The sequence below is a fragment of the Triticum urartu genome, chromosome 2A (genome assembly GCF_056163025.1).
Source record: "Triticum urartu cultivar PI428250 chromosome 2A, HENAU_Tu73, whole genome shotgun sequence".
NCBI classification, from domain to species: Eukaryota; Viridiplantae; Streptophyta; class Magnoliopsida; order Poales; family Poaceae; genus Triticum; species Triticum urartu.
In genome coordinates this window covers 368878143-368950231 of record NC_141874.1, presented here as the reverse complement: position 1 = coordinate 368950231, position 72089 = coordinate 368878143, and positions in this window count along the sequence as shown.

Below are 72089 nucleotides of genomic sequence, written 5' to 3'. Positions count from 1 at the left end.
GAGTACCACTACATTTGCCATGTACAACTACACCAAGTCCGAACCGACAAGTGCCTTGAGAACGTTTGTACCTCTTCCATCGCCGAGGACCGAAAGTACCACTACGTCCCATCGAACCTAAACCGTCTTGTTTGCACACTTCGAAGGTATAAACCCGAGACGACGTCCGTGAACGAATGCTTGCGATGTTTGAGATGCCCGTGTTTGCACCGTGTCCAAATTGTCACTCGTTTCCTTGTCGCCAACTCATGGGACAACCGGAATCCGGGATCACCCCACCATCTCTAGCATGTTCCGAACATCCGCACCCTTGCTTCCTTTGCACCGGTATTTCCATGAGCTACCGGAACCAATATGTTGTCGTGGCACCATTTTTGGATTCGTTGCCGTGGCACCCCTTTCGTTTCCGCCACGATGAATAATGCTTCATAAAATGCTCTTATCAACATTTTCGTAAAAATTGCTTAAAACTTGCATATGTAATCCGCATCATGATAACAACACCAAGTATGTTTAAATTGTTGCGTCCCATGTTCCTCGGGTTCGGCGAGCTAGGCTTTGAGATCATTGCGAGAGGGTGAGCTTGGGGGAGAGATTTTCGTGCGCACCCCAGTGTTCGAACCTCAAGGGTTTGTCGGAACCCGTAATCTGACATTTGGCGCGCCAGGTAGGGGTGCACTGAGGTTTTCTTCCCCATCGACTGGTCCGCAGTCACCCTGCGTCTCCGATGTCTGACGATCCGAGGACCCATCTCTACCGTCGGGCGGCCCGGCCAGCTTGAGTACCTCCTTCCGTTCCAGAAGACCTCAACTCCGCACTCCAGGCGGCCCGCGTGCCGCCCAACTCCCGCGGACGCGGGCAGCACGGGTCTTCGTCTGCCGCAAGATCCGCAAGCTACGCGGCAGCGATGGCGCCACACACCCGACGGGAACAGGCGAACATGCGATCCGCGCTCGTGGTGGCGCGGGAGCTACTGCGGTGCCGGCTGATGGAGAGCGGCCTTGACGCACTACTGGAACTCGTCGCTGAGCTATTGGATACTGCGGCCAGGGGTACATCGCCTTTCTGCTCCCTACTCACATCTCAAGTTGTGTCCAGGTCACACGACGGGCCTCATTGCGCCTGCACACTCCCAGGTGCACCAGGAGGGCTCGCCAGGGATAGCACGACCAGCAGTGCCGGACGTCCGGCCACGCCTTCGCCTTCCCCGGGTGGCGTAGGTGCGGGCGTTGCTCCTCACGGTCCCAATCGAGCGCCACCCCACAACCACCAGGAAGGCGCGCCGGGCTCAGCGGCGTGGGGTACAGGGCGCCTCGGCGAAGGTTCCAACAAGGCAGCTTAGGAAGCCTATGTACCCTGCATGGTTGATCAGGAGTACACGCCAGAGGACAACCCCTGCACATTCCACGAGCCGGGCTGGGAAGAAGAGATGTTGGAGGCCGAGGCCTTCTACGAGCCACCCAGGAGCCTCGCCGACCTAGCCGATGACAACCACCCCAGGGTACCACTGATATCTCAGGAGCAGGCTTATGCTAACCATGGGTCGCAAGTGGACCGAGCTGTAGTGGCGGACGGCGACCCCAGCGCTACATCCCCACCCCAGTCAGGGGCGACGCACTGGGGGCTGCATGGAAGGGGTCCGGAGCAAGGCCCCCCGCATGTCGCGCGGGGCAAGGCGCCACCCGGAGGTAGGTCCTCTTCCGGGGAGGCGCCAGGGAGCCCTCCCCCGGCAGAGGGCCCGTGGTCGCCGAGGGCACCGCTGGTGTCCCCTTTGCCCCTTTGCCTCGTCCTGATTTCTGGACGCCCCAACGGTGGTCGAGGGTGGCGCAACGTGGGGCCCTCATCTGGCGATATGAAGCAAGGCTCACACCCGTGAAGATCTCCGCTCGTGACCCTCTCATGTAATAATGAGTGGGGCTGTACACGCCCCGAAGTCTCCGGAGAGCCGCCCTCGAGCCTCGGGGGCTCCCGTCCACGTCCTAGTGGAAGCACGAAGCTCAGCGCTGGCCGTTGACACTGTCCCCCAATGACTAAGCTCACGGGCAGCAAAGGCACTAGGCTCCGCACTAGTGAGAAGACAAGAAGACTAGCTAGGTGCCGGACGCGGCCTTTTGCTTTCAACCCCTTTCTCTGTAGCTCGATTTGCTGACTTTTGGATTTGAACTCGCAGTCGTATTTTCGTTGACAAAGCATGGGGGGCATCTTTTCTCATTCATGTTGATTTCTTAAGTTTTTCGGCTCCGTGCCTTGTTCCGAGACCGGCGCCTACTACCCCTTCCCCACGAGCGCCTCCCGAGCGGGGGCTGGGTGTGGTATGCGCGTGCGTCCCATCGCGATCTAACGCCCGTCTCTCAAGGTCTTCTCAGGCGGACTGGCGAGCTCCGCAGAAGCCCGAAATCTTGCAAGTCTGCGGAGGACTCCCCTCAGGAGAACTACACATCGAAAACTACGAAGCCAGTCTAGGGCCCGCCTAGACTGAGGTAAGTTACTCTGGCGAGCACACGGAGGAACTTGAGAACTCGCTAATGCACGCCTTAAGTCTGGCTCAGGGAATAAAACAATAGTCTGATTACATGAGTGGTCCCCCTCCCCAAAATGCACTCACATCGTCGGGGGCCATGCCCAAGCTTTTGCGCGCAGGTTCGGAATAAGAAACGTGGGGTCAATCGGACATGTCACTCGCAGCATCTTCCGAATCTCTCCCGGACACGCTACCGGCGTCATCGTCGGTGTCGTCCTCACCATCATCGACGACGTCGCCTTTGTCCGTCATGACCACCATAGCATCATCATAATTGAAAGCTCTGACAAGAGCGTCTATGTTATCATTCACCCAGTGCGCCAGGTCGCCCCAAATAGCCCCGGGGACTGGGGCGATGGCGTCGTCGAAGTCGAAGTTGGGGTCGGCATTCTGAAGATGGCTGAAGACGCGGGAAAACGCACGCCCAAGGAGGCCGCGGCTCTTTTCGTCAACAAGCTTGCGAGCTCTCTCAGCCCGGTCCTCCAGGCGCGTCACGACATTGGTGAAGAAGTGAAGGTGGCCGACATAGTCTTCTGCATGAGGATGAGGGGCGTATTCATCACAGATGATGCCCAGCGCCCGGTTGGCCCTCACCCTGAGGTCATGGAGCATGGGAGCGTGTTCACGCTGCAACGTTTGTCGGCGGATCGCCTCCTCCCTGCTCTATTGCGCAAGGGACTCGGTGGCGGTAACTCATTGCTGAAGCGGATGTAGTTCATCACAGGCGGAGGCCAACTCAACCTGCACGGAGATCAAAGCAGTTGCGGCAGCCATCTCACGCTGCTCCGCCTCAGTCAACCTCGACCTGAGGACAGTGGTCCTGCCCTCGGCTTCGGCTTCCATGAGATTCAGCTTCAGGTCGTACCTATTGGCAAGGTTAGCGTGAGCCTCCTCAGCCCTGCGGTCCACTTCCTCCTGGATCCTGGCCTCGAGCGCGCTGATGGCATCTTCCGCCTGAGCAACCTGGCGCTCCCTCGTCTCCAACCGCTCAATCTCGAGGCTGCGCTCTGTGGACTCCTGCGTTAGCGCTTCCTCGCGCTTCAAGACCTCCTCCTCGTCAGATGGCTCCCCCCTCATCGATGCCAAGGTAGCTCTGCGCGCCTCCGCCTGCTGCTCCAGGAGGGCATTCAGGGCCTGAAGCTCCTGCCTGCGCTTCTCGGCAACCTCGCAGCGGCGGTCTACCTCCCTGGCCTCCTCCAAGGCTCGGGCGCTGGCCTCACACGATGTTGCCAGGGATGCCTCGGCGTCCGTGCTGGCGTGCTCATGCTAGAGGCGCCCGAGGTTCATGGCCACCTTCAATTGATGCCATTCATCCACCCGCCGAAGACCCTCGGTTTCGAGGAGAGCGTCCACATCTGCAAGCTCTTCCTCGAGACGGCTCAGTGCACCCATAGCTTCCTGGAAGAGCTCATGATGAACGGCGCCCCGCCTGCGCGCGAGCTTGAATGCGCAACCGGGCCCATCCCCCACGCCAGGAGTTGTTGAAGAGGTTCGAGGTGCCTCGCCTGTTGGGGAACGTAGTAATTTCAAAATTTTCCTACGCACACGCAAGATCATGGTGATGCATAGCAACGAGGGGAGAGTGTGATCTACATACCTTGTAGATCGACAATGGAAGCGTTTGGTTGATGTAGTCGTACGTCTCCACGGCCCGACCGATCAAGCACCGAAACTACGACACCTCCGAGGTCTAGCACACGTTCAGCTCGATGACGATCCCCGGACTCTGATCCAGCAAAGTGTCGGGGAAGAGTTCCGTCAGCACGATGGCGTGGTGAAGATCTTGATGTACTACTGCAGCAGGGCTTCGCCTAAACTCCGCTACAATATTATCGAGGACTATGGTGGAAGGGGGCGCCGCACACGGCTAAGAATATAATCACGTGGATCAACTTGTGTCTTTCTGGGGTGCCCCTGCCTCCATATATAAAGGACTAAAGGGGGGGTGCGGCCGGCCTAGGAGAGGCGCGCCAGGAGAGTCCTACTCCCTCTGGGAGTAGGATTCCCCCCCAATCCTAGTTGGAATAGGATTCGCGGAGGGGGGAAAAGAGAGAGGGTGGCCGGCCCCCTCTCCTTTTCCTATTCGGACCAAGGGAGGGGAGGGGCGTGCGGCCCACTTTGGGCAGCCCCTTCTCTTTTCCACTAAGGCCCACTATGGCCCATTTAGCTCTCGGGGGGTTCCGGTAACCTCCCGGTACTCTGGTAAAATCCCGATTTCACCCGGCACACTTCCGATATCCAAACATAGGCTTCCAATATATCAATCTTTATGTCTCGACCATTTCGAGACTCCTCGTCATGTCCGTGATCACATCCGGGACTCCGAACAGACTTCGGTACATCAAAATGCAAAAACTCATAATATAACTGTCATCGTAACCTTAAGCGTGCGGACCCTACGGGTTCGAGAACAATGTAGACATGACCGAGACATGTCTCTGGTCAATAACCAATAGCGGGACCAGGATGCCCATATTGGCTCCTACATATTCTACGAAGATCTTTATCGGTCAGACCGCATAACAACATACGTTGTTCCCTTTGTCATCGGTATGTTACTTACTCGAGATTCGATCGTCGGTATCTCAATACCTAGTTCAATCTCGTTACCGGCAAGTCTCTTTACTCGTTCTGTAATACATCATCTCACAACTAACTCATTAGCTGCAATGCTTGCAAGGCTTTATGTGATGTGCATTACCGAGAGGGCCCAGAGATACCTCTCCGACAATCGGAGTGACAAATCCTAATATTGAAATACGCCAACCCAACATGTACCTTTGGAGACACCTGTAGAGAACCTTTATAATCACCCAGTTACGTTGTGACGTTTGGTAGCACACAAAGTGTTCCTCCGGCAAACGGGAGTTGCATAATCTCATAGTCATAGGAACATGTATAAGTCATGAAGAAAGCAATAGCAACATACTAAACGATCGGGTGCTAAGCTAATGGAATAGGTCATGTCAATCAGATCATTCACCTAATGATGTGATCCCGTTAATCAAATAACAACTCTTTGTCCATGGTTAGGAAACATAACCATCTTTGATTAACGAGCTAGTCAAGTAGAGGCATAATAGTGACACTCTGTTTGTCTATGTATTCACACATGTATTATGTTTCCGGTTAATACAATTCTAGCATGAATAATAAACATTTATCATGATATAAGGAAATAAATAATAACTTTATTATTGCCTCTAGGGCATATTTCCTTCATCGCCTCCTCCCAACAGGGGGCTGGAGGCCGACGCCTTTCCAGCCGCCCTTCGGGCCCCGACGGGGGCCCAGAGGGGCGGAGGCTTGTTACCCAAAGGAGAAGCCAGAGCTGAGGCCACCTAGCTGCGATCAATTACCAGAGGAGGAGCTCTCGGCACACCTTCCGCACCGCAAGCAAGGCCGCGAAGAGTGGACGGCAAGAACGCGGGGTCGAGACACCAAGCCCGCGTGCTTGCCTCTCCGGCCAACCTCACACCAAGTGTTGTAAGCTGGCTTGAGGCTCTCAAGGTCAGCAGTGGGCTCGTGGTAGGAGGAGGTCGTTTCTCGGGAGACATTGTCGCCTTGGCAGAAGGGACCCTGAGGAATCACGGTTAGGAGGAGAAGCGGCACCCTAGAAATTACAAAGATAAGGTACTCACTCGTCAATAGTGATGTACTTCCTCTGCTTCAACGGCCGGAAGGTGTCACCACTACAGCCAGGAGATCCCCTCATTTTGCGGAGCGCCGCGAAGTTCGGGCGGAGCTGGCCGAAGCCTAGGGCACGGTCACCAAGGCCGAGCGCAGGTGGTGCGACCCCTGAAGAGGCAACCTCAGGGGTGCCGCACCACGCTGAGATCTCAGTGCTTGCCTCGTGGAGGTTCACCAAGGCCTCGAGAGCTCCGGCCTCAGGAGCATCGGACTGCGTCGCCCCCAAGGCCGTCTCCTCAGGATGGCTTTACACGGTCCCGAGGGACGGCACCTAAGGAGCCCCAAGTGGTGCCGATCCATCAGCAGCAGCATCGCCATCGCCCAACAGCAACCACCCCCCTGCGCCCGCTCCTGGGGCGGGCCCCGCACTCACGGTAGGAAGAGGGGCCACGAAGGCAGGGCTCTCTCGAGGCCCTTCAAGGCCAAATGGGCGTGGTCCCCATTCGTCGAAAAGGGGCATATACTTCATGAACTCCGCCTTGTTCAAGCAGTAGTACGGAAGACAGACGTCCTCCGGCAGATTGGTTGGCATCGGGTCGCCTGTCAGGAGCTCAAGCACCGTGCACCGTGCCACAGGAGGAAGAGCTGGAGCCTAAAGCCTCATGCGGTCCCCGTAGCCAGAGAAGGTCCACATTTGTCGAGAGTGGCGCTGAAGCGGAGCGATGCGACACCGGATGAACTCTTTCACCACCATGGGCACCGTCACACCAAGGTCCTTCAACCTAGCGAACCGGAGCCAGACATGGGCAAGCCGTTGATCGGTGAGCTTCGCGTGCCCCCAACCGGAGCTCGGAGCAACTAGAACCCGAGGGAGCAGCAGTAGGGGGTTGCGTACGCCAACGTCCATGAATACCCACCTCCTCCTGAAGCCTCCGACGACTTGCGAGAGCTCGAAGTCAATCCCCAAGCCGGCCGTCACCGCGACGGCCTAGAGGGATACACACCCCGAGTGAGAGGGTCTGTCAGGTGCAGCGAGAAGAAGTGGTGAAGCAGAGCCACAGAAGGGGCAATGCCCACCATGGCTTTCCAGACAAAGGCAAAGACAACAAGGAGGATGATGGATTGGGGATCAAGATGCAGCGCGTTGATCTGGTAATGCGAGAGCACCGCATTGAAGAAATTGGAGAAAGGTGGAATCAAGCCTGCCCAGAGGGCGTGGAGATGGATGGGGACCTCGGTGGCCGTCATGTCAACCTCGGCGCGAGAAGGAGGCCAGGCCACCGTCGCCCCCCCACTCACTGAAATCAGTGGCAAGTGCTGGGCGCACCTTGCCCATCGCCTCATGGTTGAGCACCACCAACCGCTGATGGCCGGCTCGAGGACCGGTGTCGCGGGGACTGAGGTACGTGACTCCTGCTTTCCATTCTTCTTTCGGCTTGGTTCCATGATGGCGGGGGGAGTTGGTGTCAGATTGGGCCGGGGAAAGAGATCTGTAGCCTTCTGGGAGATGAGGGAGCGGTGGAGAGTGCTGCCTGTAAGGGAGGAGGAGATTTGAAGATGATGGTAGTTGCCTAGCCAGGCGGAAATCGAGGCTGTGTGGGGTAGTGGAGGCGCCCACATCCCGTCAGTCGCCATGCGTCAATCGAGGGTGCAGGCTGTTAGGGCCCGCGGCGCTCCACGCTAGCCCCTTGGCTTCGCCTCGAAGCCAAGCATGGGCGCACCTCAGGCCCGGGGGCTACTGTCAGCGTCCTCGGAACAGGGGTACCCACACCTACCTGCCTGCGGCCCAGGACGTGGCTCCACCCGCGGCCTGGTATGGCCCATCTTCATCAACCAAGGCACAAGACCCTCACGAGGGGCCAATCCTTGCGAGATGGATGATACAAGACCTCCTCAAGGGCAGCCTCACTAGGCTGGCTCATGAGGAGCGGAGAGATCAAGGCAAGGGGCACCTCATAAGGTTTCCGTCACGTGAGCCATGACGACCAAGGCCAGGCGGGCGCCAGCGGGCGCAGAGTGAAAGTTTCCTCTTCGGCGCTAAAGAGGCGGGCGCAGGCGACGAATCTCGAGGCGTCAGGCAAAGGTCTCCATCTCGGTGCAACGAGACCAAGACCAGCAGGACTGCAAGATGGAGGTCACCATGGAGCCCACGACGGTGTCACCACTAGAGCCTTTGGCAAGCGAAGACTACCTTTTGTCAGGATAACTTGTACTCGTTGTCCCCCTTCGAATTGGCCGTTGTGGGATCCCTTCCCGCCTAATATTTGGGGAGAGGACCCGAACCTCTATAAATAGGGCTAGACACCACCGTAGCCAGGGGGCTCATCTAGAAAGAGAGAGGCTGATCGGGAGATGGATCATTCAGATCATCCCTAGCCACACAAGCTCATCAAGCTCAAGAACACCTCTGCTCAGGAGGCTGTTCTTCCCTTGTAGTTGTTCATCCCCAGCCTACAAGGCAATCCACCACACTGGAGTAGGGTATTACACCGCAACGGTGGCCCGAACCAGTATAAACTCATGCGTCCCTTGTTCCTCGGGTTCGGCGAGCTTGGATTTGAGATCGTTGCTAGAGCATGAGCTGGGGGGGGGAGATCTTCGTGCACACCCCAGTGTCCAAACCTCAAGGGTTTATCAGAACCCGTAATCCGACAGGGTATTCGAACATCAAGCCACCCTTTTCATACATATATTTGGTCCACATGTAAGTGAGTTCGTGTTCTGACCCTATCCCGCGTTATTATTTTGCCAAATTTATATACAGCACACGAGTTGGATGTAGAAACCGTCTGCGATTGGGTACGCAACAGACATGGTTCGGTCAGACTACCCGTGTCCCACGCCCATTCCCCATAGTCCCTCACATCATCACAGTAGATTGGGCTCCACGAGGCTTGCCCCCCGGTCTCAAAAATATCTACTACCTCATAATCTTGAAAATATCTACTGCCTGGAAGGTTTTAATGTTAGCACACGATTAGTGGGGACCATGTGCGATGTTTGTTACTCCTGCTCTGCTTCAGTCCTTGATTCAAATTTTCAGTAGCCCCGGCATTTTACTCCCACCTCTGCATCCCTCGCAATCTCAAAAATATATGCTCGCCCTTGATCCAAATTTTCAGTAGCCCCGCCTTGTTACTCCCGCCTAGTAAAATTTCCAGTTGCCCCGGTCTTTCCTCAAACACCACCTTGTCCCCCCTCCACACACACCACACACATCCCAAACCCCCGCTCACACAGACACACACCACCCCCAAAACCATCGGTAGGTCGCCGCCATCGCCATCGCCGCCGCCTCCATCCTCAACCTCTGCCTGTGTGCCGGGGAGCTCGAGGAGCCAATGGCCAAAAAGAGGTTTATAGCAGCCTCTTCGCCCGACACCGGCGAGGTGGCCCACTACAAAAAAAGACACATCCGTCACATTTCGGGCAGAACAAATTTTTTCTGTCATGCTTATGACACTTATATGATGATAATTATGAAAAAACCCGGTATCATCGTCGATGTGGTGGGCTCCTACTTCTATGACAAAAAATCATGACAGAAAATGGGCTTTTCGTCTTGTGCGGGCAGGAGACACACCTGCATGACATTCTATGGGCTGTCCATGATAGAAAAAATTATGGTAGACGCGAGGGCGAGGAAAATTTTGGCGAGTTCCCGGTTACGGTGGGTGGTCGGGGACGAGCGATGCACTGATGGATTGCGCGTTTCTCTCGTACACGTACGCGCGTGTGTGCGAGGCGTTGGGCTCTAATTGAACCCGAGCGAGGCATTTGCATACTGAACCCGAGCGATTGCACTAGCTACGTTACTGAACCCGAGCGATCGATCCTGTTAACTAAACCCGGGCGACTCCTTCGCTACTGCTGCTAACTGAAGCCGATCAAACCTGCTGCCTCTTGATGAACAGTGAACGTGGGGGTTGGTTGAAGGAGTTAGACATACGTGGTTGGGGTTGGATGAACAGTTCCCGGTAGGGGTTGGATGAACAGGACCCCGTGGTAGTAATAGTAGGCCGTTGCCGCTGGATGAGCAAGACCCCAAGAGGAGGCTGCCCCAGCTGAGCCGGTGGAGGGGTGGATGAACAGTAGCCAGTGGAGGGCTGGATGAACAGTAGCTAGTGGAGGCAGGAGGAACACGCGGTGGCTGAATAGTATAGGCGGAGGCTGAAGGAAGCCGACGGTGGGTGAACAGTAGCCCATGGAGTCTCGTTTTGCGGTACGCCACTACGCCCCTCTCATGAACATGACTTGTTTCAACCGTAGTGCTCCAACACAAGTCTGTTTCCTTCGTCTCTGATGAACAAGACCCCTGTTTCGACCATGGCGCTCCAATACAAGTCTGTTTCCTCCGTTTTGCGGTATGCAAGACCCCGTTTCGGCTGTTCCATCCAAGCCGGTTGGCTCCCATTGAACATGATGCATTCAGACACAGTTTGTTGCCTCCTGATGAACAGGACGCTGTTTCACCGTTCCGACCCAGCCGGCTGTCTGCCCGATGAACAAGACGCCATTGCTGTCGTCCGTTACCTCAACATGTACATGAGCCATGGCCGTATGTATGCACGAGTAGGCGTTCGAGACCCCGCCCGTATGTACATATGTGGCTGTATATTTTGGCATCTGGTTGTACGTACGTGTACACGATTTAGAAGGGACTGCCTGAACTACTACGCCGCGGGCTCTACTACTACTCATGCTGCTACTTGCTCGGCCATGGTTCATCATTGCAGAGAGACCGATCGACCATTATGTACATACACGTTCGTGGGAAGACAGAAAACGCTATGTACGCTTCGACCAGGTGGGTCCCAGCTGTCAGGGAGGATAAGGGCACACTTCCTTGCATGCGAAGCTATAGCTGTTAGGTCCCAGCTGTCAGGGGGAATAATAATTTTTTTCCCATAATATGGACGCACTTCCTTGTGTGTGAAGATGTAGCTGGTGGGTCCATCTTTCAGCCTCACCACGTCGAGTCCTCTTCCGATGGCTGCCATTCATTGACCACATTGACCATGCCACGCGGACAACACCTAGGCGGTGGACGACGGTGAGGCCTAGGAACGGAATGACGTGGAGCTAGGGAAGACGAGGCAGGTGGATGCCCACGCAGAGGGGAGTACGAGGGCTCACTGGTTCGGCTGCGGTGTGAGGATGCCGTCACCGAGGAATAACAGGAGGTGTTGGTGAGTAGAGGAATGGCTTGGACGGCGATGGGAGTAGGGAGGGCCGGTGAGTCCCGCGCGGTAGCACAGCCAGCCACGGGAGGCGGTAGCAGGCGGTACCGCCGGCGGTTGTTTGGGCGGCTAAAGCAAGAATATCCGAGATTGAAGAAGCATGACATGCGTTGGATGGACATCCAATGGCCACTGCTTCTAGAACCATGTGTTGACTATAAGTTGACAAAGCCTTGCGTAAGCGTCAACTTAGTAGGACCACAAGTGTGTGGCAGAGAACATATAGCCCATTTTTGCGTTTTGTAAGAATGTACAACCCATTTTTGAATTCTAATGGAATTTACTACAACCCATTTACAGTTTATTAAAATTACAGCCTATTTTCTAGCTAGGACAACGATTAATAATTTCAACCAACAGCTCAAAACGGAATTCAATAGAACTTCCCACATTTTGATGGGATCCAAACTATTTTTATCCCGAAATATCTAGTCAGCTTAAATATAATATCAAAATAAATTTATATTAATTAAAAATCCAATGAAATATTGCCTGCTCAACAAGTAATGAAATTAAAAATTTCAAAATCCAAAAATAATATATTTTTAACTAATTACGTGTTTGATGCATTTTTTAGAGTTACACCCTAGTTTTTATAATTACATCCCATTTATTATTTCTTAATGCCAATTTTCTTGTTAAGCCTAATGCATTCCTCCTAGGAAAGTTTTGTAGCCCAGTGGGGCGGGGAATAACAAGTTGACATGGGTTGGGTATTCCTCAAAAAAAGTATAGCTGGGCCAGCCATTTTCAACTTGAATTTTTTTATATCTGGGCTGGTCTAGCCTAGCTATACCTCAAGGCCTGGGCTAAACGGGCCACAGCCGGCCCAAGTGATACCCTGCTCATCTGAACAACAACAAATACATCGCGCTAGAAAAACTCTACTCACACCTCAAAAACACAAATATTGTTCGAGCTGCTGGCTCCCAGTTGTCGGCCGCTCCGTGTGCAATTCTTTCGGTTATTGACTATATAGGTTGACAATGGTGTGGGACCGTGATGTCAGGAATCTAGGAGGAAGCAAAAAAATAGTTGTATATAATAAGGAGGTACTTGCGTATGTGCAGCTGTCACCCTGGTGGGTCCCCATTGTCATCCTCTCCAATAAAAGTCATCTGCTGATTCCTCATGTTCGTTGACCATGTTGACAATGCGAGACGGCAACGCCACGTCGAGCGCAATAACTCGAAGGACGACGGAGAGGGCCTCGTAGGTCCTACGGATGGTCTGATAGAACGCCCGCTGCTCATTTAGGAAGCCAGGATCATATGGCCACATGTTCGCGACGACATTGTCGTTCGCTTGTTCGCTGGTGATTCATCTTTATGCCAGCCGGTGCTCATTGAGGAGACAGAGGTTGCAGCACAGGCCATCCTGCGCTGGCAGCTCTTCCGCCATTAGGGCGTCGAAGTGCGGACACACCTACTCTATGGTGAACATGGCATGAACCGGCTTGGGAGGTGGCACCGGCTCCTAGTCGAAAGCCATGTCCATCGTCTTATTGTCGTCGCTCAGCTAGACCGGACCACTACCAAGCATGAGTCTGACCGCCCTGGCCCACCCAGACTGCCTCCCTCGCCCGTGTGTGCTTTCCGCCTGAAACAGTCAATGCCACCCGCGCCACTTCCTGGTGCAGGTGATTTCTCCGTGTTCGAACTACACAAGTGTCATCCTTCCGTCCATGCCGCCCACATTAATGATACACGGTTGCCGAGGTGGCTACTCCGGCGCCACCCGTCCGTCCCTTTGCCGCCCACCATTGCTATAAAAACTGTTGCGCCGGCCATTGCCACAGTCATCCGCCTGCGTTCCCTTTCTCCTATTCACACCACTCCCACCATGGTTTCCTCGCGCTCCAGCGCTCTTCGGGTTGGGAGGACGATGGAACAAAAGAAGGTAGCAGCCATTGCTGCCGACTGGCTGGCCGACAGGCAGCCGGAGGACGACGACGTCCCAATGAAGAACGTGGTAGTCAACAATCCAAAGCCAACCCCCTCCTTCATGCCATCCTCGCTAGTGCATTGCACCATGACCATCGGTGAGGCCCGTGCCCAATACATGGACAAGGTGAGGCAGAAGTGTCAGGTGCAGTTCTGGGAGGCACAAGCCAATGCCGCCTACATCCCCGATCACCTCCAGGAGAACCTGTACGCGGAGGAGTAGATCACCACGGAGCGGGCAGAGTAGGAGGTGTTGCTCGAGTCGTACCACTCCGCCTGCGAGAGCCGCCTCGCGCGCTGGCGGGGCCGCATATGGCTAGCGGAGGTTGCGGCTGCATCCAAAGAGGGCGATGAAGCGGGCGAGGCGCTATTTGGCGAGACTGACAATGAGGCGGCGAACAATGTCGGCTCCGCCGAGGCCCCGCCCCGCCAGCACCGAGGCGGAGGACTTCACCGGCTTCGGCGCGGCCCTGCTCTGCCGAGGCCCCGCCCCACCAACAACAAAGCAGAGGACATCACCGGCTCCACCGAGGCCCCGCACCGTTGGCACCGAGGCGGAGGACTTTGGCGTCTTTGGTGAGGCCCTGCTCCTCCAAGGACCCTTCCCGCCAACAACGAGGCACAGGACATCTCCGGCTCCACCGAGGCCCCGCCCCGCCGGCACCGAGGTGGAGGACTTCGCCGGCTTTGGCGAGGCCCTGCTCCATCGAGCCCCCACCCCGCCAACAACAAGGCAGAGGACATCACCGACTCTGCCGAGGCCCTGCCCTGCCGGCAACGAGGGGGTGGATTTCCCCTGCTCCGCCGAGGCACCGCCCCGCCGGCAACGAGAATGAGGTCATCGCTGGCTCCGTCGAGGCCCCGCCTCACTGCCAACGAGGACGCGCCTCACAGAAAACGAGGAAGAGTAGCATACGGTAGGTCGTCACCGCTCGGGTCCAAGTAAGGCCACCGCTGCTACCCTCTAGTTGAAGCCAAGATTGGCGGGTTGACCACTGACGGCCGGTTAGCTTCTTGGCGGCGACATGGAGTCGGAGAGCTTTGTTGGAGAAGGACGCTGCTTCAGTTACTTAACTACAGGTGAAGTTGGGTCCCTGACATGTGGGCCCAACAGGCATCTCGCCCATATGTTAGTGACTCAACTGCACCTGTAGTTAAGTCATTGAAGCTCAGTCCGTCAGAGAAGAAGCTTTTGTTCGGCTCAGCTAGACACGGGTGGGTAGCTTCGGTTAAGTAATTATACCTCCATCGCACCCCTTTTTAGTTGAAGAACGTATGAAATGTAATGAAATCCGGCATGTTTATATGAAATCTGGTCGTGTATGAATGAATTTAGTCCGATTACTTTGAATTCTTGTATCACTGGCATTGGATGAACATGCAAAACAATACGTACTAGCATTATTCCCAGGGTGATCACCTCGTTTGCAGAAATTTTCAAATGTACTCCTCCGGTCATTTTTAGTCTGCATATATGTTTTGTCTGAAGTCAAAGTATCTCTACTTTGACCAATCTTATAGAAAAAAGTATCAACATTCACAATGTAAAATCAACTAACTTGAAAGAAATCTAATATGCGAAGTAAAAAGGAACAGAGGGAATACAAAAAGTTTGAGCAACTTTTTAGTGTTCCTGTACATTGCAATCAAACACACAGGCCTGGCAATTCATAGAGAACATTCAAAACAACCGATGATTATGCATATCAGCAATTCACATGTCAGAGCCAATATTTACTTCACAACTAAAGAATAAAGAAAAATCGATCGATGCTGCTGACAGCAAAAGGCATCCCATTCGAAAATATCAAACACATGTCTTCTTGCTAACATCACTGAGCAAAATTTGACAAGGTTTTCTCATTCCAAAATGTCAAATGCGTGTTGTTTTGCGTACATCAATTAGCAAACTTTGACAAGGTTTTCCTATTCTAAAATATCAAATGCCTACGATTGCGGAATTGGTAGGGTTTGGCAACAGTTCAGACATTGACATGGTAGCTCGTGCCAAATAAACCAGCTGTTCTTTTTGTGCAGTTCCACCAAAATCAACCAAATTCACGCGTAGCTTTTATGATTTCACCTTTATTTGTTGAAACGCCTTGAACATATCGGCACCTCCTTTCTTGTGGTGGAAATGAATGATTCGAGAATATTCAATGTATTCATGAACATTTCGTGCAATTCCCATTGAAATCAAGCTGAGAACCCCTATTTGCATAAATACAAAAAAGTGATTATTATAAAGCAAACTGTACTATGAATTGCCAGTTTAAACAGGCAACCTATATGATCCATGCAGAGCACACATTTAAAAAATGGAACTCACCGGAAGGAATCCTAAAACAACATTTTATTGGCCATCACAACAACAAAGATGTAGATCCATGAGTCCTTCTGAGCTTTAGTTAGCTTGTTCTTCTGGGCAATAATGTAACCATCCTTCAACTGCTCCCTTCTTAAGAAGAGAGGCTTGGCTTCTTCATCCTGACATAATCGGAACTAGGCACTTCACGTACTCCATATTCTTCTTCAGAGGAGGAGGATCCTGTTGTGTAAAGACAAGAGGACAACTAAATGCTAGTATCCCTGTTTGCTTCAAAAAAAGGAAAGGAAATATTTAAATCAACACAGATGAAGCACTTCTCAAGGACAATACCACTTTCTCATGACAGTATCTAAACAGTAGCACAACACCAATAGAGATGAAAAATCTCAATCATATGGATGAAATCCGTGGGCGAGTACCAACCTTTGTCAGGAGGCTTATTGTGTAGAGCATATGGATGAAGCACTTCTCCGGAACCATCTGTTGTTATCTACTATGGTTGCCATGCTTACTGTATACTCCTCGATTAGTTTAATGTTTCCATCATCTTCTTATATAGTTCCACTAAAATATATGTTATCTTCAAAGAAGATCCATGTTTGCACAAGTAGAGATAATTACATATTACATTAAGAGTGGCATCAAATCAGTGACAAAACAATTGCTCATTCCAGCCATAGCAATAAATTAAGATGTAAAACTATATCATTACTTGTGTCATCACAGTTCCAGTGCTTCATTACAGCACCGGGAGTTGATTTTTGTTTTTCTTGCACTTGTTCTTCCCCTTCATCACTTGGTTCAATAACAGACAAGCTTTGCCTTCAATGTAAGATTTGGCATGTCAATTAGGGAGCACAAGTATAGCACTAAACAACGAAATTAATTTTCTGATGCAGTGGCAAAATACAGGGCAACAGTTGTGAAATATCATTATCTTACCTCAATGGGATATTACGGTGCACATACAGGTTGGAAGTCTTGTCTCCATTTGTGCAGTTCACTGAAATCAAGCGACACTACCATATAAGTAGCACAATGTATGAAAGCACATTGCACAATCATGTGAAAGAAGGCTAGTACTGACCTCTCATAACGCAGAATTCAAACAACTCACAAGAAGATCTGAAATAAATTTGCCAACACGGATAGGAAGTTAGAGCTCATCTTGTGCAGTTCCACTAAGATCAAGCAATCAAGCAATGTTGTTGGTGTGACATTTTGGTTGAACTGCACAAAACACTCTTAAAACAAAAGTGTTTCGTTCATTGCAACAAAAGGTCGCAATAGCAATGAGGTGAAGTACATAACCCTCTTTACACAGAGGTGCAAAGGAAACAACTAATGGTCAGTAACACTGGATGACACAGAAGCCCACAAAAAGAAGAATCTAACTTATCTAAATGGGAAAGAAAGCGAGACAGTAGAATTTCTAAACAGTGGCATTGATTCATATTAACAGAGAGATTATATTAACAATAAAATTCGTTAAACATGTAATTTTCTTTTAACTGTGGCATTGCTTCAATTTTCCAGCGGCATTATTAGAGGGTGTTTGTTTACAGGGACTTTTTGGTGTAGGTACTAAAAAAGTCCCTTTTAGTCCCATCCAAACCAAATAGGAGGGACTTTTAGGGACTAAAAGTGGACATTTTTTGGAGTAAAGAAAGAAGACCCTGAGGGAGAGTCTTTTTGGGACTTCTTCCAATAGTTGCCCCTACCCCGCATCACACCTTATCTCTATTTGTTCTTTACTAGGGGTAACATGGTATTTTAGCATGTCATTTAGTAACCTCTAGTCCATGTTTAGTCCTTGGAACCAAACATGTAGGGACTAGGGACTTTTTAGTTGGGACTAAACAAAGTCCTAGGACTTCTAAACCAAACAAGGCCTTAGATTAACAACAGCTAAAGAGTTGTACGGGACAATGGACACACCAGCAACATGTACATCTACTGTTGTATAAAGGGGTAATGCACAATCTGTTGCAACAAAGAAAAAAACAACCAAGGAGCATATTTGTGTTGGTCCCATTTTTGTTATCTTTAGACACCTTTCCCTATGTGAGGGCGGCAAATCTAGTCCTGCTCAAACTCTATAGCATTGTCCCCCAAAATAGAATGATCAGTTCGCTACAGATGTGCATACTGCGTTTGTGATTGTTTTCCCTTTTCGACCAACCTAGGTGGTGGATAGCCAGTCTGTACTACTTTTCCCGTTCCTTTCCTCTTTGAACCACGTCCTAGATTCATGCTATACAACTTTCCCCACTACTTTCCTGTTTGATCCAACACCTAGCACTACTGCGGGATGCTGCTAACGTGACACTACGATCAGAGACCCTTCGACGAAACTGTGTGCGATGCAATAATCGCAAACGGTGGTGTAAAAAACCCGTCAAAAAAGGTGCAAAACGTTTGCGATGACGAATGCATCAAACACGATTGAGATTTTAGTTGCATGTGCGATTCGGGGCATACAGTTCAGTTCAATTAACCATTTTCGATGAGGAGGAACAAAAGAAATGGGCAACCAGATGAAGGTGTGTGCGATTTACACCATACGGTTCATTCGGATGAACTGTTTTTGATTAGGCAACACAAAAGAAACGGTCAGCCAGATCAAGGTCTGTGCGATGTACAGCATACAGTTCACTCAGATGAACTGTTTGTGATTAGGCAACACAAAATAAACAGTCTGCCAGATCAAGGTGTGTGCGATATACGACATGCAGTTCACTCGGATGAACTGTTTGCATTGAGACGAGAGAACAGAAACGGTTCAATATAATAAATACCATAAATATTGCATGGTTCAAATTCAAAGATTACAACGCCCAAATTCAAACAATGCAAGCTGCGTCATTTCTGAAAAGGGATCAACCGCTGACAAGTCATGTATGGGTTTGACACAATGACTTCCAATTGCTTTGCCAGATGCTCTTCCAATACAAAGTTTGGCATTTTTGGAGGCTCTTCCATTTCGCAGTACCTGCCAGCTCTGATAATCATACCATTCATCTTTCCTAATTAAATGTGTGTTCAACCTCAATACCCTCAGCACCTTTGCTCTGGCAAGAAAGAACCTGGCGAGTGTAATCTCCGGTAAGGTCCCCTGGTAGGAGTTCAAAGTAATATTTGAGAGATGCAGATCTAGGAATTCGATGTGATTGTCGTTATAAACATTATCCACCTTTGGGCCTATTATTATCTACAAAAGAAGAGAATGTGTTAGTGCCTACATGCAGTTTTGAACACTGCTACACGCCCATTTGGTTTGAAGGATTTGTAAAATGCACCAACGTGCCATCTTCGATCTGGCATGATTAACATGGGCATTTGATTACAATCTAGAAACATGTAGCCTTCTTCACAAGAGGTTGGATTGGATGAAAAATTCCCTAAGAAAACTAGTACACATGAATCGAAAGGAGAAATGCATATGGACGATTGTAACCATATGAATGAAACAACCAATATGGGGTGGGGGTGTATGTCCTAAAATCCTCCAAAATTCCTTCAGAAATCGTAGTACATTGTCATTGTAAACTTGGGAAAAGGTGTAAAAAATTGAACTCCCTTATGGTTAACATTTAATAGGAAAGGACCATCACCTCGATATACAACTTCTTCAAGCACGGAAAGCATCTCAGGCAACTGACAACTTGGTCCAGGTTGGGGCCGACAGATTCTAGTGCCAAGACCTTCATTGTGCCCATAGTCTGGGTGAAGCTTTGCTGGATGACAAACGAACATACATCTTCAAAACTAGGAATAACGTTGATATCAAGAAGAAGAAGAAGAAGAAGAGGTATATAAGGCGATTGTTGTAGCTGAAAGTTGTAGTAATTGACAGACGAGTAGCCCACCACTTTCAATTTCGTCATAGAAATGATATTGATTCTTGTTGGACCTTGTTGATCAACTACAAGTAATCTCTCAAGTGAAGGTGTGTCCTAGATGACCATATTGTGGTCCACCTTTTGTGATCTCTCGCTGCAGCACCAGCAATAGACATAAATAATCTGGAGAGTCCTGGAGGTGATGTGCAAGGTACTCGACCAATTCATCGCCTGAAGATGAAGGAATTCGAGTGCAGTACAGCCGTGGAGCTGGCACTCCATGTCATCCTTTGGGATGCGGACGACGACGAGCTCAAGGTGCTTCATATGTGGTAGAAAAAGAGCGGGTGCGTCAATAACGGGGGGATGGCAGTTCATGAACTTGGCGAGGCGCAGCGTGGGCGCAAAGTGGAGCACGAACATTGGCAGCAAGCGCATATGCCCATCATTATAACTTAGCTTCTCGAGCTGATCTATGGCAGGGGATCGGAACCACTTGTCAAGCTTGGCTCGGTCCTTGCCATTAGAACGGAACTTGCCCGTAATAAGGCCTTTGATTGGGCCATCGTGACTGCTGAGGATCTGGGAGAACGCATCCAAGCTTTGGCGATAGCCATGGCAGAGCTTGTGGGCGTTGAGGAGGTCGACAGGGGTGCATAGCCATAGGGGGCGCCACCGCCGGGAAAGGGCGGCTGTCCTCGCCCGATATTTGATTGGGAGGAGGGAAAGGGCGGCTGTCCTTGTCGGGGAGGTTGTTGATGAAGTCTAGGCCTGCTAGAGTCGCTTGCGGTTCTTTCTCGACCCGCCTCCGCTTGTTGGCAGCCTTGTTCTCCACCTCGTCGGCGGCGACGGAAACCTTTGTCACCATATTCACACCATGCTCCGGTGCTTCAATAGCCCCGGCATAGCCACTCCCTCCGATGGGGCCCTTCGGTGGCATCCTCGTACACTGACGGCTTTCAGGACTCAGAGCAGCATCGAGGATTGATAACCCACAAGTATAGGGGATCACAATAGTTTTTGATAGTAGAGTATTCAACCCAAATTTATTGATTCGACACAAGGGGAGCCAAAGAACATTCTCAAGTATTAACAGTTGAGTTGTCAATTCAACCGCACCTGAAAGACTTAATATCTGCAGCAAAGTAATATGGAAGTAACGATAATGGTGGCAAAAGTAACAGTAGTACTTTTTGTAGTGATTGTAACAGTGACAACAAAAAAGTAACTAAGCAAAGATCAATTTGTGAAAAGCTCGTAGGCAATGGATCAGTGATGGATAATTATGTCAGATCCAATTCCTCATGCAACAGTTATAACATAGGGTGACTGTCGGTGTCAAAACCGGTGGATCTCGGGTAGGGGGTGTTGGGGAATGTAGCAGAATTTTAAAATTTTCTACGCATCACCAGGATCAATCTATGGAGTCATCTAGCAACGATGGAGAGAGGAGTGCATCTACATACCATTGTAGATCACGAGCAGAAGCGTTCAAGAGAACCGGGTTGATGGAGTCGTACTCGACGTGATCCAAATCACCGAAGATCCTAGCGCCGAACGGACGGCACCTCCGCGTTCAACACACGTACGGAGCGAGGACGTCTCCCGCGCCTTGATCCAGCAAGGAGGAGGGAGAGGTTGAGGAAGAGGGCTCCAACAGCAGCACGACAGCGTGGTGGTGGTGAAGCTGCAGTACTCCGGCAGGGCTTCGCCAAGCTCTTATGGAGGAGGAGAGGTGTTGGGGAGGGGAGGTGCTGCGCCTTGGATCTCGTATGCAGCCCTCCCCTCACCCCTCTATATATAGGGGAAGGGGGAAGGGGGCCGGCCCCCTCTAGATGAGATCTAGAGGGGGGGCAAGGGGAGGGGGGCTTGCCCCCCAAGCAAGGGGGCGCCCCCCTTAGGGCTTCCCCCCAACCCTAGGCGCATGGGCCCTAGGGGGGTGTGGTGCCCCAGCCCACTTGGGCTGGTTCCCTTCTCCATACAGCCCATAAGCCCCCCCAGAAGAGGTGGACCCTCCCGGTGGACCCCCGGAACCCCTCTGGTGGCAGAAGAGGTGGCCCCGGTACAATACCGATATGCCCTCGAACCATTCCGGCGACCGTATGACAACTTCCCATATATAAATCTTTACCTCCGGACCAATCCGGAACTCCTCGTGACGTCCGGGATCTCATCCGGGACTCCGAACAACATTCGGTAATCACATACAAGTCTTCCTAACAACCCTAGCATCACCGAACCTTAAGTGTGTAGACCCTACGGGTTGGGGAGACATGCAGACATGACCGAGACGACTCTCCGGTCAATAACCAACAGTGGGATCTGGATACCCATGTTGGCTCCCACATACTCCACGATGATTTCATCAGATGAACCACGATGTCGAGGATTCAATCAATCCGTATACAATTCCCTTTGCCAATCGGTATGTTACTTGCCCGAGACTTGATCGTCGGTATCCCAATACCTTGTTCAGTCTCGTTACCGGCAAGTCACTTTACTCGTACCATAATGCATGATCCCGTGATCAACCACTTGATCACATTGAGCTCATTATGATGATGCATTACCGAGTGGGCCCAGAGATACCTCTCCGTCATACGGAGTGACAAATCCCAGTCTTGACTCGTGCCAACCCAACGGACACTTTTGGAGATACCTGTAATGTACCTTTATAGTCACCCAGTTATGTTGTGACGTTTGGCACACCCAAGGCACTCCTACAGTATCCGGGAGTTGCACAATCTCATGGTCTAAGGAAATGATACTTGACATTTAGAAAAGCTAAACAAACGAACTATACGATCTTTGAGCTATGCTTAGGATTGGGTCTTGTCCATCACATCATTCTCCTAATGATGTGATCCCGTTATCAATGACATCCAATGTCCATAGTTAGGAAACCATGACTATCTTTTGATCAACGAGCTAGTTAACTAGAGGCTCACTAGGGACGTGTTGTGGTCTATGTATTCACACATGTATTACGATTTCCGGATAACACAATTATAGCATGAACAATAGACAATTATCATGAACAAAGAAATATAATAATAAGCATTTTATTATTGCCTCTGGGGCATATTTCCAACAGTCTCGCACTTGCACTAGAGTCAATATTCTAGTTACATTGTGATGAATCGAACACCCATCCAGTTCTGGTGTTGATCATGTTTTGCTCTAGGGAGAGGTTTAGTCAACAGATCTGCCACATTCAGGTCCGTATGTACTTTACAAATCTCTATGTCTCCATTTTGAACACTTTCATGAATGGAGTTGAACCGACGCTTGATATGCAATAGCTCCAGTGTTGTCACAGAAGAGAGTCATCGGGCCCGACGCAGTGGGTATGACTCCTAGGTCGGTAATGAACTCCTTCACCCAGACTGCTTCTTGTGCTGCCTCTGAGGCTGCCATGTACTCCGCTTCACATGTAGGTCCCGCCACAACGCTTTGCTTGCAACTGCACCAGCTTACTGCCCCACCATTCAAAATATACACGTATCCGGTTTGTGACTTAGAGTCATCCAGATCTGTGTCAAAGCTAGGATCGACGTAACCCTTTACGACAAGCTCTTCATCACCTCCATAAACGAGAAACATGTCCTTAGTCCTTTTCAGGTACTTCAGGATATTCTTGACCGCTGTCTAGTGTTCCATGCCGGGATTACTTTGGTACCTTCCTACCAAACTTACGGCAAGGTTTACATCAGGTCTGGTACATAGCATATCATACATGATAGACCCTATGGCCGAGGCATAGGGGATGACACTCATCTTTTCTCTATCTTCTGCCGTGGTCGGGCATTGAGCCGTGCTCAATCTCGTACCTTGCAATAAAGGCAAGAACCCCTTCTTTGACTGATCCATTTTGAACTTCTTCAATATCTTGTCAAGGTACGTACTCTGTGAAAGACCAATGAGGCGTCTCGATCTATCTCTATAGATATTGATGCCTAATATATAAGCAGCTTCTCCAAGGTCCTTCATTGAAAAACACTTGTTCAAGTAGGCCTTTATGCTTTCCAAGAATTCTATATCATTTCCCATCAACAGTATGTCATCCACATACAATATGAGAAATGCTACAGAGCTCCCACTCACTTTCTTGTAAATGCAGGCTTCTCCATAAGTCTGCATAAACCCAAACGCTTTGATCATCTCATCAAAACGAATGTTCCAACTCCGAGATGCTTGCACCAGCCCATAACGGTTGGAGCTTGCACACCTTGTCAGCATTTTTAGGATCGACAAAACCTTCCGGCTGCATCATATACAATTCTTCCTTAAGGAAACCATTAAGGAATGCCGTTTTGATGTCCATTTGCCATATCTCATAATCATAGGATGAGGCAATTGCTAACATGATTCGGACGGACTTCAGCTTCGCTACGGGTGAGAAAGTCTCATCGTAGTCAACCCCTTGAACTTGTCGATAACCCTTAGCGACAAGCCGAGCTTTATAGATGGTCACATTACCATCCGCGTCTGTCTTCTTCTTAAAGATCCATTTATTTTCTATGGCTCGCCGATCGTCGGGCAAGTCAGTCAAAGTCCATACTTCGTTTTCATACATGGATCCTATCTCGGATTTCATGGCTTCCAGCCATTTGTCGGAATCCGGGCCCGCCATCGCTTCTTCATAGTTCGAAGGTTCACCGTTGTCTAACAACATGATTTCCAAGACAGGGTTGCCGTACCACTCTGGTACGGAACGTGTCCTTGTGGACCTACGAAGTTCAGTAGCAACTTGATCTGAAGTTTCATGATCATCATCATCAACTTCCTCTCTAGTCGGTGCAGGCACCTCAGGAACATTTTCTTGAGCTACGCCACTTACCGGTTCAAGAGGTAATACTTCATCAAGTTCTACTTTCCCCCCACTTATTTCTTTCGAGAGAAACTCTTTCTCTAGAAAGCATCCATTCTTGGCAACAAAGATCTTGCCTTCGGATCTGAGGTAGAAGGTATACCCAACAGTTTCTTTAGGGTATCCTATGAAGACGCATTTTTCCGACTTGGGTTCGAGCTTTTCAGGTTGAAGTTTCTTGACATAAGCATCGCATCCCCAAACTTTTAGAAACGACAGCTTAGGTTTCTTCCCAAACCATAATTCATACGGTGTCATCTCAACGGATTTCGACGGAGCCCTATTTAAAGTGAATGCGGCAGTCTCTAAAGCATAGCCCCAAAATGACAGCGGTAAATTGGTAAGAGACATCATAGATCGCACCCAATAGAGTGCGATTACGACATTCGGACACACCATTACGCTGAGGTGTTCCAGGCGGCGTGAGTTGTGAAACTATTCCACATTTTCTTAAGTGTGTGCCAAATTCGTGACTCAAGTATTCACCCCCACGATCTGATCGCAAGAACTTGATTTTCTTGTCACGTTGATTCTCAACCTCACTCTGAAATTCCTTGAACTTTTCAAAGGTCTCAGACTTGTGTTTCATTAAGTAGACATACCCATATCTACTCAAGTCATCAGTGAGGGTGAGAACATAACGATAGCCACCGTGAGCCTCAACACTCATTGGACCGCACACATCAGTATGTATGATTTCCAATAAGTTGGTTGCTCGCTCCATTGTTCCTGAGAACGGAGTCTTGGTCGTTTTACCCATGAGGCATGGTTCGCACGTGTCAAATGATTCGTAATCAAGAGACTCTAAAAGTCCATCTGTATGGAGCTTCTTCATGCGTTTGACACCTATGTGACCAAGGCGGCAGTGCCACAAGTATGTGGGACTATCATTATCAACCTTACATCTTTTGGTATTCACACTATGAATATGTGTAGCATTACGCTCGAGATTCATTAAGAATAAACCATTCACCATCGGAGCATGACCATAAAACATATCTCTCATATAAATAGAACAACCATTATTCTCGGATTTAAATGAGTAGCCATCTCGAATTAAACGAGATCCTGATACAATGTTCATGCTCAAAGCTGGCACTAAATAACAATTATTGAGGTTTAAAACTAATCCCATAGGTAAATGTAGAGGCAGCGTGCCGACGGCGATCACATCGACCTTGGAACCATTCCCAACGCGCATCGTCACCTCGTCCTTCGCCAGTCTCCGTTTATTCCGCAGCTCCTGCTTTGAGTTACAAATGTGAGCAACCGCACCGGTATCAAATACCCAGGAGCTACTACGAGCACTGGTAAGGTACACATCAATTACATGTATATCACATATACCTTTCGTGTTGCCGGCCTTCTTGTCCGCTAAGTATTTGGGGCATTTCCGCTTCCAGTGACCACTTCCCTTGCAATAAAAACACTCAGTCTCGGACTTGGGTCCATTCTTTGGTGTAACACCCTCGATGCGACTATAGCTCCCACGTGTCGAGGCACGACTTAGAGACATAATCGCATTGAAGGCATATGTCGCAAGTAAGGTAATCTTTACACATCCCATGTAATATAATAATAAAGGGGAGATAACATAGTTGGCTTACACTCACCACGTCAATCAAGGTACATAAATAACATTACATCATCCAAACACTCATGGCCCGACTATGGCGCCAAAATAAAAGATAACCCAACAAGCGACACAGTCCCGATCACCCCCAACTGGGCACCAATACTGATCGTCAGGAAAGGAAACATAGTAACGTTGAGAGTCCTCGTCGAACTCCCACATGAGCTCGAGCGCGTCACCTGGAGCGGAATCATCAGGCCCTGCATCTGGTGTAATAGTAATCTATGAGCCAGAGGGACTCAGCAATCTCGCACCCTCACGATCAAGACTATTTAAGCTTATAGGTAAGGCAAGGTAAATTATAGGTGGAGCAGCAGCAAGCGACTAGCATATATGGTGGCTAACCTGTTCGCAAAAGAGAGCGAGAAGAGGAGGCAAAGCGCGAGTGAGAAGCTAGAGATCAACCTGCGCAAACATTACTCCAACACCGTTTCCACTTCCCCGACTCCGCCGAGAAGAGGCCATCACGGTAACACACTCAGTTGATTCATTTTAAATAAGTTAAGGTTCAAGTTGTCTACAACCGGACATTAACAAATTCCCATCTGCCCATAACCGCGGGCACGGCTTTCGAAAGTTCAAATCCCTGCAGGGGAGTCCCAACTTAGCCCATGACAAGCTCTCACAGTCAACGAAGGAATAGACCTCCTCCCGAGACGTTCCGATCAGACTCGGTACCTCGGTTCTTCAAGACACTTCGACAGGTTAAAACAAGACGAGCAACACCTCCCGAATGTGCCGACAAATCCCGATAGGAGCTGCACATATCTCGTTCTCAGGGCACACTTAGATGAGACATCCTACGAGTAAAACCAACCCTCAAATTGCCCCGAGGTGGCCCCGCAGTCTACTCGGTTCGGACCAACACTCAGTGGAGCACTGGCCCGTGGGGGGGTTTAAATAAGATGACCCTTGGGCTCCGGACACCCAAGGGAAAAAGAGGCTAGGTGGCAAATGGTAAAACCAAGGTTGGGCATTGCTGGAAAAGCTTTAATCAAGGCGAACTATCAAGGGGTTCCCATTATAACCCAACCGCATAAGGAACGCAAAATCCGGGAACATAACACCGATATGACGGAAACTAGGGCGGCAAGAGTGGAACAAAACACTAGACGAGAGGCCGAGCCTTCCACCCTTTACCAAGTGTATAGATGCATTAATATAACAAGATAAAATAATGATATCCCAATAAGTAAATAAATGTTCCAACAAGGAACGGTCTCCAATCTTCACCTACAACTAGCAACGCTATAAGAGGGGCTGAGCAAAGCGGTAACATAGCCAATCAACGGTTTGCTAGGACATGGTGGGTTAGAGGTTTGACATGGCAATTTGGGGGGCTTGAAAGCAAATGGTAGGCATCGTAGCATTGGCATAGTAAAAGAGCGAGCAATCTAGCATAGCAAAGATATTAGTGATTTCGAGGGTATGATCATCTTGCCTGCAAAGTTGTCAGAGTTGACTGGATCCTCGAAAGCAAACTCAACGGGCTCCTCGTTAGCGAACTCGTCTCCCGGCTCTACCCAAACAAGCAACAAGGACACAATCAACCACGTGCAAAGCTCAAACAACATGATGCAAGGATGGTATGCTATGCGGGATGCGATGCGGGATGCATATGCAAGATGTGACAGGAATGCAAGATCCTGGCCTCAACATGGAAATCCAAGTTTGCAATGGAAAGGTGAGATGAAATCGCTTGAAAACGATATAAAGAACGCTGGAATCGGAGTTACGGTTTAGAAATGGCAAGCAAAACAAATATGACACCGGTCTGCGATTTACAGCAAGTAGCCACCTAAATGCAATGAGATGAACATGCTACAGCACCCCAAACATGGCAAGAAAATACATGGCAGGGATGCACTCAAGATGCTTAACAAAATTATAGCACTGAGCTACGGCCAAATCATACATTAACAGGTTCAAACAAGCATGGCAAAAATGCATATGGTAAACAGATCTCAGACTTGGTGAAATTAACACTTGTCTGGAATTTCAGATCAGATAGCAATCTTCAGAGCAGCAAAACTACATTCTACAGGACCTGAACATGGTAAAGTAAAACATGGCATGGAGCTACTCAAATATCTTCACAAAAGTCACTTAGTGACCTTGAGCCAAAAGGGATCAGAAAATACAATTGCAAGCATGTGAACATGGCAAAAACATAATCAGATCACAGACTTAGTGAAAACTGGAGCATACTGAAAACAGATATCAAGTAGGCATGTTTACAAGCTCGATGCACTCACTACGGAGCAAGTCACGACAATCTCAGCATACATCCATCAAGAACACACAAAATGCAAGCTAGACATGGCAAGAACAATAGCATAGCATGCACGGGTCAACTACAACATCATCGGCGAAATTGCAAACAAGTTGACAATCTGCCCGGATTCACAAAGTAGCAAAAGTAGAGATCGATTGACTCAAGCTAGGGTCCTCCATAAGTGCAAACAAAGATATGGATGGATAGAGCACTACAAGATTAACAAAACATCATTACTGATCATCCTCAAAAGAGGCACGGATCACTCGGAAACAACAAGAACATATGGCCACATGAGATAAACAGCTCAAGGACTTGGTGGAATTGCTTAGTCCCTGAAATCAGAATTACCAAGTGCCTCACTTTGCAAGCTTGCACTAGTCACCACACACATCATAAAAATACATGGGTTGCACCTCTGGAAAGATGGCAAAACCCTTAACAAAACATATGTAGAGCTCATGGGTATATCATGCACACAATAATCATGGCAAAAAAGACAAATATGCAAATGGAGTAGCAGATCTGACAATTATCTCAAGTAGCCCTCTTCTAACAGCATTTCGGGCATCAAGATGAACTCAAATGAAAATGATGCAATGGAATGAAATGATGTACTCTCTGAGATGAACATTTTGATATGCTATATGCCCAAATCGGAGCTACGGATGCAAAGTTATGACACGATGAACATGGGCATATGGATAAGGGTTTCGGGCAAAAAGTCAACCGAACGAGAAAATATCCCAGATCCAGATTTGCAGGCCGATCGAGGTTCGCCGAAGGGAGCACTGTAGATGGCTGGAGAAGCTGCCGGAGCTCGAAGGAGGAGGGGCCCGAGGTCCTACCGGGCCGGATCTCGCCGGATCCGGTCACCGGCGAGTCGGGGGAGGCGCGGCGACGTCGGAGGAGGCGGCGGAGCCGGGTCGGGAGGCGTGGCGCGGCGGCCGGCATCGTGGTCCGCGGCTGTGCGGCACGGTGACGGCGGGCGGCGGAGGCGAGGCGCAGGCGGCAGGGTCGGGCGCGGGAGCCGCGGGCGCCCAGGCGGCGGGGGCGAGCCGATGGGCTTCGGGGGCCCCGGCCGGGCCGAGCGGGCCGGCGGGACAGAGGCGGCAATGTGGGCGCGGTTCGGCCACGTGGCGGCGTGCGATTCGCGGCGGCGGTGATGTCCGGCCGCGCGGAGACGATTTTTAGGGTTAGGGGAAGAGGAGATCCGCGAATTTTGGGAGGGGACTTTAAATAGAGGTAGAGGGAGCTAGGAGAGTCCAAATGAGGTGCGGTTTTCGGCCACGCGATCGTGATCGAACACTCTAGATGATGGAGCAGGGTTAGGTGGGTTTTGGGCCAAATTGGAGGGGTGTTGAGCTGCAGCACACACGAGGCCTTTTCGGTCCCTCGGTTAACCGTTGGAGTATCAAACGAAGTCCAAATGATACGAAACTTGACAGGCGGTCTACCGGTAGTAAACCGAGGCCGCTTGGTAAGTCTCAGTCCATTCCGGAAATGTTTAATCCCCACACATGAAAGAAAGGTAGAAATGACCACCAGAGGAGAACGGAGCGCCAAAATGCAAAACGGACAACGGGGAAAATGCTCGAATGCATGAGACGAACACGTATGCAAATGCAATGCACATGACGACATGATATGAGATGCATGACAATGACAACAACACAGAGAGACAAAAACCCGAACCCGAGAAAATAAAATAACTTAACGCCGGAAACGGCAAGAGTTGGAGTACAAATTGGGAAAGTCATATCCGGGGTGTTACATTTGGCTTCTTCCCGGCAGCTTGCTTACCGGGCGCGGCAACTCCCTTGCCGTCCTTCTTGAAGTTCTTCTTACCCTTGCCTTTCTTGAACTTAGTGGTTTTATCAACACTTGATGCTCCTTTTTGACTTCTACCTCTGCTGATTTGAGCATTGAATATACCTCAGGAATGGTCTTTTCCATCCCCTGCATATTGAAGTTCATCACAAAGCTCTTGTAGCTCAGTGGAAGCGACTGAAGGATTCTGTCAATGACCGCGTCATCCGGGAGATTAACTCCCAGCTGAGTCAAGCGGTTATGCAACCCAGACATTTTGAATATCTGCTCACTAACAGAACTATTTTCCTCCATCTTACAGCTGAAGAACTTGTCGGAGACTTCATATCTCTCGACCCGGGCATGAGCTCGAAAAACCATTTTCAGCTCTTCAAACATCTCATATGCTCCGTGTCTCTCAAAACGCTTTTGGAGCCCCGGTTCTAAGCTATAAAGCATGCCACACTGAACGAGGGAGTAATCATCAGCACGTAACTGCCAAGCGTTCATAACGTCTTGGTTCTCTGGGACAAGTGCGTCACCTAGCGGTGCTTCTAGGACATAATCTTTCTTGGCAGCTATGAGGATGATCCTCAGGTTCCGGACCCAGTCCGTATAGTTGCTGCCATCGTTTTTCAGCTTGGTTTTCTCTAGGAACGCGTTGAATTTGAGGACAACATGGGCCATTTGATCTACAAGACATATTGTAAAGATTTTAGACTAAGTTCATGATAATTGAGTTCATCTAATCAAATTATTCAATGAACTCCCACTCAGATAGACATCCCTCTAGTCATCTAAGTGAAACATGATCCGAGTCAACTAGGCCGTGTCCGATCATCACGTGAGACGGACTAGTCAACATCGGTGAACATCTTCATGTTGATCGTATCTTCTATACAACTCATGCTCGACCTTTTGGTCTTCTGTGTTCCGAGGCCATGTCTGTACATGCTAGGCTCGTCAAGTCAACCTAAGTGTATTGCGTGTGTAAATCTGGCTTACACCCGTTGTATTCGAACATTAGAATCTATCACACCCAATCATCACATGGTGCTTCGAAACAACGAACCTTCGCAACGGTGCACAATTAGGGGGAACACTTTCTTGAAATTATTACGAGGGATCATCTTATTTAAGCTACCGTCGTTCTAAGCAAATAAGATGCAAAACATGATAAACATCACATGCAATCAAATAGTGACATGATATGGCCAATATCATTTGCTCCTTTTGATCTCCATCTTCGGGGCTCCATGATCATCGTTGTCACCGGCATGACACCATGATCTCCGTCATCATGATCTCCATCATCGTGTCTTCTTGAAGTTGTCTCGTCATCTATTACTTCTACTACTATGGCTAACGCTTTAGCAATAAAGTAAAGTAATTACATGACGTTTATGTTGACACGCAGGTCATAAATAAATAAAGACAACTCCTATGGCTCCTGCCGGTTGTCATACTCATCGACATGCAAGTCGTGATTCCTATTACAAGAACATGATCATCTCATACATCACATATATCATTCATCACATCCTTTGGCCATATCACATCACAAAACACTTGCTGCAAAAACAAGTTAGACGTCCTCTAATTGTTGTTGCAAGTTTTTACGTGGCTGCTATAGGATTCTAGCAAGAACGTTTCTTACCTACGCCAAAACCACAACGTGAATTGCCAATTTCTATTTACCCTTCATAAGGACCCTTTTCATCGAATCCGATCCAACTAAAGTGGGAGAGACAGACACCCGCCAGCCACCTTATGCAACTAGTGCATGTCAGTCGGTGGAACCGGTCTCACGTAAGCGTACGTGTAAGGTTGGTCCGGGCCGCTTCATCCCACAATGCCGCCGAATCAAGATAAGACTAGTAACGGCAAGATAATTGACAATATCGACGCCCACAACTGCTTTGTGTTCTGCTCGTGCATAGTAACTACACATAGACCTAGCTCTGATACCACTGTTGGGGAACGTAGCAGAATTTTAGAATTTTCTACGCATCACCAAGATCAATCTATGGATTTATCTAGCAACGATGGAGAGAGGAGTGCATCTACATACCCTTGTATATCACGAGCGGAAGCGTTCAAGAGAACCAGGTTGATGGAGTCGTACTCGACGTGATCCAAATCACCGAAGATCCTAGCGCCGAACGGACGGCACCTCCGCGTTCAACACACGTACGGAGCAAGGACGTCTCCCGCGCCTTGATCCAGCAAGGAGGAGGGAGGGGTTGAGGAAGAGGGCCCCAACAACAGCACGAGGACGTGGTGGTGGTGAAGCTGCAGTACTCCGGCAGGGCTTCGCCAAGCTCTTATGGAGGAGGAGAGGTGTTGGGGAGGGGAGGGGCTGCGCTTGGATGTCGTATGCAGCCCTCCCCTCACCCCTCTATTTATAGGGGAAGGGGGAAGGGGGCCGGCCCCCTCTAGATGAGATCTAGAGGGGGGCGGCCAAGGGGAGGGGGGCTTGCCCCCTAAGCAAGGGGGCGCCCCTTAGGGTTCCCCCCCAACCCTAGGCGCATGGGCCCTAGGGGGGTGTGGCGCCCCAGCCCACTTGGGCTGGTTCCCTTCTCCATACAACCCATAACCCCCCCCCCCCCCGGAAGAGGTGGACCCTCCCGGTGGACCCCCGGAACCCCTCTGGTGGCCCCGGTACAATACCGATATGCCCCCGAACCTTTCCGGCGACCGTATGACAACTTCCCATATATAAATCTTTACCTCTAGACCAATCCGGAACTCCTCGTGACGTCTGGGATCTCATCCAGGACTCCGAACAACATTCGGTAATCACATACAAGTCATCCTAACAACCCTAGCGTCACCGAACCTTAAGTGTGTAGACCCTACGGGTTCGGGAGACATGCAGACATGACCGAGACGACTCTACGGTCAATAACCAACAGCGGGATCTGGATACCCATGTTGGCTCCCACATGCTCCATGATGATCTCATCGGATGAACCACGATGTCGAGGATTCAATCAATCCGTATACAATTCCCTTTGTCAATCGGTACGTTACTTGCCAGAGACTCGATCGTCGGTATCCCAATACCTTGTTCAGTCTCGTTACCGGCAAGTCACTTTACTCGTACCGTAATGCATGATCCCGTGATCAACCACTTGATCACATTGAGCTCATTATGATGATGCATTACCGAGTGGGCCCAGAGATACCTCTCCGTCATACGGAGTGACAAATCCCACTCTCGATTCGTGCCAACCCAACAGACACTTTCGGAGATACCTGTAATGTACCTTTATAGTCACCAAGTTACGTTGTGACGTTTGGCACACCCAAGGCACTCCTACAGTATCCGGGAGTTGCACAATCTCATGGTCTAAGGAAATGATACTTGACATTCAAAAAAGCTACAGCAAACGAACTATACGATCTTTGAGCTATGCCTAGGATTGGGTCTTGTCCATCACATCATTCTCCTAATGATGTGATCCCGTTATCAATGACATCCAATGTTCATAGTCAGGAAACCATGACTATCTTTTGATCAACGAGCTAGTTAACTAGAGGCTCACTAGGGACTTGTTGTGGTCTATGTATTCACACATGTATTACGATTTCCGGATAACACAATTATAGCATGAACAATAGACAATTATCATGAACAAAAAAATATAATAATAACCATTTTATTATTGCCTCTAGGGCATATTTCCAACAGGGGGTCCTGAACTGTGCGTCTAAGGCGGATGGTAACAGGAGGCAGGGGACACGATGTTTCACCCAGGTTCGGGCCCTCCTGATGGAGGTAAAACCCTACGTCCTACTTGATTTATTCTTGATGATATGAGTATTACAAGAGTTGATCTACCACGAGATCGGAGAGGCTAAACCCTAGAAGCTAGCCTATGGTATGATTGTATATTGTCCTACGGACTGAAACCCTCCGGTTTATATAGACACTGGAGGGGGCTAGGGCTACACAAGGTCGGTTACAAAGGAGGAGATATACATATCCGTATTGCCTAGCTTGCCTTCCACGCCAAGTAGAGTCCCATCCGGACACGAGAAAAAGTCTTCAATCTTGTATCTTCATAGTCCAACAGTCCGGCCAAAGGATATAGTCCAGCTGTCCGGAGACCCCCTAATCCAGGACTCCCTCAGTAGCCCCTGAGCCAGGCTTCAATGACGATGAGTCCGGCGCACAGTGTTGTCTTAGGCATTGCAAGGCGGGTTCCTCCTCCGAATACACCACGGAAGAATTTGAATACAAGGATAGTGTCTGACCCTACAAAATAAGTTCCACATACCACCGTAGAGAGAATAATATTTCCACAAATCTTATATGCTGACATGTTTTGGCAACATGACATTATGCCATGGCCCGGTGATTATTCGAACTGTTTTTCTTTAACCAGCCCCGCACATAACGCGAGGCAGTTTCTTGACACATCTTGTCAAAGCAGAGATCGTGTCCCCCTTATTACAGGATTCTCATCAATACGTTCGTGGGTAACCCAACCGCGCCTAGGACTCCTAGACTTTAGGCAAGTCCCAAACGGCCACGAGGAGGACACTTGATATTCACCCTCTTTATAAAGGGTCAAGGTTTTTACTTTTTTCCTCCCGTGCTCAATCGAATCCTTCCCCCGCCTCGAGTTCTAACACCCAAAGCTCAGGTCAGGTGCTTCGGACCTTCAATCATGTCCGAATCCAGTCTCCAGGGCCGGTGGATGCCCTCCTCCGTCACGGAAGAGGATATCAAGAAGTTGAGGGAGGAAAGATACTTGACCGCCGAAGTTTCGCATCGGCTGCCTGCCCGAGGGCAGGTCGTCCCTACTCTTGAAACCAATGAATACGTTGTATTCATCTCCCACTTCCTCCGAGGACTAGGCCTCACTCTGGATCCCTTCGTTAGGGGTTTGATGTTCTATTACGGGCTTGATTTCCATGACCTAGCCCCGGATTCCTTTCTCCACATCTCGACATTTATTGTCGTATGTCAGGACTTGCTCCGCATTACCCCTCACTTTGGCCTGTGGCTCAAGACCTTTGATGTGAAGCCGAAGACAGTCGAGGGGCAGTACACAACGTGCGGGGGTGCATTTATAAGCAACTGATGTCATGGATCAGCAGGGGGTTGAGCTGGGGTGCAGCCAAGGATGTGCCCATACTGCAGAGCCGCATCCGGGATCTCTTCGAGGGAGATTTTAGTTTGGTTATGGTAGTGAAAGTCATGCTAGTTTGTCAAGTCCAGCCTTGCAAACGCCGACCCCTCCGCTTGTGGGAATTCAATCCAGAAGGACCACGCGCTATTCAGAATTTCCTCGGCCTGACGCACGAGGAGATGTACAAGTCTTTCTTCGGACCCCAGATAGAGTGTCCGGACACCTCCGAGGACGTGGGTCTGAGCAGCAACCGCACCGCGGCCCAAGTAAGTAATCCTCTAGCCGAACACACTGCCTTTCTTTTATCATGACATCATTCTGAAGGATCGCTCTTTGACCAGGACTGGATAACAAAGGCGAAGATGATCCGGTGTTCGGCTCCCCTTCCCGAAGGCTTGGAAAATCCGGTGCTGGAAAAGATGCTCGAGCTAGCACCTTGCCTAGTGCCCTCAAAGGAAGATGAAGGGGGGAATAGTGAGGGACAAAGCGGGCCTCCACCGCTACCTATTCCAACCGAGGGAACGAGCACCTCCGTGAGGGAGGATAGCCAAGGGAAGGAATCTGACATTCCCTCGCCTTGGGGGAGGAAGAGGACTGCCTCTGATGATCTGGAAACCGAGGTTTCCAAACGGGAGAAGAAAACTCCACCAGAGGGTCCCACCTCGGAGGGTGCTCTTGCCGCACAAAGTCCGTGTGTGGATCAGCCCTCTAACAAGCTGTAAGTAATCAAAAAGTAGTTAATAGTGAAGATATACTACCTTATGTCTGAGGAAGATAACCGAAGCATCTATCTTGCAGTTCGGATCTGAGTCCTTCTCAGCAGAGCTCGTCTTCGGGGGATCTTCTTCCGTAGATGATGGAGAGCGAAATACCTCCCCCGGACTCCCTGGCTCAAGAAGCGGGCGACCTTGAAGTGTCGTGACGGAGAGTTTCTCCGGATCCGGCAAGGCCAGAAGGTAATCCCGTGGTCACCCGAAGCCTTCAGTATCCGGCTCTTGAAGAGAGCAATCAAAAGAGTCCGCCACCACCTGGTATGCGGTCGGACGTACTGAAGGGTCTGCTAGAGCGAGCGACTATCTCAGAAGAGCACCGTACATTAATGTGTACGATGATTGAAAGGATTTCGTCCGCCGAAAACGCGTTGCATGAAGCCTTTATGAGTCTACTGATGGGCTTTGAGGTACGTGGAATGATATTCATTTGTGGTAGTACCGCACATTTTTAGGTGTGCCCTGTGTAGATAGTAGCCCATGAGACTCTGGTTGTCGTCGAGAATGGCGGCGAACAGAGGATCGTAGTCCCAGGTAATAACCAGACTGCCGTTATGTGCAGGTGTCTGAAGCTCTGGTGGCTAGCCGGACTTATGGGGTTGCCAAACTAAAGCGGCAACTAGATGCGGCGGATGCCGACATCGATCTTGTTAACAAGTGGCTTGACGAGGCACAGGGTAGATGATATTTATAGTGAATGTCACATTGTAAGAGCAGCATGATGCTAGTATCTTTAATATGTTGTGACTGCAGATGGAGCTGACACCGTGGAGGCCCTGCGGGCAGAGCTTGCCCGAGCCAAGGATCAAGCAAGGAGTAGTGATGCGGCCGCTTTGAAGGCGGCCGAAGAGTTGAAAGCCGAGAAGGCCGCTCATAGCGAGAGCAAAGAGAAAATGGCCAAAATGGCTATGAAGTTAAAAGACACTGCCGACCGCTGCCAGTTTCTTGAAGAAGAAAACCGGGCGAAGGCTACGGACCTTGAAAAGGCCACAATGGCGACCAAAGATACCCGCTCTGCAATGAGAGCGAAGAAGGAGGAACTGCGTGAAGCCGGGGACATTGTGGTTAGCAAGCCCTTTTATGCTGTGGAGGAAGTTCGGCGATCCACGGTATGCCCCTCTGGATCGGCTGTGGAGTTCGGTCGACACATATCTGGACTTAGCGGTGAGCAACGTTGATGCGGCCGAATACTTCCGAGATCAGACAGATCGTGAAGTGGACAAGCTGTTCTGGTTGCAATTTAACATTCCAGAGCGTCCGCTTCCATTGACTGATCAGCTTGCCTATTGGGCCGAACTCAATAGATTGTCCGGACTCGCCATGAGGTCTGTCGTGGATCATCTGTGGCCGGAAAGGCCAAAGCCGAATAGCTATTTTAGCTTGGTGCAACAGTTCCTTGGTGCGGTGCCGCGCATTAATGCGATGACGAGGTCGGCGTGCATAGAAGGCTCGCGGATGGCCTTGCCCATGCCAAAACATACTGGGCGGAGATGGATGCCACCACTGCCGCGGCGCAGGGTTCGGCCATAGGCCGGGTGGCTGCCGAGCACTATTTTGAAGAAGTTCTTGAGGGCGCTTGTACGATAGAGGCCCAGTTCTCGAAGAGTGTTATGTTTGAGTGACATGTATTCCCGTTGTAAAAACAACGGTTTATTGAATTTATCAAGGATGTATTTATACTTTTGCCCGAAAGTATTGTGATGCCTCCTGTGCGGCCGTTTATGTATACATGTATATAACCTGGAAGATTGCAGTCGTCGGCTTCAGCCCCCAAACATATAATGCGGGGGTGTTCGCAGAAGATGCGTATTCACACTTAATCCAACGTCTTGGTCCTAATAAGGAGGTGATAGCGTAGCGAACTAGGCAACCGGACTATAATGCTTTAACACTTTCACTTAGCCATAGGAGTTTGACAGTGGGGCTACTATATAGCCCCTGGTGGCTCCGCACTCGTTCGGATTCAGGGTGCATACATGGCTGGCCGGGAAACGGCCCGTCGTTAATGCCGAGGAATCCTGAAGATTCCAATAGGTCATCGAGTGGTTGACCAGTCTCACGCTATATCATGACAGTCAGTTTTCGGCTTTCTCTACTAAGGTGCTTGTCCGGATGAACCAAGGCACAATTGTAGTAGTTCTCCTGGTGCCGCCTTAGCTGATAGAGCGGAACGTAAGGCAGCAAAACATAGGAGCCGGGCAAACCCAACATTTGACCAAATACATGATTCGGAGCTGATGCATATAAGGCCAAACTCGCGACGCCAAACACTCCCTAAGGTATTCGGTCTTTGTGGTGTAAACCAGGTCTAAACAGTACCCTTTGTAATAAGCCCCTGGTGCCCAGGTACATGCATTATTCTGGCGTGGCCACATGCCAAGACGTCAGCATCCTTCTCGGTTGTACCGAGAATCCGAGGGATGTAAATCAACAAGAGACGGTAAAAAAGGTTTACGCAGGGTCTTAATCTACAAAGAATCCTTGGAACGGGTCCCTGCTGCACGTCTGCGCCTGTGTCTCCATTGTGCCGTATCCTGGACGGGTGTAGCACGATGGTCATCTGAAAAAGAGAGGAACTTAATTGAAAAGTTGTCGTGCAAAAGTTAAGTTATACTAAATAAACAATATATAGTTGAAAATGAGTAAAGGTGAGCCTTATTGCCACTTTTACGCGCGCGTTGAGCCCTTGTATTGTAATAGGGGTGTAGCCATCAAACCTGTATTCGTTACATATAGCTGAGCCGGACTCGTCTAGCCGTGTCCGTGGTCTTAACGACCTGTCAAATGCTTGAGTTGGTGAGGCCGTTTAGTGTTCGGCGGCCAAGGCGGCCGCGCCGTCTTCGGCGCGCAAGGAGCGCTCAATATTTCCATTTACTATAATGATGTCGTGTGGACCGGGCATCTTGCGCTTGAGGGAAGCGTAATGCGGTATTGCGTTAAAGCGAGCGAAAGCTTTGCGTCCGAGTAGTGCTTGATAGCCACTTTGGAACGGAGCGACATGGAAAGATAAATTTTCACTGCGGAAGTTATCGGGGAAGCCGAATATGACCTCTAGTAGCAGAGAGCCCCTACAATGAGCCTTCGGGCCTGGCATTACTCCTTTAAAGGTAGCATTGCTGCGGTAAATTTTTGTTGGGTCTACCCCCATTTTGCGGATTGTGTCCTGATATATCAGATTTAAACTGCTGTCGCAGTCCATCAGGACTCGGGTGAAGTGGTATCCGTCAATTATTGGATCTAATACCAAGGCAGCCCATCCTGCACGCCGGATACTTACCGAGTCATCCCGATGGTCGAAGGTGATCGGTTGGGATGACCAGTGGCGGAGCTCCGCGGTGATAGGCCCTGGGGCATGTTCCTCTAAAGGTGCCGCTGTGTTTCTCCCTTTTATCACATGTAACACGTTGACTGTTTTGACTTCTGGTAGGAATTTCTTCTGTTCCCCTGTGCTTTGCTTGCGAGGCTCATCCTCGTCTTCACTTGGTGTATCCTGCCCCTTGTGTTCGGCATTGAGCTTGTCGGACTGTTTGAAGACCCAACATTATCTGTGGGTATGAGTTGCAGGTTTATCAGGGGTGCTATGGATCTGACATATTTGGTCCAAAATTTCGTTTAGGCAACAATTCGTCTCTGTTGCCTTTGGAGGGCGGCTTCTGCTGCCCTGGCCAAGAGCTTCTAAATCCGGCGTTTACCGCTGTGCTCTTCGGGCTGTCTTCTTTATTCCGGTGCTTATTCTTGCTGCGTCTTGATTTCCCGTTTCCATCCCTGACTTCGGATGTACTTGGGTCACTGGTGCTGCATTGGGCTAACCAGCTGTCCTCGCCCACGCAAAAACGGCTCATGAGGCTTGTTAATGCTGCCATTGTTCTCGGCTTTTCTTGACCGAGGTGTCTGGCAAGCCATTCGTCTTGAACGCTATGCTTTCGGCGTCTGGACAGTCAACTATTTTGTTCTTTTTAGTGAGGAACCTGTTCCAAAGTTTTTGGGCTGACTCACCGGGCTGTTGAGTTATATGACTTAAATCGTCTGCATCCGGTGGTCGGACATATGTCCCTTGAAAATTTGCCTGAAAGGCGTCTTCGAGCTCTTCCCAGCTTCCGATGGAGTTTTCAGGGAGGCTTTTAAGCTAGTGCCGAGCTGGCCCTTTGAGCTTGAGGGGTAAGTACTTGATGGCGTGGAGATCATCTCCTCGAGCCATATGGATATGGAGGATGTAGTCCTCAGTCCACACCCCAGGGTCTGTTGTTCCGTCGTACGCCTCTATGTTTATGGGTTTGAATCCCTCTAGAAATGCATGATCCAGCACCTCGTCGATGAAACATAGAGGGTGTGCGGCACCCCTGTATTTGGGTGTACTGTGGTGTTCGGATGTTTGTTGTGTTGCATTGTATGTTGGAGCGCGCCTGCGTGGTCCAGAGATGGATCTGGTTGTGTCGTTCTTTTGATGCGAGCCCTTACGCGGATCCCGTACTGGTTTATGTGCGGCGTCGATTGCCGCTTTATGTTGGCTATGAGGTCGTCTATCCGACCGGATGGCCGTTTTATTTTTTAAGTGTGGAGGATCTAAGGCCTCCTCATCAAATTTAGGCAGCAACTTTCGCTTCGGATAGCTCTTGGTGTGGCGATTACTGCCATATTTCGCTGTAGTGTTGAGTACTTCACTCCATTTGATTTTGAGTGTGTCTTGTGCAGCCTTGAGCCTTCACTTCTGTTTTTTCAGACTCCTCGCCGTGGCAACAAGCCTTTGGTGGGCATTATGTTGCTCCTGGCGCCTGTCCGGTGTGATGTCGTCTGGACTGTTATCTTCGACGAGGTTGGGTTGTTCGGCTTGATTTTCCGTGTTGCCGTGATCGGGCAATGGTTCACCCTGCCCTAACGCTGGGTCTATGTGATCGTTATTTCTGCCGAGGCAGGATTTGGAGCGGCATTTACGCCGCCGCTTTGAGTGCTTTTCGAGGGAACAACCCTTCGCAGCGTCCTTCCGTTCCTCGTCGTTATTTTCTTTAGGTGTGTCCACCATGTATACGTCATGTGACGAAGTGGGCGTCCAGTGCCCTGTGGGCAGTGGTTCCTCTTCGCCTCCCGCATCGTCGTCCATACCGTCGATGCCTTCGGAGTTGAAGTCGAGCATGTCGGTTAAGTCATTGACAGTGGCTACTAAGTGGGTGGTGGGTGGGCGGCGAATTTCTTCGTCATCCACATCCCAATCCTGCCGGATGTAGTTCGGCCAGGACTCTCCTAACAAGGAGAGAGACCTTAATGAGTTCAGTATGTCGCCAAGGGGCGAGTGCTGGAAAATATCCGCAGAGGTAAACTCCATGATCGACGCCCAATCGGATTCGATAGGAATGGGCGCAAGCGGTTCGGAGTCCGTGGCCGGAGAAGGATCCGATAGTTTGGCAACACGGCTCTCATGAAGGGTAAGGTCGATATTCGGATCGATCGCCGCTGAGGATACGACCTCCGTGACGGGGTCTATCCACCCGTTCATGGATGGCGCAACTGGCTCCGAATTGAGGCTCAGAGCGGCTACCGATGCGATCTCCTGAATACAGTCCGATGGTAGAGCTAAATCGTACTCATCGTGACCGCGTGGCGCACAAGGCAGGGGCTCGAATCCGTCGAAGATCAAGTCTCCGCGGATATTGGCCGTGTAGTTTAAGCTTCCAAACCTGACCTGACGGCCAGGGGTGTAACTTTCGATCTGCTCCAGATGGCCAAGCGAGTTGGCCCACAGTGCAAAGCCGCCGAACACAAAGATCTGTTCAGGGAGAAAAGTCTCACCCTAGACTGCATCTCTATCGATGATCGTAGGAGCCATCAAGCCTAATGGCGACGACACAGAGGAACTCTCAATGAAAGCACCAATGTCGGTGTCAAAACCGGCGGATCTCGGGTAGGGCGTCCCGAACTGTGCGTCTAAGGCGGATAGTAACAGGAGGTAGGGGACACGATGTTTTACCCAGGTTCGGGCCCTCTCGATGGAGGTAAAACCCTACGTCCTGCTTGATTTATTCTTGATGATATGAGTATTACAAGAGTTGATCTACCACGAGATCGGAGAGGCTAAACCCTAGAAGCTAGCCTATGGTATGATTGTATATTGTCCTACGTACTAAAACCCTCTGGTTTATATAGACACCGGAGGGGGCTAGGGTTACACAAGGTCGGTTACAAAGGAGGAGATATACATATCTGTATTGCCTAGCTTGCCTTCCACGCCAAGTAGAGTCCCATCCGGACATGAGACGAAGTCTTCAATCTTGTATCTTCATAGTCCAACAGTCCGGCCAAAGGATATAGTCCAGCTGTCCGGAGACCCCCTAATCCAGGACTCCCTCAGTGACACAAAACTAGCTCCAATTCAGAATGTAATGTAGGCATGTATTCCGAATATAGTCATACCTGCTTATGGAGAAGAACTTGCATGACATCTTTTGTCCTACCCTCCCGTGGCAGTGGGGTAATATTGGAAACTAAGGGATACTAAGGTCTCCTTTTAATAGAGTGCCAGACCAAAGCATTAACACTTAGTGAATACATGAACTCCTCAAACAACGGTCATCACCGGGAGTGGTCCTGATTTTTGTCACTTAGGGGTTACCAGATCATAACACATTGTAGGTGACTATTGACTTGCAAAATAGGATCAAGAACTCACATATATTCATGAAAACATAATAGGTTCAGATCTGAAATCATGGCACTCGGGCCCTAGTGACAAGCATTAAGCATAGCGAAGTCATAGCAACATCTATCTTAGAACATAATGGATACTAGGGATCAAACCCTAACAAAACTAACTTGATTAGATGATAAATCTCATCCAACCCATCACCGTCCAGCAACCCTATGATGGAATTACCCACGCACGGCGGTGAGCATCATGAAATTGGTGATGGAGGAAGGTTGATGATGACGATGGTGACGGATTCCCCTCTCCGGGGCCCCGAACGGACTCCAGGTCAGCCCTCCCGAGAGAGATTAGGGCTTGCCAGCGGCTCTGTAATGTAAAATGTGATGAATCCTTCTCTCTGATTTTTTTCTCCCCAAACGTGAATATATAGAGTTGGAGTTGATGTCGGTGGAGCCTCAGGGGGCCCACGAGGCAGGGGGCACGCCCCAGGGGGGCATGCACCCTCATGGACAGGGTATGGGCCCCTGGTGTTGATTCTTTCACCAGTATTTTTTATAAATTCCAAAACGTGTCTCTGTAAATTTCCAGATCATTCTGAGAACTTCTATTTTTGCACAAAAATAACACCATGGCAATTCTACTGAAAGCAGCATTAGTCTGGATTAGTTCCATTCAAATCATGCAAGTTAGAGTCCAAAACAAGGTCAAAAGTGTTTGGAAAAGTAGATACGTTGTAGACGTATCAACTCCCCCAAGCTTAAACCTTTGCTTGTCCTCAAGCAATTCAGTTGAAAAACTGAGAGTGATAAAGACAAACTTTTGCAAACTCTGTTTGATCTTGTTGTTGCAAATATGTAAAGCCAGCATTCGAGTTTTTACCAAAGATTATGAACTAACCATATTCACAATAACATTTAGGTCTCATGTTTACTCATATCAATGACATAATCAACTAGCGAGCAATAATAATAAATCTCCGATGACAACACTTTCTCAAAACAATCATAATATGATATAACAATATGGTATCTTGCTAGCCCTTTCTGAGACCGCAAAACATAAATGCAGAGCACCCCTGAAGATCAAGGACTGACTAAACATTGTAATTCATGGTAAAAGAGATCCATTCACAGTCATACTCAATGTAAATTAATAGTAATGCATGAACATGACAGCAGTGCTCTCCAACTGGTGCTTTTTAATAAGAGGATGATGACTCAACCTAAAAGTAAATAGATAGGCCCTTCGCAAAGGGAAGTAGGGATTTGTAGAGGTGCTAGAGCTCGAGTTTTGAAATAGAGATAAATAATATTTTAAGTGGCATACTTTCATTGTCAACATAAAAACCAAGAGATCTTGATATCTTCCATGCTACACACATTATAGGCGGTTCCCAAATAGAATGGTAAAGTTTATACTCCCCCCACCACCAACAAACATCAATCCATGGCTTGTCCGAAACAACGGGTGCCTCCAACTAACAACAATCCTGGGGGAGTTTTGTTTGTAATTATTTTAATTTAAGAATGGGACTAGGCATCCCGGTTACCAGCCATTTTCTCGTGAATGATGAGTGGAGTCCACTCATCTTGAGAATAGCCCACCTAGCATGGAAGATATAGATAGCCCTAGTTGATACATGAGATATTCGAGCATACAAAACAGAATTTCATTTGAAGGTTTAGAGTTTGGCACATACAAATTTACTTGGAACGGAAGGTAGATACCGCTTACAGGAAGGTATGGTGGAGTAATATGGAATAACTATGGGGTCTATGGAAGTGGATGCATGAGCAGTATTCCCGCTTAGTACAAGTGAAGGCTAGAAAAAGACTGGGAAGCGACCAACTAGAGAGCGACAACAATCATGAACATGCATTAAAATTAATCAACACTAAGTGCAAGCATGAGTAGGATATAATTCACCATGAACATAAATATCGTGAGGCTATGTTGATTTTGTTTCAACTACATGTGTGAACATGTGCCAAGTCAAGCCACTCGAATCGTTCAAAGGAGGATACCATCCTATCATACCACATGACAACTATTTTAATTGCATATTGGCACGCAAGGTAAACCATTATAAACTCCTAGATAATTAAGCATGGCATGAGCAACTATAATCTCTAATTGTCATTGCAAACATGTTTCATTCAGAATAGGCTGAATCAGGAATGAGGAACTAATCATATTTACAAAAACAAGACAGGTCGAGTTCATACCAGCTTCTCTCATCTCAATCGGTCCATCATATATCGTCATTATTGCCTTTCACTTGCACGACCGAACGGTGTGGATAATAATAATAGTGCACATGCATTGGACTAAGCTAGAATCTACAAGCATTTAATACAAGGGAGAAGACAAGGTAATATGGGCTCTTGGTTAGATCAACAATTATGCATATGAGAGCCACTCAACATTTTCATCTTGGTCTTCTCCTCTCGACCACAAAGAAAAGAAATAGAACTATTTACACGGGAAAGATCCCAACAAGCAAAAGAAGAACGCGAAATCTTTTTGGGTTTTCTTTTAATTACTACTACTACAGGCATGGAAAGTAAACTAGCTCAAAGCTATAACCAATTTTTTTTTGGTTTTTCTTAAGGTTTTGAAAACACACAAGAAGAAGGCTAGAAAAGAAAATAAACTAGCATGGATAGTAGAATGAAAAATTATGAGCACCGACAACTGGAATGAGTGTGTGAACATGAATGTATTGTCGGTGAGAAATACGTAGTCCCCCAAGCTTAGGCTTTTGGTCTAAGTTGGTCTATGGCCACTGCTGGCCTGGCGGATATCCAAAGTCGTAGTTGGGGTTGTACTGAGCTGCCGCAGCAACTGCCTGAAAAGTTGTAACTTGGAGGCGAGCTGTCTCCGTCCTCCTCTCATACTCGTTCACCTCCTCCCTAGTTATAACATATCTCCTTTTTGCATGAAAGTCAAAGAAAGTAGGAGCAGGGAGGGCAACATGGACAGTACACTGTCTGTCAAAGATTAGTCGGTACTGGAGGAACTATTCACTCCTCTCAACAAACTGATCGCGAACCATAGCATTATAGTCTACATAAGCAGAAGGTAATTCCATATCATATGCATGTATGGGCACATCAAAATAATTAGCTACACGAGTTGCATAAATTCCACCAAACAAATGTCCACTTATACTGTTGTGATGCAACCTTCGTGCAACAATGGCCCCCCAAGTTATATTGTTTATCACCTAATACCGCACTCTTGAGGACACTAAGATCTGGAATGCACATGTGACAAGCCTCATCATTACCGTTAATGCATCTACCAATAAAGAGAGAAAAATATTGTACGGAAGGGAAATGAATGCTCCCTATGGTATCTTGTGTGATTTCTCTAGATTCCCCCACAGTAATACTAGCAATAAAGTCTTTATATTCAGATTTGCGGGGTTCACTAACATTGCCCCAGTGCGGGAGTTTACAAGTAGTGTTAAAATATTCTAGTTCCATGGTATTTGACTTACCATAAAGATCAAATAAACAGTGTGAGAACTGCGCGAGGACATAAATTTAAACCTTCTCAGAAAGGAATCAGTTAAATAGTAGTATTGCCGACACTTATCTGACATGAAGCCCTCAAGATCAGCGTTACGCACATACGCGTCAAATTCATCCTTGATGCCTACTTGGACCATAAACTCCTCAGACGGCCATTCACAAGGCCACACTTGGGCTTCCCTCGGTGGTTCATCGTCTCGCTCATGTATCGCGAGCCTCGGTCCTTGCTTCGTTGAGGAACCACCTTGGTACATTTTCCTAAACATTTTTATTCCTATGAATTTTTATTGAAATTTTTGGTGACCCAAAATAAAAGTGAATCAAACTCAACAAGATTGATAGCAACTACTCCCACAAGTGCCTAGAGGCCATATCATGCATTAAAACTACTTTGGACCATATAAATTTGACATGCAAGCTCAAGAAAAGGGTCACCTAAGTAGCAAAAATTTGCAATAAATAAAGCACTAGAACAAAAACTAATTGGACCATTGGAGGAGTCACATACCGAAGAACAATCCCCCAAAGCAGTTTTGTGAATGGAGCTTTGAGCGAGGAGATCGAAAATGGCAGCAAGGTGAGCTAGAACATGGGTTTGAGATGTGGGATGCTTTTTCTAGAGGAAGACGAAGTGTGTGTGTGCTGGGATAAGTGGAGGGGGTCCACGTGGGGTCCATGAGGCTGGGGGCGCGCCCTGGACCCTCGTGGCCAGGTGGTGTGCCCCCCTGGTGTGTTCTCCGTGCCAATAATTCTTAAATATTCTACAAAAAATCATATATCATTTTCAGGACATATGGACAACTTTTATATTCGGGGAATTTTTTTATTGCAAAGATAATTCAGAAAACAGAGAGAAATTATTATTTTTGCTTTATTTAATCTAAATAACAGAAAGTAAAAGAAGGGTACAGAGAGTTGTGCTTTCTAACTTCATCCATCTCATGCTCATCAAAAGGAATCCACTAACAAGGTTGATCAAGTCTTGTTAACAAACTCTTTCTGAATAACATGAAACCGGAGAATTTTCGAATAACACTAAGTTACCTCAACGGGGATATGCATGTCCCCAACACTAAGAATATCATATTTCTTCTTGGCAGTAGGAAGAGGGAATTCAAAACCTCCAATAGTAATGGTTGAAATTTTTCCAATAGAATTGATACTGTTAACTTGAGGTTGTTTCCTTGGAAAGTGTACCGTATGCTCATTACCATTAACATGAAAAGTAACATTGCCTTTGTTGCGATCAATAACAGCCCCTGCAGTATTCAAAAAGGGTCAACCAAGAATAATAGACATACCATCGTCCTCGGGAATATCAAGAATAACAAAGTTCGTTAAAACAGTAACATTTGCAACCACAATCGGCACATCCTCACAAATACCAACATGCATGGCAGTTGATTTATCGGCCATTTGCAAAGATATTTTAGTAGGTGTCAACTTATTCAAATCAAGTCAACGATATAAAGAGATAGGCATAACACTAACACGGGCTCCAAGATCACATAAAGCAGTTTTAACATAGTTTCTTTTAATGGAGCATGGTATAGTTGGTACTCCTGGATCTCCTAGTTTCTTTGGTATTCCACCTTTAAAAGTATAATTGGCAAGCATGGTGGAAATTTTAGCTTCCAGTATCTTTCTTTTATTTTTAACAATATCTTTCATATACTTAGCGTAAGGATTCATTTTAAGCATATTAGTCAAACTCATACGCAAAAATATAGGTCTAATCATTTCAGCAAAGCGCTCAAAATCCTCATCATCCTTTTTTCTTGGATGGTTTAGGAGGAAAAGGCATGGGTTTCTGAACCCATGTTTCTCTTTCTTTATCGTGCTTCCTAGCAACAAAGTCTCTCTTATCTTAACGTTGATTCTTTGATTGTGGGTTATCAAGATCAACAACAGGTTCAATCTCTACATCATTGTTATTGCTAGGTTGAGCATCAACATGAACATCATCATTAATATTATCACTAGGTTCATGTTCATTACCAGATTGTGTTTCAGCATCAGAAATAGAAATATCATTGGGGTTCTTAGGTGTGTCAACAATAGGTTCACTAGAAGCATGCAAAGTCCTATCATTTCTAGTTTACTTCTTTTTAGAAGGACTAGGTGCATCAACATTAGTTATTTGAGAATCTTGCTCAACTCTCTTAGGGTGGCCCTCAGGATACAGAGGTTCCTGAGTCATTTTACCTCCTCTAGTCACAACTCTAATAACATTATCATTTTTCTTATTATTTAATTCATTGAGAAAATCATCTTGTGCTTTAAGCACTTGTTCTACTTGAGTGGTAACCATGGAAGCATGTTTACTAATAAGTTTAAGTTCACCTTTAACTCTAGACATATAATCACTCAAGTGTTCAATCGTATAAGCATTACGTTTCAATTGTATACCAACATAAGCATTAAAGTTTTCTTGTTTAACATTAAAATTATAAAAATCATCCAAGCATTGGCTAGCAAACTTAGTAGATGGGATTTCACCCTTATCAAATTTATAGAGAGAATTTACCTTTACTACCTGTGTCGGATTATCAAGACCATGTATTTCTTCAGTAGGTGGTAAATTCATAACATCTTCAGCTTTAATACCCTTTTCTTTCATATATTTCTTTGCCTCTTGCATATGTTCAGGACTGAGAAATAGAATACCCCTTTTCTTTAGAGTTGGCTTAGGAGTTGTTTCAGGAAGTGTCCAATCATTATCATTACTCAACATGTTATTCAATAGCAATTCAGCTTGATCAACAGTTCTTTCCCTGAAAACACAACCAGCACAACTATCCAGGTGGTCTCTGGAAGCATCGGTTAGTCCATTATAAAAGATATCAAGTATTTCATTTTTCTTGAGAGGACGATCAGGCAAAACATTAAGTAATCAGAGAAGCCTCCCCCAAGCTTGTGGGAGACTCTCTTCTTCAATTTGCACAAAATTATATATTTCCCTTAAGGCAGCTTGTTTCTTATGAGCAGGGTATTTAGCTGAGAAGTAATAAATCATATCCTGGGGACTACGCACACAACCAGGATCAAGAGAATTAAACCATATTTTAGCATCACCCTTTAATGAGAATGGAAATAACTTAAGGATATAGTAGTAACGATTTTTTTCCTCATTAGTGAATAGGGTGGCTATATCATTTAATTTAGTAAGATGTGCCACAACAATTTCAGATTCATAGCCGTAAAAAGGATCAGATTCAACCAAAGTAATTAACTCAGGATCGACAGAGAAATCATAATCCTTATCAGAAATACAAATAGTTGAAGTAGCAAAAGCAGGGTCATATTTCATTCTAGCATTCAAAGATTTTTCTTTCAGCTTAGCTAATAGTTTCTTAAGGTCATATCTATCTTTGCAAGCTAAAAGATCTCTACCAGTTTCTTCATCCATAACATAACCCTCAGGCACATCAGGCAATTCATATCTAGGGGGAGAATCTTCATCACCACTTTCATCAATATTATCAGTTTCAATAATTTCATTCACTCTAACCCTAGCAAGTTGTTCATCAAGAAATTCATCTAATGACATAGTATTATCAAGCATAGACGCAGTTTCATCATAAGCATCATGCATAGCAGAAGTGGCATCATCAATAACATGCGACATATCAGAATCAATAGCAGGTGTTGGTGTTGCATGCTTACTCAAAACAGAAGGTGAATCAAGTGCAGAGCAAGATGGCAGTTCCTTACCTCCCTTCGTAGGTGAGGGAAAAATCTTTGTTCTTTCATCTTTCAAGTTCGTCATAGTGATCAACAGATGTAAATCCCATGTGACTCAAAGAATAGAGCTATGCTCCCTGGCAACGGTGCCAGAAAATTGTCTTGATAACCCACAAGTATAGGGAATCGCAACAGTTTTTGAGGGTAGATTATTCAACCCAAATTTATTGATTCGAAACAAGGGGAACCAAAGAATATTCTCAAGTATTAACAGTTGAGTTGTCAATTCAACCGCACCTGAAAAGACTTAATATCTGCAGCAAAGTATTTACTAGCAAAGAAATATGGAAGTAACAGTAACGGTGACAAAAGTAACGGTAGTAGTTTTTGTAGTGATTGTAACAGTGGCAACGGAAAAGTAACTAAACAAAGATCAATATGTGAAAAGCTCGTAGGCAATGGATCAGTGATGGATAATTATGTCGGATGTGATTCCTCATGCAACAATTATAACATAGGGTGACACATAACTAGCTCCAATTCATCAATGTAATGTAGGCATGTATTCCGAATATAGTTATACATGCTTATGGAATAGAACTTGCATGACCGCTTTTGTCCTACCCTCCTGTGGAAGCAGGGTCCTATTGGAAACTAAGGGATATTAAGGCCTCCTTTTAATAGAGTACCGGACCAAAGCATTAACACTTAGTGAATACATGAACTCCTCAAACTACGGTCATCATCGGGAGTTGTCCCAATTTTTGTCACTTCGGGGTTACCGGATCATAACACATAGTAGGTGACTATTGACTTGCAAAATAGGATCAAGAACTCACATATATTCATGAAAACATAATAGGTTCATATCTGAAATCATGGCACTTGGGCCCTAGTGACAAGCATTAAGCATAGGAAAGTGAGAGCAACATCTATCTTAGAACATAATGGATACTAGGGATTAAACCCTAACAAAACCAACTCGATTACATGATAAATCTCATCCAACCCATCACCGTCCAGCAAGCCTACGATCGAATTACTCATGCACAGCGGTGAGCATCATGAAATTTGTGATGGAGGAAGGTTGATGATGACGATGGCGACGGATTCCCCTCTCCGGAGCCCCGAACGGACTCCAGATCCGCGCTCCTGAGAGATTAGGGCTTGGCGGCGGCTCCGTATCGTAAAACAAGATGGATCCTTCTCTCTGATTTTTTCTCCCCGAACGTGAATATATAGAGTTGGAGTTGACGTCGGTGGAGCCTCAGGGGCCCACGAGGCAGGGGGCGCCCCTTGCACCCTCGTGGACAGGGTGTGGGCCCCCTGGTGTTGATTCATTCGCCAATATTTTTTATAAATTCCAAAAGGTGCCTCCGTAAATTTCTAGGTCATTCCGAGAACTTTTATTTCTGCACAAAAATAACACCATGGCAATTTTGCTGAAAATAGCACCAGTCCGGGTTAGTTCCATTCAAATCATGCAAGTTAGAGTCCAAAACAAGGTCAAAAGTGTTTGGGAATGTAGATACGTTGGAGACGTATAAATTATGCGGGCGGAGAGAGAGGAATTGTGTGTGGTGATGATGGGCGGTCCGGCCGCTCGGTGGCGCCATTAATATAGACCAGTGGGAGCGAGGCGGGCGGCGGTCCATGGCTGTCTCGCTTCCCGGTGAGAATGACTGTTTAAACTCTAGTATGAATGAAATCTATGCTTAATTACTGAATTTTAGTTGCAAAAAATAGATAGTGTTATTGATTTTTAGTTGCATATTTTGTCAAATCGCAGTGTCTCCTAGCTTAGCGCCAAAGTCTGGCTTTATTTTGCATACCGTAATCTGAACTGTTTGCATTGAAGAGATGCACAGATACCGCGTTGAACATCTTGTACGCTTCTCGGTGAGCCTGCGCACCGTACTGCGCTCGCATGCCTCCCGTTCGGTCAAGCAGCTGTCCACATGACACCTCCTATAGCCACTAAAACAAAGACACGTGGAGTCACATGAATAGTTAACAGAATGCACACGGTTTAAATTATACAAATATTTGAGATATTAAAGTGGCAGCTATTTTTTCAAAATGCCTTTGTTGGCTGTCATTATTCGAGTGCGCCTTCTCTCAAAATGGACACGAAAAATACCACAACATGTCGGGTGCCCTTCCATGATAGCATGCCAAGTTACGAGTTTTAGATTTACTAGAATTTAAAAACAAAGTATCTCAACCTTTTGCCGGCAATCAATGGTGCCCTGGTGTTTGAAATTCATTCCCATTTCTTTCATGCACCCAAGGACACATATTTGATTTTTCAACCAATTTATATGCGCTGGAGCATGTGCATGTAGAACAAATTTGAATTATGCACATAAATGCATTGAAAACTCAGTTAATGCATAAAAATGTCCAAACGAACCCTGAAAAATCACAAAAATTGACACAACACTCCTGTTGTTCTATGTTGACACGAGAAAATTTTTGAAAGCAATAAGAGGCAATGGATATCATTTCATCCCCAAAGGTGGGACGTTCCCTATCAAAACCATCATGCTTATTGTGACAAGCTCTGGTTTGTGAGAAGCATATACCCAAACCTGCCCCAAATGGGACAAAAAGTTTACCACGGCATGTTGATGTCGCTCCATGATAGCATGCCAAGTTTAATGCATTTCAGACGAGTTATGGATTTACTAGAATTTAAAAACAAGGTATCTCAATGTTTGCGGCCGAGTGACGGTGGCAGGGTGTTTGACATTCATTCCCATTTCTTGCGTGGGACCTAAGCATGCACCCAAGGACATAGATTTGATTTTTCAACCAATTTATATGCACTGGAGCATGTACATGTAGTTCAAATTTGAATTATGCACATAAATGCATTGAAAAATCACTTAATGCATAAAAATGTCCAAACGAACCCCGAAAAATCACCAAAAATAACACAACACTCCTGTTGTTCTATGTTGACACGTGAATTTTTTTGAAAGCAATAAGAGGCAATGGATATCATTTCGTCCCCAAAGGTGGGGCGTTCCCTACCGAAACCATCATGCTTGTTGTGAGAAGCTTTGGTTTGTGAGAAGCATATATCCAAACCTTCCCCAAATGGGATAAAAAATTTACCACGACATGTCGATGCTGCTCCATGATAGCATGCCAAGTTTCATGAATTTCAGACAAGTTTTGGATTTACTAGAATTTAAAAACAAGGTATCTCAATGTTTGCAGCCGAGAGACGGTGGTAGGGTGTTTGACATTCATTCCCATTTCTTGCATGGGACCTAAGCATTCACCAAAGGACACATATTTGATTTTTCAACCAATTTATATGCACTGCAGCATGTGCATGTAGTTCAAATTTGAATTATGCACATAAATGCATTGAAAACTCTATTAATGCATAAAAATGTCCAAACGAACCCCGAAAAATCACAAAAAATAACACAACAGTCCTGTTGTTCAATGCTGACACGAGAAATTTTTGGAAAGCAATAAGAGGCAATGTATATCGTTTCGTCCCCAAAGGTTGGGCGTTCCCTACCGAAACCATCATGCTTGTTGTGAGAAACTCGGGTTTGTGAGAAACTCGGGTTTGTGAGAAGCATATACCCAAACTTGCCCTAAATGGGACAAAATATTTACCACCGCATGTTGATGCCGCTCCACGATAGCATGCCAAGTTTCATGAATTTCAGACAAGTTTTGGATTTACTAGAATTTAAAAACAAGGTATCTCAATGTTTGCGGCCGAGTGACAGTGGCAGGGTGTTTGACATTCATTCCCATTTCTTGCATGGGACCTAAGCATGCACCCAAGGACAAAATATTTGTTTTTTCAACCAATTTATATGCACTGGAGCATGTGCATGTAGTTCAAATTTGAATTATGGACAAAAATGCATTGAAAACTCACTTAATGCATAAAAATGTCCAAACAAACCCTGAATAATTCCAATTCTTTTATGACGCACATATAGCTGCATGTTCACTGCAGATAAAAGGTCTAGAAATTCAAACACCGTCCATGGCCATTGTGATCCCATTATGTAATTCAAATCAAGACGAAAAATTAAGTAGATCCCACACAATTTATTATAACCAACCGTGTGAGATGCAAAACAAAATATCTTGGAGCACCGTCGGAGTATAGTACGCATACGGCTTACGCGGGAAGGTGCGACGACTACAATCCACAACCAGCTCTGAATAAGGGACCGTGTCGGATGACACTTTGCGTGCCAATTTTTTGGCAGAAGCGATTCCAAATTTTGGCTTCCACGGAAATATCTACCTCCCCGCCTCCTCCCCCTTACCAAGTTGTTAACCATGCTTGGTTTGGTTAACTGTCTGATCTTCTATGAGGAGTATGTTATATTGTGCAATGTGGTGCTCAGTTAACATTTGGTTCATTTGTTGTGGTGTTTAGTTAACTGCTTGCTTCAATTCTGCAATGCGATGTTCAATTGTTGTGGCTGCATTCTCTTATTGTATACCTTGTGAGGATTAAATCGAATTTGGCTGCACTTAGTACATGAGAACCATATACAAGTGCTATATTTCCTAGTTTTTAATCATACTTGGTACGGATAAATGGGTTTTCCATGTGGCTTAAATTAATCCGATGAATCTGCAATGTGCTTATTTTTCATCAACATATTTTACAGATAGCATGCGAACCCTTACTTAACCTGATGACTAACTACCTTATATGTGTTGTAGGGAAACAATTGGAAGCACTGAGGTTTACAAGATGGTACTAACTATTATACCTTGCATTTTTTATTCCTTTGCCCCATTTCCAATATAGAGACAATATTTATGCACATCCTTGTTTTTAGGGTTCACTAATGATTACTTCTCAAACCACCTCTGTGGTCAGGAGGCGAGGAAAGTTTTCATACAACACCCATGGTTCGATATTGAAGTGTTCCTGAAGAGGTCAAAGGATGGACGGTCAATCATCCACAGGCGTTGGCCTAAAGTTGCAAAGACATTCAACATGAATGAAGGCTCAATATTCGCCTTCCGCTTCAGCAGTTTTCCAGATGATATGCATCTCTCTATGTATCGTCAATGATGCTAATTTCGAAAGGTTCTAGATGTTGCATGTGAAACTTGGTGCTGGTGCAGTTGTGTAATGGGGTAGCTGAGTGCTGAAGCTATATCATGTTGTACTCTGATGTATTTCAATTATGAAATCCTGCTTCCTTAATATGGAAATGGAATATATTATGTCCTTAATATGAATGTCAATTAGAATAGTAAATTGATTATTAATAATAGGGTAATTAGCCCACTAATTGGCCAATTAGCTTGCTAATTGGGTTTTCCTATTGCAAACAGTTATTGAGAAAACACCGTGGGCTATGACCTGAGGCAACGCACACAGTTTCTAGGAATAAACCGTGTTGGATCAATGAACAATCACACACAACATTCTCTTGAAAACTGTTTGCGTTATGCCACCTTGCGCAAATGTTTTGCTTGGAGTGACTGTGTGGGATGTATATACGAACGGAAACATTTAGCGGTGACTGACTGTGTGGGATGTACTTACGACCGGAAATGATTTCGCCTGTATAATTGTATTTTTTAGCACTACTGTACGTATTTCTGTATTTGAGTGCTCGTCGGTCACACATGACCTCATTTTGCTGAGCGTGTGTGCCAGGAGGGCACATCCCCGACGGTTTCTGGGTCGTGTCGGAAGGACCCCCCTATCGCCTACACTCACTAGGCGACGGTTCCGAATGCCGTCGCAGAAAGGGGTTAAAACCGTTTGTTTAGCACCGACGCCTACCAATGTAGATTCAAGTGTAGAAGCGGAAAAAGCCCACATGCAGCTAGATCAATGCTTGTGGAATAAGTAAATTATATTTACGGTTCTCGGGGTGTGGCTTAGTGGGCGGTGGGAGGCCGATCTGCCCACACTATATACGGCAACAAGGAAGAAGGGGACGGAAGCCCTCCCGCGCTGCCGCCGGGAAAGACAACAGCTGCCCCGCAGTGGATTCCCTCCCTAGCCGATGGCGACAGTGTTAAGCCTCCTTCCCTTCCCGGCGGGCGGATCCTGCCGGCTCTTTGACCAGCAGTGAGGGGGGAGAGAGAGAGATGCCAATGAAGTCTTGTTTAGAGAGTGTGAAGAGAGCAAACCCTAGAAAACAAGTGTTGAGGCTGGAACATATATAGATGGAGTTGTTTTCTTTTTCTCTCCGCAAAAATCGTTTTAAATTGTACACGAAATGAAACTATTTATTTAACATAGTGAAGAAAAATACTAGGGGCAATGCTAGTACATGAAGAAAATTTAATGCTCGAAGGAGTCAACTTGCAATTAACGCCGCACGCCTCCCGGTCATGCTTACTAACGATCACCTATTGGTACACGACCCTCCAAAGTGAACAACAACTGAACCACACACGGTCAAAATATTGGGAAGGTGGGTTGCACCATCCTCCAATTTTAAATTATTTTGGGCACTTGTATTCGGCCTAAGTCAGTACGCCACCGTATGTACTAAGGGTTACAGTGGGTGCTAAGAAACTAGGGCGTATTGAGAGTAATTGACATGCCATTTATTTGTAGGGTCACTTGACCGGTCCTTCCTCCAATTAAAGCCTTGATTTCTATCTCTAAACGCAACAATCAATCACAAAAATTAAGAGATGCCGTTTTAGCTACCATGCAGGGCCACGTATTAACTCGCATGCAAGCCGACTTTGATTCCTTGACTGATCAACGCGTAGTTGCGCTTCATGCATTGGGTTTCCAGGGGAGATAACAAGGTAGAGTAAGTAGCAATGCTCGCTAGCAACGAGTCTAGGAGGGGATTGAGATGCGAAGTTAATGGACGACACCTAAACATTTTGGGAATATGTCATTTTCGTAAGATGACTTAACACCTAGACGGAGGGAGTACCACTCCTCAGTCCAGGTTTGACACAATAGTCGTCACCTCTTCTCTTCTTGTACGCACTCCATTTATCTCACTTCCTGTGGCTTCCCACTCGCACGATATTCCTATTCTATGAACCTGTGTGCATGTGTGTGTATGTGTTTTAACAGCATGTGTGTGTTAGAGAGAGCGACACATCGACCTACTCCTACTGCGAGATGGTGTGTAGTGTACGATTTGGCTGCGAGAGTCGGTGCATCCTCTCGTTTATGGGCATCTGGTCGGGACAGCTGCCACACCCGCTCCTCGCCAGTCTAGCCCACCCAAAGCCCCTCCATCGCCCGTGCGTGCTTCCCTCCTGAAATGGTCAGCGTCGCTCCAAAGAATCGGTGTCGAATTCATGCCCGGGTAGAGCGGACACGACCTCTCACTTGCGCCTGCGTTGAAGGGAGAAGCGGATACAAGAGTGATGGTTGCTTCGTCCGTCCAACTTACTGCTGGTTCTATGTGATTTGACGACTCATTGGTCATTATTACTGAGGTGGTACGACTGCTGGATGTCCCACGTTTCGGCGAAAGGAGGTACTAGATTACAATTTTCTCCATTCTTATAGCGGAGGAATGCGAAAGCAGTGAAAACACGCAAGCTCAGTGATTACATGGGCCACCTCACACTATCACCATATTTTCTGGACACCATGCGACACCTAACTCTTTACATAGTAGTATAGTACGTACTGTAATTTCTCAGCGAGATACATTTGTACAATGCTATGAAGCTTTCAGCTTCTGTTCCATGTATCTTGCATCCCTAGCCCCTGAACCTAAACCCTAACTAGGCTTTAATTTGCTGCCGATGTTGAACCTTCCAAAGAAATGAAGTTTGCAACACTTTGACCATCAAATCATTTTGTGCAGTTTCACTAAAATCGAGATGAGCATCCCTGTGGCAAAGAAATTCAAGAAGCGTGATTAGAATAAGATTACTGGGACTAGTTGATGAGACATAAATAGAAGCCAGTAGAGGTACGTGTGGGCAAGGAAGTAGAGAAATATCCACATGGAGCGATGTGGGCAGCTGGGGCGGTGGTGTAAGCCGGCTGTAAAGGAAGTTGTGCCTGAGCAATATCGGGACGTAGGTCAACCTAGAGGAGGGTAGTGGGAGGCGGCAACTTCCCACATCGCGGAAGTGAGCAAGGGATGAAGGCAACCTCACCGGCTTTGTGAGAGAGAACGACGGTGACCCCTGATTGAGACGTGCCGACACTGGGTTTTCGCCGTCGGCGACCGCGACCACATCTACACAAAAGCATCCATCCCTTCCCCCAGCGGACGTGATCCGCCCCGATGTTAGAGATGTGTCAGCATTCGGGGAACGGGGTACCTAGACTTGCCTGCCTGCGGCCCACGGCATGGCTCCATCGACGGCCAGGTACGACCCGACTTTAGCAGCAAACAAATCAAGACACTCACAGAGGGCCAAGCCTCGCGAGGCGTATGACACCAAGACCTCCACGAGGAGCAACCTCCCCAGGCTGGCTCTCGAGGAGCGGAGATTCCTATGCAAGCCTCACCTCGCGAGGTTCAGATGACCCGAGCCATGGCGACCAAGGCCAGGCTGGCGCCAGTGGGTGCAGTGTACTGGTTTCCTCTTTGGTCCTAAGGAGGCAGGCGCAGGCATGGAGTCCCGAGGAATCAGCCAAAGGTTTCCATTCCGATGCAACAAGACCAAGGCTACCAGGACGACAGGACAGAGGTCATCATCGAGCCCACCACGGCGTCACGACTAGTGGCTTTCGCAGGCGAAGACCACTTTTGTTAGGAGGGCATGTACTAGTTGTCTCCCTTCGAATTTGGCCGTTGTGGGATCCCTTCCCGCCTTCATTTGGGAAGAAGACCAAGGCCACTATAAATAGGACCTAGCCACCACCATAGAGGGGGGTCGATTCGACCCTGATTAGCTCACCAGCTTACTCAAGACCAAGAACACCCCTCCTCCTGAGGTTGTTCTCCACAATACTAGTTCATCCTCAGCCCATTGAGGCCAATCCAGGACAAAGCAGGAGTGGGCTTTTACATCGCAAGGTGGCCCGAACCTGGGTAAACTACCGTGTCTCCTTTCCATTCAATTTGTCGAGCTAGGCCGTGAGATTAGAGAGTTGGCAGACTGGGTAGGACGAGTTCTTCGCACGCACCCCAGTGTTCGAACCTCTCAAGGGGATGTGGAACCCGAAATCCGAAATTTGGCGCGCTAGGTAGGGGTGCATCGAAGATCTGCCGCTCTGTCTGCTGCGCTCTGCTGTCGGCCCTAATGGCGAATGCTCCTCCATCGACTGGATTGACGCGTGCCTTCGGAGGCCGAGGGCCACCGAGCTTTGACCCCCGCCCTGCAGCGGGTGCAGTGGCTACCCAAGTTCAGGTCGGAGCTGCCGCCCTGATACGACGGCGCGGCGAACCCGACGGACCCGACAGGTTTTCTCCAAGCTGTGTTGATGGCTGGCGGTGATGACAAGGCCATGGCCAGCTGGCTTCCTATGGCCCTTGCAGGCCTGCCACATGCCTGGCTGCTCAACCTGTCGAGATCTTTTGTGGCTTCCCGGGAAGAACTACGCGGCCTCTTCACCGCGTGCTTCGCGGCTCCGGCGCCCCACGCCATCGCGGCCCTCCTCGTTGGTTCGCGGGCACCGCCCTTGGACCGCCATGTCAAGCAGTTCTTTCGCCGGGTGGGTGCCGCCCGCGAGCAATGGGGGGCTCCACCGGGCTGGGCGGCACCCAAGGTAGACCTCACCTTTGACTCAAGGGACCACCCCGCGACCACCACTGGCGCCAGCGCGCTCCCGATGCTGTGCACCCCCACCATCTGCAATGTGGCGGTCACCAAGACCCTCATTGACGGTGAAGCCGGCCTCAATGTGCTCTCTATGGAGGCGTTCCGCTTGCTTCATCTGCCTCATGGCCGGCTCCACCCAACCAAACCCTTCTCTGGGGTCGTCGACGGCTCCACAGCCCCCTGAGGCAGATCCGCCTCCCGGTCACCTTCGGCACCCGCGACAACTACCTCACCGAGCTTATCGACTTTGATATCGCTCTCATCAGCCTCCCGTACAACGCCATCCTCGGGTACATGGCCTTGGCCCAGTTCATGGCGGTGACTCACCCTGCCTACAGTCTCTTGAAGATGCCAGGGAGCAGCGGTGTCCTCACTGTGGCATGAGATACCAAGGAAGCATCGATAGCCCTCAAACTTGCCTTCAGGGCCGCGGCGGCAGCGTGACCAAGCGAGGAAGGAGCCCAGAGGCCCCAAGGGCCGCGCCGGCAAAGAAGAAATAGCTATTCTCCCAAGATCGCACCGAGACAAAGCAGGTACCGATTGACGAAGACGGGGCATCGGGTGCCACCTTCACCATAGGTGTCGATCTCCTTCCGGGTCAGGAGGAGGCATTGGTCGGCTTTTTCCGCAGGAACAAGGATGTGTTCGCGTGGGAGCCTAAGGATCTGGTCGGGATCCCGAGAGGGATGATCGAGCATCACCTAAGGGTATGCCCTAACGTGCACCCAATGAAGCAAAAGGCGCGGCGGTAGTCCATAGAAAAGCAGTCGTTCATCATCCAGGAGACTCGCAAACTGCAAGAAGCCGGTGTCATTCGGGAGGTGCGGTACCCGGAATGGCTGGCGGATCCGGTTGTCGTCCCCAAGAAAGGCAGGAAGGAGCGCATGTGCATCGACTTCACTAACCTCAACAAGGCTTTCCCCCAAGACCCCTTCCCGCTTCCGCGTATCGATCAGATCGTTGACTCCATCGACGAGTGCAACCTTCTGTGTTTTCTGGATGCCTTCTCAGGCTATCACCAAATCAAGATGGCGGTGCAAGATGTTGACAAGAAGGCTTTCCTGACCCCATGAGGGGTGTATTGCTACACCTGCATGCCGTTCGGGCTGCGTAATGCCGGAGCAACTTTCCAGCAGCTGATGCACATCGCTCTGGGCGGACAGCTCGGGAGGAACGCTGAGGCATATGTTGAAGATATAGTGGTGAAGTCTCGGGAGGCGAGGACTCTCATTGAAGACCTGGAAGAAATGTTTGCCAGCCTGCGCAAGGTGGATCTACGTCTCAATCCGGCGAAATGTGTGTTTGGCGTCCCCTCCAGCAAGCTGCTGGGCTTTCTAGTGTCGCATATTGGAATCGAGGCCACCCAAGAGAAGGTCAAGGCCATAGAAGGGATGAGCCTGCCACAGACCCTCAAGGAGATGTAGAAGCTGGCGGGCTGCATGACCTTGCTTGGGCGCTTCATCTCCAAGCTGGGGGAATGTGCCCTCCCATTCTTCAAGCTAATGAAAAAGAAGGGACCATTCGAGTGCACTCCGGAGGCTGATGCGGTGTTCCAAGACCTCAAGAAGTACCTCACCAGCCTGCCGGTGATGGTAGCGCCACGCCCCCTTGAGCCCCTGGTGCTCTACCTGGCCGCCACCCCTCACTCATCCTGCATGGCACTGGTGGCGGTCCGGGAGGAATGCCCGGCCAAGGGCTCTCAAAGCAGCACCCCGCGGTCGGCTAGAACACACCGGCTTTAGGATGGCACTCATGAGGCCTCGGCTACCCTGACAGAAGACAAAGCCCCTCAGGACGGAGCTCCTGAGGCCCCGGTTGCCTCGACCAACGACCAGCCTCCTAAGGCCATCGAGCCTCAGGAGGTGCAAGGCGTCACCAGCACTTCCGCCCTTGTCGAGCACCCGGTGTACTTCGTCAGCACAGTGCTGCATGATGCGCGGGCATGCTACCCCATGCCGCAAAAGCTCTTGCTCGCACTTCTCGTAGGATGCCGCAAGTTGCACCACTACTTCCATGGCCACCCCATCAAGGTCGTCTCGGCTTACCCGCTGGCGAGGGTGCTCAGGGCCCCCAATGCGGCAGGAGGGTTGCAGAATGGAACATCGAATTGCAGGCATTCCAATTCGATTTTAGCACCACCAGAGTCATCAAGGGCGCCGCACTCGCTGACTTCGTGGCGGAATGGACTGATGTCCCCAGCCCCGAAGTGGGTGAGGACCGATCCCTCTCACTAGGAAGCGAGGCACCAGACGGTTGGGTCATGTACTTCGATGGCGCCTTCGTGCGTCAGGGCGTGGGGGCTGGTGCCGTGCTCATCTTGCCCACCCAGGACAGGCTCTACTACGCCGTGCAGCTCTGCTTCTAGCAGGGCGAGAAGGTCTCCAACAACATCATGGAGTACAAAGGCTTGATTGCCGGTCTCAGGGCTGCGGCAGCCTTGGCTTGTAGTGTAGTCTAGTTGCACACACATTGATGTTTAGTTGGTAGGAAGACTAGTTGCACACACATATGCTCAGTTGGCTTGTAATGTAGTCTAGTTGCACACACATTGATGTTTAGTTGGAAGGACACTAGTTGCACGCACACATATGCGTAATCGAGGCGGCAATGTAGTCTAGTTGCACACACATTGATATTTAGTTAGCAGGACTAGTTACACACATATATGCTCAGTTGGCGCGCCAATGTAGTCTAGTTGCACACACATTGACGTTTAGTTGGCAAGAGGATTAGTTCGCCGAAACATCCTCATGTGGGATCTAGTTTTAAAGAGCATGTCGCAAGGGTTTCAACGGTGAAAACGGATCTGAATTTCGACATGCGGATTGAAAGTTATGCCTTTTTAAAAAATTTAAATCACAAAATAAATACGAACAAACACATGCATATGCATATGTATGCATAAGAGGAGATGCATATGCTGGCATTTAATTCGTAGCAAGAAAAGGGACTGCTAAACCAAATCTGTAGCATAGACAGGAATAGTACATGCACACAATTTAGAATTTAGGCCGGCCGCTCGGTACGGCTACCGAGCAGCCGGCTGCTCGCTAGACTCTGCCTAGAATGTTTGGCACTAAATATTTGAATGATGAGCATGATTGCAATGTTGTTAGTACAAATTCCTTGAATATCCATGATGCTAATGATATGCAAAGCCACAAGCTTGGGGAAGTTATGTTTGATGAAGATGATATTTTTTGTCCCCCAAGTTTTGATGAGCAAATTTATTATGATGAAAGCATGCCTCCTATTTATGATGATTATATTGATGAAAGTAGATTTGGAGAGGTCATGACTTTATTTACTGACGAATCCACTATTTCGAAAGAGGTTCCAATTGATTATGAGAACAAAGTGGCTAACTATGATGATTATTGTGAGGACAAGTATGCTATAAAGAATAATGATAACCATTAAACTTGTCATCATGATTTTAGTTCTCAATTGGATTATGCCTCACATGATAGTTATTTTTGTTGAGTTTGCTCCCACTATTATGAATGAGAAGAATTTTGCTTATGTGGTGAGTACTAAATTTTATATGCTTGTAGATCATGAAAATAATGATTTATGTGATGGTTATATTGTTGAATTCATTCATGATGCTACTGAAAATTATTATGAGGGAGGAACATATGCTTGTAGGAATTGCAATAATATCAAGTTTCCTCTCTATGTGTTAAAAATCTTGAAGTTCCCACAAGTTGTTTGCTCACAAAATCCCTATGCATAGGAAGTGGGTTAGGATTAAAGTGCTAGTTATATTCTTCATGATGCTCTGTTTATGTTTCAATTCTTATCTTTTATGTGAGCATCATTGAAATCATCATGCCTAGCTAGGGGCGTTAAACGATAGCGCTTGTTGGGAGGAAACCCAATTTACTTTTGTTCTTTGCTTTTTGCTCCTATTTAGCAATAAATGATTCATCTAGACTCTATTTATATGTGGTTTTATGTTTTAATTAGTGTTTGTGTCAAGTAGAACCTTTGGGAAGACTTGGGTGAAGTCTTTGCGATCTTTCTGTAAAAAACAGAAACTTTAGTGCTGACGAGATTAGCTGCCATTTTTTACTGGAGAGTGCGATTAGGTTGATTCCTTTTGAAGATGATTAATAGACAAATATGATAATAAAAACGTCATGTACTTTGTGGACCGTCCATAAAAATATGATTTTATTGTGTGTATGTTAATGTCGGATAGATGTACAAACTTCCTCTTCAGTTGCGACATATGTAGGATTCATCATCGCGATTGATTCTTTGCATGGTGTGTTGCGCTTCAATTCACGGTTAGCTGCAATTTGCGCTATTCTATCTTTCTTTTGCTCTGGCTGTATATTTGCGTATTTTTGCCTTTCTCTTGCACACTTTTTTGTTTTTTGTGCCAGCTCCATATTTGCATATTTCTTCCTCCCTTGTGGGCAATTTTTTTTCAACTAAGTTGAATCTTTATTTGTTTTGTTTCGCTGATAGGACTGACGTTGCTTTTTTAGCTTCTCTTGTTTTTCTTCATTGGTCATTCATGCATACCGCTCTCTATCTTTTTTATTTCTTTGTTTTTTGGCATCCAGGACTGGAGATAGCGACACAAATTTCTTGGCAGCATGAGAGTTTTCTATATTGTACGAATCTGTTAAATTTATTAAAAAAGAAGGAATTGATTATATTTTGCATTAAATAGATGCATAGTGACAAAGCATATCACATCGCTAAATTAACCATCCTAATGAGTTACCGAAATCAGACAATAAAAATGTCATATGCGCAACACTTCAGTTGAAGTAAATTTACCTAGATGAAATTTTTTCTCCATACCACCTCCAGCGTGTCCACCTTCAGAAACGTTAAGGATGGCATCTTCTTTCTGGTCTAGAACAACAACTTCATCAAGATGAGACTCTATGACCATGACTTCTAAATGTATGTGTTTTGGAGCCGGTGATTTATTATGCAGTCGCATATTGACGTTTGTGTGATAACCCATTTATATATATTAGTCCAAGATTGTTTATTATGAAAGATTCCAATACCAGTACATGGAGGGCACACAAACAATACCAAATCCAATCCAGCTTTGATTCAAATCGGCCAACACCAAAAAAAACATTTTTTTCTTGATACTTTCAAACCGATAAGTGCAGTACCTGGCACGTTCTTTTCTTGAGATTTGCCAAATCATACGCATGCAATTATTTTCTTGGGACTTTCCATACATGTCACGTTATTTCTGAGACTGACCATCCATACATGTCACGTGATTTCTGAGACTGACCAATTCTGACACATGCAACCATCAACGTTATATCGCCCAGTTTTCCTCCTTATTCCACGCATGCTTATTATAGGCTTGGATGCGTGCAGCATGAGCCAGTTTAATCCGGTCTTTATCTCCTTAATTCTCTCCCGTCAATTCCAAAATTATGTCTCCCATTAATAATTTTCCATAATCCCACAATCTTCTTCCGATCTCATCTTTTGTGCGGGTCAATTTTCTCCCTATATCTCTCTCCATAATCCCGCAATTTTGTCCATCTCCCGGTCTTTGTTTCCTTCCCTCAGTAATTCTGTCCCATACTAATCCCACAAATTTTCTCCCAGACATGGATCAACTCTTTACGGATTTTCTAGGCCGCTTATATTGATATCAAGAGGAAAGGTATATAAGTTGATCATATTTTATTGAAGGGAGCGAGGTGGGATAATATAAAGGATATGAGCCTATTATTAACACAACCGCGAGCTACTCTAGTTGGATATGCGCTTGATGATTGAGCTATAGGTCAGGAGTTCGACTCCCTAGCCCATATTTTTGGTCCTCGGACTGCATAGTTTACTTGGGCCACCCGTGGGTGGGCTGAGGCCCATGCGGCTCACGGCAAGGACAATTTTTTTACTACATACGAAAATCTGGTATATGAATGGACGGACGAAATTCACTACTTACGGAGGAAAATTTCAAAGGAAGAAGCAATAGGCCCTTTATTATTAGGGAGAGATTAATAGAAAAATTCCTCACGTCCACCAATTTATTTCAGAATTTTTGGGGTTACATAAGTATACGGTTGATACAGATTACTACAGACTGTTCTGTTTTTGACAGATTCTGTTTTCTATGTGTTGTTTGCCTATTTTGGTGAATCTATGAGCAGTATCTGCGGGTATGAACCATAGAGAAGTTGGAATAAAGTATATATTACACCAATATGAATTTAGAATGAGTTCACAACAGTACCTAAGTGGTGATCTATTTTCTTATACTAATGGAGCTTACAAGTTTTCTGTTAAGTTTTGTGTTGTGAAGTTTTCAAGTTTTGGGTAAAGATTCGATGGACTATGGAATAAGGAGTGGCAAGATACTAAGCTTGGGGATGCCCAAGGCAACCCAAGGTAATATTCAAGGACAACCAAGAGCATAAGCTTGGGGATGCCTCAGAAGGCATCCCCTCTTTCGCCTTCGTTCATCTGTAACTTTACTAGGAGCTATATTTTTATTCACCACATGATATGTGTTTTGCTTGGAGCGTCATTTTATTTTCTTTTGTTTTGCTTGCTGTTTGAAAAAAATACCAAGAACTGAAATTATTAAATGTTAGAGATTCTTCACATAGTTCCATAATTATTCGACAACTCATTGATCTGCACTTATATCTTTTGGAGTAGTTTTTCATTTGCTCTAGTGCTTCACTTATATCTTTCTAGAGCACGGTGGTGGTTTTATTGTATATAAATAGATGAACTCTCATGCTTCACTTATATTATTTTGGGAGTCCTTTAGAATAGAATGGTAATTTTCTTTGGTTATGAATTTAGTCCAAATATGATGGGCATCCAAGAGGGATATAATAAAAACTTTCATATAAAGTGAATTGAATACTATGAGAAGTTTGATACTTGATAATTGTTTAGAGATATAAAGGTGGTAATATTAGAGTTGTGCTAGCTGAGTAATTTTGAAATTGAGAAATACTTGTGTTGAGGTTGGCAAGTCCCGTAAGATGCACGTATGGTAAACGTTGTGTGACAAATTTGAAGCATGGGGTGTTCTTTGATTGCTTTCCTTATGAGTGGCGGTCGGGGACGAGCGATGGTCTTTTCCTACCAATCTATCCCCTAGGGGAATGCATAGTAGTTTTTTGCTTCGAGGGCTAATAAACTTTTGCAATAAGTATATGAGTTCTTTATGACTAATGTGAGTCCATGTTTATTACGCACTCTCACCCTTCCATCATTGCTAGCCTCTTCGGTACCATGCATTGCCCTCTCTCGCCTTGAGAGTTGGTGTAAACTTTGCCGGTGCATCCAAACCCCGTGATACGATATGCTCTATCACACATGAACCTCCTTATTTCTTCCTCAAAATAGCCACCATACACATGAACCTCTATTATGGCATTTCCATAGCCATTGCGAGATATATTGCGATGCAACTTTCCACCGTTCTAAGTATCGAGTTGTAATTCTTGAGTTGTAAGTAAATAAAAGTGTGATGATCATCATTATTAGAGCATTGTCCCATGTGAGGAAAGGATGATGGAGACTATGATTCCCCCACAAGTCGGGATGAGACTCCGGACGAAAAATAAAAAAAAGAGAAAAAAGAGGCCATAAAAAAAGAGAAGGCCCAAAAAAACAAAAAAACAAAAAATTGAGAGAAAAAGAGAGAAGGGGCAATGCTACTATCCTTTTACCACACTTGTGCTTCAAAGTAGCACCATGATCTTCATGATAGAGAGTCTCTTATTTTGTCACTTTCATATACTGGTGGGAATTTTTCATTATACAACTTGGCTTGTATATTCCAATGATGGGCTTCCTCAAATGCCGTAGGTCTTCGTGAGCAAGCAAGTTGGATGCACACCCACTTAGTTTCTTAGATGAGCTTTCATATATTTATAGCTCTAGTGCATCCATTGCACTGGCAATCCCTACTCCTTGCATTGACATTAATCGGTGGGCATCTCCATAGCCCATTAATTAGACGCGTCAATGTGAGACTTTCTCCTTTTTGTCTTCTCACACAACCTCAATCATTATATTCTATTCCACCCATAGTGCTATGTCCATGGCTTGCGCTCACGTATTGCGTAAGAGTTGAAAAGGCTGAAGCGCGTTAAAAAGTATGAACCAATTGCTCGGCTTGTCATCGGGGTTGTGCATGATGGGAGCATTTTGTGTGACGAAAATGAAGCATGGCCAAACTATATGATTTTGTAGGGATAAGCTTTCTTTGGCTATGTTATTTTGATAAGACATAATTGCTTGGTTAGTATGCTTGAAGTATTATTATTTTTATGTCAATATTAACCTTTTGTATTGAATCTTATGGATCTTAATATTCTTTCCATAATAAAGAGAATTACATGGATAAATATGTTAGGTAGCATTCCACATCAAAAATTCTTTTTTTATCATTTACCTACTGGAGGATGAGCAGGAATTAAGCTTGGGGATGCTTGATACGTCTCCAACGTATCTATAATTTTTGATTGTTCCATGCTATTATATTATCAACCTTGGATGTTTTATATGCATTTATATGCTATTTTATATGATTTTTGGGACTAACCTATTAACTTAGAGCCAAGTGCCAGTTTCTGTTTTTTCCTTGTTTTTGACTTTTACAGAAAAGGAATACCAAACAGAGTCCAATTGACGTGCCAATTTTTAATGATTTTTTATGGACCAAAAGAAGACCCTGTAGTACAAGAGTTGGGCCAGAAGAGTCCCGGGCCGTCCACGAGTGTGCCCCCCAGCGCGTGGGCCTACCTCGTGGACGACTCAGGCACCTTCTTGACGTGAGACCTACGCCAAAAATTCCTATAAATACAGAAACATCTAGAAAATAACCTAGATCGAGAGTTCCGCCGCCAGAAGCCTCCGTAGCCACCGAAAACTAATCTAGACCCGTTCCGGCACCCTTCCGGATGGGGGAATCCCTCTCCGGTGGCCATCTTCATCATCCCGGCGCTCTCCATGACGAGGAGGGAGTAGTTCTCCCTCGGGGCTGAGGGTATGTACCAGTAGATATGTGTTTGAACTCTCTCTCTCTCTCGTGTTCTTGATTTGGCATGATCTTGATGTATCGCGAGCTTTGCTATTATAGTTGGATCTTATGATGTTTCTCCCCCTCTACTTTCTTGTAATGGATTGAGTTTTCCCTTTGAAGTTATCTTATCGGATTGAGTCTTTAAGGATTTGAGAACAATTCATGTATGTCCTGCATGTGCTTATCTGTGGTGGCAATGGGATATCACGTGATCCACTTGATGTATGTTTCGGTGATCAACTTGCGAGTTCCGTGACCTCATGAACTTATGCATAGGGGCTGGCACACGTTTTCGTCTTGACTCTCCGATAGAAACTTTGTGGCACTCTCTGAAGTTCTTTGTGTTGGTTGAATAGATGAATCTAAGATTGTGTGATGCATATCGTATAATCATACCCACGGATACTTGAGGTGACATTGGAGTATCTAGGTGACATTAGGGTTTTCATTGATTTGTATATTAAGGTGTTATTCTAGTATGAACTCTATGATAGATTGAACGAAAAGAATAGCTTCGTGTTATTTTACTACGGACTCTTGAATAGATCGACCAGAAAGGATAACTTTGAGGTGGTTTCATACCCTACAATAATCTCTTCGTTTGTTCTCCGCTGTTAGTGACTTTGGAGAGACTCTTTGTTGCATGTTGAGGGATGGTTATATGATCCAATTTTGTTATTATTGTTGAGAGGACTTGCACTAGTGAAAGTTTGAACCCTAGGCCTTGTTTCCTAGCATTGCAATACCGTCTGTGCTCACTTTTACCACTTGCTACCTTGCTGTTTTTTTTTTGGATTACAAAAACCATTATCTACTATCCATATTGCACTTGTATCACCATCTTTTCGCCGAATTAGTGCACCTATACAATTTACCATTGTATTGGGTGTGTTGGGGATAAAAGAGACTCTTTGTTATTTGGTTGAAGGGTTGCTTGAGAGAGACCATCTTCATCCTACGCCTCCCACGGATTGATAAACCTTAGGTCATCCACTTGAGGGAAATTTGCTTCTGTCCTACAAACCTCTGCACTTGGAGGCCCAACAACGTCTACAAGAAGGTTGTGTAGTAGACATCAGGGGGCTGGTCTGGTGTGTGCGTGTGTTGGGTTCGCCCGCGCCGCGAACACACTTCACCAAAGCCCTGCCGTCCTAGAGCTTCGGCTTCCTTGATCCTCACGAGGCGCTCTCAAATGAGCTCATGGACATGTGCACACTCTATAGTCCGTGCCCCTCGGGCAGCGTGACACGGTGCACTAAGTCACAACTAACTCACGCTTGGGGGCTCGCGCAAGGAAGAACAAGGCACCCCATCAAATTTTCTAACAACTTTGCAGCTCTACGACATGTCCTGAGGCCGATGGCTCCTGAGTCGTCGGGAAGGAAGATTCACCAGATGCTGAAGGGCGCGCCCTCGTGAGAACTAAACTACTGCAAGCATGCCAAGCTAAGTTACCCAAACCGCGTCTACTCGGAACACAGATAGCATGACATAACACCAAAATAACAAGCATAGCATAGTGGCGTAAGTGCTGCAGTTCATTACACACCCCTGCGGGGCCATCTACTTTTTAAAAAAATGTTGGAGGAAGGAAAGGTTAAACAAAAGTGGCCCACGTGGCCGCAGCAGCTCCCGAGCCAGGCTCTGGCAGCCACATACTCAGCCGGAGTCCTCCTCCCGCTTCACTGAAGCACGGCGGTGAGACGACCCGTCGCCTCCCCAGATCCGAGCCCGGCGGCGGGGCGGCTGATCATAGCCTCCGCTGCTGGTGCTCTTGCCGGAGGAGGAGCCGCCGCCACTGGGAGAGGCGTGGCCGTCACCAAGGGCAAGCTCGCCCTCGTCGTATCCGCGGCCGTCATCAAGGCCAAGCTCATCGTCGCTACTGCCATCCTTAGGGAATCACCCTGGGCGGAGGACGTACACCCTAAACACCCTCACGTAAAGGGTCACGATGCCATCGTACTTGAAGTGGAGGGTGCACCTCCCCCTCAGGTCTCGTGCACGGGTGAACGACTTCCAACCGCGGGTTAGGGAGACGCTGCTGCAGCAGCCGTCGGCCTGCCGCTAGAGACCGTCAAGCCCCATGGCCGGCAGCTTGCCAGCGAAGGAGAGTGGAAGCTGGAGCCAGATGCCAGCAAGCTTCTCTGACCACACGATGAACTCCGGGAGCACATCCACCGAATGGAAGCGCGGCCGAGGAGGCCGCGCAACCATGGCATGCCTCCCCGAGTCGTAGGGGCCGCCTCGCCCTTGGCGGCCCCACCCCGGGAAGAACTGCTGCCACGGACACCCAAAGCAACACCGGCTCCCGAAGAAGAGCGCCTGCGCCCTTGGGAAGCTACTGCTGGGGTCGCAACATGCTTGCGAGGACGGCCTCGCCCCCTCTTGGGCGGCGGCGAGTCTGGCACCCTTGTGTGCTTTCCCCTTCTCGGCGGCGGAGAACCTCCTCGTCGGCACCATGAGAACTGAAGCAAGACGATAGGACAAGGAAGAAGAAGAAGAAGAAGCGGGCGGCGAGAAGAGGGAGATGAGCAAGAGGGGCTCCGCCCCACCCCTCATTTATAGCCTAAGGGAGGCCAGCCGCCGGCCTCCACGATCCCACACAATGATGGTTTTTCTCTGCACACAGCGGAGTCTCATCAAGTCAAACGATTATCGAGGTAGCATGGGGAAGTGGAGACGCCCACGTCTCGTCAATCGCAACGCGTCAACCAAGGCCGCGGGCGGCTAGGGCCCGCGACGCTCCGCACTTGCTCTTTAGCTTCACCTCGAAGCCAAGTTCGAGCATGCCATGGGCCTGGGGCCTACTGTCAGCGTTCTGCAAATGGGGGGTACCCAGACTTGCCTGCTTGCGGCCCCGACATGGCCCCATCGATGGCCTGGTACATCCTAGATTTAGTAGCAAACAAATCGAGACCCTCGCGGGGGGCCAAGCCTCATGAGGCGGACGACACCAAGACCTCCACGAGGAGCAGCCTCCCCAAGCTAGCTCCCGAGGAGCGGAGATCCCTATGCAAGCCTCACCTCACGAGGTTTGGATGACGTGAGCCATGACAAACAAGGCCAGGCGAGCACCAGCGGGCGCAGTGTACTGGTTTCCTCTTTGGTGCTAAGGAGGCAGGCACTGGCGCAGAGTCCTGAGGAATCAGCCAAAGGTTTCCATTCCAGTGCAACAAGACCAAGACTGCCAGGACAGCAGGACGGAGGTCATCATGGAGCCCACCATAGCGTCATGGCCAGAGGCTTTCACAGGCAACGACCACTTTTGTCAGGATGGCATGTACTAGTTGTCTCCCTTCGAATTTGGTCGTTGTGGGATCCCTGATTCATTTGGGAAGAGGACCAAGGCCACTATAAATAGGAACTAGCCAACACCATAGAGGGGGATTGATTCGACCCAGATTAGCTGACAGTTCACTCAAGCCCAAGAACACCCCTCCTCCTAAGGTTGCTCGCC